The 72,089-nt window shown below is 28.5% G+C and overlaps 3 protein-coding genes across 3 annotated transcripts; 1 reads left to right on the plus strand and 2 right to left on the minus strand.

Moving 5' to 3' along the window:
• Window positions 1-1,505: 1,505 nt before the first annotated feature.
• LOC135931135 (transcription initiation factor TFIID subunit 7-like) lies at window positions 1,506-34,235 on the minus strand. Its single transcript, XM_065468034.1, has 7 exons — window positions 34,122-34,235; window positions 33,864-34,079; window positions 33,391-33,609; window positions 32,685-32,979; window positions 11,145-11,383; window positions 7,779-7,893; window positions 1,506-2,279 (listed from the first exon to the last, which is right to left on the minus strand). Exons 1-7 carry the CDS (start codon window positions 34,188-34,190, stop codon window positions 2,095-2,097), a joined length of 1,338 nt encoding a protein of 445 aa, XP_065324106.1. The 5' UTR covers window positions 34,191-34,235; the 3' UTR covers window positions 1,506-2,094.
• A 9,340-nt stretch (window positions 34,236-43,575) lies between these two features.
• LOC135925960 (CCHC-type zinc finger nucleic acid binding protein-like) lies at window positions 43,576-43,974 on the plus strand. The gene has a single exon (XM_065461565.1). The coding sequence runs from the start codon at window positions 43,576-43,578 to the stop codon at window positions 43,972-43,974; it is 399 nt and encodes a 132-aa protein (XP_065317637.1).
• Window positions 43,975-51,576: 7,602 nt separating this feature from the next.
• On the minus strand, window positions 51,577-52,737 carry LOC135925985 (probable serine/threonine-protein kinase clkA). Its single transcript, XM_065461609.1, has one exon. It carries the CDS (start codon window positions 52,735-52,737, stop codon window positions 51,577-51,579), a length of 1,161 nt encoding a protein of 386 aa, XP_065317681.1.
• Window positions 52,738-72,089: the final 19,352 nt, after the last annotated feature.

The following is a 72,089-nucleotide window of genomic DNA, read 5'->3' on the forward strand; positions in this document are numbered from 1 at the left end:
TTTTCTAATATATACCGTTACACATCATCTTCCTGCGTATTTTGACCTTGAGTATAATATAATATATTTTTTTGCAGCATACTGTAATCTCCATACTTATACATCTAATTATTTTTTTAATATATTTTTTAAGATCTTGAAATATATTTAAATATCTATGAGTACTTTAGCATAATTCTCTTAAAGTAAAAAAAAAGTATAAATAATTTTGAATTAATATAATCAAAAACAAATAATGTATATATGAGCGCATAATTATAATCTATGTTAAAATGGGACAAAAGAAATATGTGCAAAAAATTTAAAAAATAACAATAAAGACCGGGGATGGTATAAAGCGAGGAAAAAAAGAAGGGGTCTATTATAGCTCTTTATCTAATACACTAATTGATGATATAATTGGCTTTAAGGATAGTTATGACCTTTGCCAAAGAAAAATCCCTCTCGAACTTCACCTGAGTTTGCTTATTTGTGATCCTAAATTTTTGAAGAATGCTAAGGCAAGTTTACCGAAGGTGGCAAGTGTGGTTGAAATGATAGGAATGAAACAATGGTCATTTGAAATATCTGTGTATTTTAAGATTTAAAGTTGACCCGTTGGGGTTTGGGGCCAGGGGGGTCAATGCATGAATAGTCCCATACCAATAATTGGCCTATCCTTCACGGAATATGGGTGATCTTGTCAGGACGTTTACCGTCTGATCTATAAACACCCTGGGGTTCTAGTATGAATGGTATTTGAGCTGTTTTCAAGGCACGTTGGATGATTGAATTACATTGTGTATGTCTGATGAATCGACCATTGCAGGAGCGACAAAATAGGCTTAGCCGGGGGGGGGGCAAGGGGAAATCCCCCTCCCCCTTTAGAAATTTATAATTTTAAGCTAATAAAAAATATCCCCCTTAGTCCTCCCCCTACTCCCTGACCCCCCAAATTGTATGCATATATCTTTACGAAAGTAAGAATGTAAAAGTTGATATTTTTTTAAACTAAAACTATTCATCATAATTTATACATTTTTGGAAAAAAGCATTTATATATATAAAAAGGTGAACCAAAAATGTTTTTTAAGAAATGGAATATAAGTCAAAGATAAGTCTTAAGACGAAAGTGAAATGTATTATAATTATTAATAATAGATCCATAAAATTACTAAATAATATAATATATCAAATATAATTCTTTATAAAGTGAGTAATTTTAATTTATATATCTTAATAAACGTAAAATATAATCATAAAACTATTGATAAAATTAAATCATAAATTAGATAAAAAAAATTAAAGCACAATTCAAACAGTGGAATATTATATGTCTTAGATTTACAGTATATTTAATTCAATTATCATTTATGACAATCAAATAATTTATACCAATATAGCGAATTATATATTTTACAAAAAACTATAAAATATTGATAAGGACATCAGAAATTATCTTTTAAAGACATTATGAAATGAATAATATGAAGATTAATTTTAATATCAATTTTTATTTAAAATAAATAGATGGCGTTAACTAAATGAATGCAATGGTTGCTATATTTATTATCAAAAGCATTGATTAGTAGAATTTGTTAAAATATTAACTGTAATATATTGTCAAATATGTCTGTAAAAATGGAATTTCACCTAGTATTTTATAACCAATTCTTTATAATAGAGTAATATCAACTATATGTCTACTTTTTAAATATTATTTTAAGTAATTATGTATAAGAGATTATATTAACCTAATACATGTCCTGTATATATATATAATGAACATTAGAGCTTAACTCAGATTGTTAATTTAAAAAGAATTAGTTGGCTGATTGATTTGTATATAAAAATTGTTAATTTTGCTCAAATTCTTGCATAAATTATGCCAATATCGAAAATAACAAAAAGGTTAAAACATTAAATAAAAATGGCTATATTTAACAAATTAATTTAAAGATTAATATTTTCCCCCTTCTACTCTCAAACATGCATCTCTTTAAAATGAATGGGGAAAACACCAATTTATGATTAGGAAATCAAATCTTGATATTAGTTGCGCATGTACTTCTTCAATTCTTATTTTCTAAAATTTTTTATTATAATTTATCGAATTCATTTCATGGTTTGAAGTTCACGCTTAAGATTAGTCTCCTCTTCTTCCAACACGTCTAGCATATTTTGAAACCTTTGTCTCAATGCAGGATTTTCTATGCACTGCAGATCGGCCAAATGATTGAATCTTTTATCCTGGATTGATCTGAGTTTGTTTTGTATCTCAAGTGTGCGGGTGGATGTATCTGTGCATATTTTGAAAAATAAACAGAACAATAATAATTTATCATTTATTTTACCATAAAATTTGCTAATATTGTTATACTAAAAAATATTTCAAAATTAAAATCATTTGAGCTTCCAAATCTATCACATATTCCTAGAAATTATGAAATGAATGAATCTCGGTGTAAGAAAACGTAAAAATTTCACAAATTCGCCAAAAATAAAAAAAAATTTTAACAGTATTATATGTCGATAACTTCGTTGCATTTGAAATAAACAAATAATTACCTAACTTAATGTATGTAATTTTGCGATGCACTTTTATAATTCAAATTTAAGTAAATATTCTATTATAATCTTGCATTAAGGAGGTTAAATCAGCTGATATTATAATATTAATCTTTTGTACCGTGTATTTTAAACCGTTTTCTAATGAATTCCAAATGTTTGAATACTCGGTTATTTTAAAAGAAATTTTAACTTAGTTCCTGGGAACGTTTCCTTAATTTTTAACTATATTAGTAGGAAAGGTTTACTGGCATTATAATTAAATTCAAAAAATGCAAGATTTGATAGATTGAAAGCGCCAATAGTAATTTTATCAGCTGAAATATTAAGAGTTATTTTGTCGGATATCTGTGTATCAGAAATTTTTTTTAAACAATTCCTTTTTCAATTCTAAATTTTAGTATTTATTTGTGATTTTTGGTTTCAAAAAAAATGATTAATTAAGGAAATCCATTTAAAAAAATAAAAAAATTCCCCCAAAATCATGAGAAGAAATAATAAATTGTCAAAGATGAGAGCAATCTATAATTATCTTATTTTTAATTGTGATTAAAGATCAATGGAATTTACTTTATCAAAAAATTATTTATAGGACAGGTGAGGCAGATAATGGGGGCAAAAAATGATAAGAATTATAACTATGATAATTTGGACATAATGCCAATATTAAAATAATATCAACAATGCTATAATCTTTTCTTCTACTTATTTTTGTTAGGAACATTAAGTTATTCAGCCCCTATCCTAGCTAACGTTTTATATTGAGCATAGTATATACCATATTAACTTAGGTTCTACGTTTTTTGATTGGATCAATTTTTAGTGGCAAGTTCTGCAACAATTTTTTTAACTCAGCTGGGAAACTGCAAGTATGTGTCACATATACACTGGTTATAGTTTAGAAAGACCTGCCCACCGAATGAAATGATGAAGGCAATAAAGATAATAAAATCCAGCGAGAGTAGTTTGGACTGTAAATTAATCCAGGCAGGAGCGAATATTTTCTGCTTGGGATTATTTAACCTTAACCATAATTTTATGTTCAATCATATACCATTGAACTCTTTGACACATCTCGGATCTCCATCACGATACACTATCGCGCCTCCCAACCCATCAAGCTTTCTCTACTGAAGAACTACCTTCTAATTCAGAGAATTTTATATACACTCCGATCGTCGCGAATCTTCCAATATGATGTCATCCTTGCTGCGCATGAGCTTGGGATCAAACGCCTCACAGAAATATACACAATCTTAAATTTGGAGACCTATTGGTTACAGGCTACCTTACCAACTAAATCCGGTGGTATTGGCATAAGGTCGCCCTCGCTATTTTCCATTAGTGTGTTCATATCCTCTCGTCTGTCTTGCGAGCCCATCATACACGCATTCACAAAACATCTTGATCACTTGCTAAAGCAGGTAACTGATCAAATCTCTCTCATTAAACAATCCTCCCTCATCAGCACTACAAAAGGACTGGGATAAACCTCCAGTTGGCCACTCCGTTGCATGCCTTAAATCGAGGAGCTAACCCAAAAACTATTATCTAATAATTTCCATTTTCGCAGATAGCGGCTACGAATATCTCGAGGCTTTCTCATTGCGAAATCGTGACCAGCTTCTAAATAACTATGAGCTAAGTCACGCCATTGGTCTTAGACTCAATTGCGATATGGTGATACCCTATCGCTGTATTCCCTGTCAAACATCGATTATTCCAAAAACCGTCACTCTTAGCACTGCAAGCGTTGTAGAAGCAGATTCATTAGACATTCATATGAAACGATACTATTTCCAGAGCCTTAAAATCTGCTGGCATCCCGTCAACTCTCGAACCCATTGGCCTTTACAATTCCGATGCTAAATGGGTCTAATAATTCTATCATGATCCTTTGGAAGAGGGGGGAATTCCTTATCTAGGATTTCTCATGCATCGATCCTCTTACCCCTTCCAATATAAATAGGAATGCTCGACGCCGAGGCGAAACATTCCTACCATTAATCGCCACGACTTTAACATCGTTTGGCTCTCATGCCCTGGCTTTTTTTAAGAGCTGGAGCACCAAATCTCTGATAGGACCGAGGATCCCAACGAGGGACACTATCTACGTCAGAGGTTGGCCTTAAACATAATAAAATACAATCATCTCAGCTTTATTCCTTCAATGAATGAAACCCCCTGATTGAACATTCTGTGCATAGGATAGACTTAGGCCATTTTTCTCCCAATCGTAGCGATGGCGCTAAAAAGGAATTGGATCTCAAGCGATAAAAGACAGAAAAATTAATGACAAAAACAAAAACGCGAATAAAGATGCGCAGAAGTCGAGAAGATCAGTGGCCACCAAAGCAAAATGCTACTTTTTAGGTGAAGAATTCACAAATTTTCGCTTATTTAAATTATAATTTATACTAATTTATTTATAATCTTTATATAAATTATGATTTGTGTTTCGTATTTATTATTTCATATTATAACTATTTATTAACCTAAATGTACCAAACGCTTATATACGATGATTAGATTACCTGCAAGACCTCTTTTTTTAAATTTCTTAACTAAAAAATAAATGAAGTTTTTTTTAAAATAAAATATAAATTTTTTTTTGTTATAATATAAATGGCTAGACTTGCAAACCTTTTTTCGAAATTCATACTTGGATTTTTTACACAAAAAAGAATGTCTATTATGTAGTATATACAAAAAAAATTCTCAAGAGGATAAAAAAGTAAAATTATAAAATTTGACGGCTCCTAAAAATGTCTAATTTAGGCGGCCCGGAGCCTCTGCCCGCTCGCCCCCCCGTTTGAACGGCCCTGCTTCCAAGGATTTTGTGATTGAAATTGGGATCATCAAAATATATATTGTTGATTTAAAATTATGTCAATTATTTTGAGTGTCTTCACAAATTTAATATAAAAAAATGTTTCAAAAATGTCAGATGAGAGTATTAATGGAAATAATCAAGAAAATATCATTCAGGTATAGTATGGGGTGCCCTCAATTTTCAGTAAAAATAAATGTTTACCGAGACCGAATTAATTAAGTTTTTGTTATGCCTAAAAAACTTGTTTCTATTTACAGGCAGGAATTATCTTAAGATCTTCATCCTTATACATTATAATTAATAGGTATAAAAAAAATTTCACAAATCCTAATCCAAAAAAATCTGACTTAAATAAAAAAAAGTTATGATTTAAACCAGGATTGGCAAGTCGGTCAATTGACCGGTCATAACCGAAGGAGTATTTGACCTAGGATATTATTGGTGAATTAATAAATTGATTTAATTAATATATATTTAAAGCATCTAATTAGGTTACAATTTATTTTAAGATATATCAATTTAATTATAAATATAAAATTTTCATATTAAAATATAAGATTCTCATATTAAAATATTAGAATTTCATTTTAAAATATAAAACAAAAATAAAAGAATTTTTCACATTATTAATTTGATTGGATCTCAGTATATAAATTTAATAATTTTGCTAAAGGATGGTTTTAGAAAATTACTTGCCGATTTGTATTACCTTATGTACAATTATCCAAACAAGATGGACATCATCAATAAAATATGTAAGGAGCAAGAAGAAAACTCTGAAGCAGTTGTTGGAGAAGTTGGATATTTGTCCGAAAGAAATTCAATAATATATTAAATGAAGAAATATTTTGGACAAAAAATTAAAAATTTTAAACTATTCTTTAACCTTTAGCTCTTTTATTGTTGTAAGTGCAAAGGGATAAATACACTTTAGCCCACGTAAAAAAAGAGATCCTTAATTTGGAAGATATACAATTCGATCATACCATGATTTTATAATTTCTTCATTTGAAGAAAAAAAATTGAAGATAATTTGAAAAAGGAAAAGAATCCATATATCACTAGTAGTGAGTTTGACGAAGCATGTGATATAATACAAGAATTAGGCATTTAATAAGGTGACGATAATCAAGATATTTTAAGTGATATCATAAATTTAAGAAATAAAAGCGGTTATATTTAATAACCAAAATATGTGGAAGGCAATAATTTGATAAAAAACAATCAGATTTCCTCCTCAAGTTGTTGGAATTAGCTTTACCCAATTTGAACATTAAGAGAAGTATCTAATATAATATCTTACTAACAATTCCTAGTTATATTTCTTTAGAAAGAAATTGGTCAATATGGGGCAAAATATTCATACGAAGAAAAGAAATCGATTGAAGATCTCGACAACCAGAAAATTGGTAAAAGTATTTCATAATCTAAAATTGATTAAAAGAAAATGATAATATTGAATATAAATCAGAACAAGACTCTGCCATGGAGAGCGAAACATTAATTATAGGATTTTTTTTAAAATAATTTATTATTACATAGATTCATTTTTTACTATTTTGTATAAAATGAAGTTAATAATGTCTTAAAACAAATTTATTGTATTTGACCATATTTGACTGAATCCTATTTGGCCAGTCAAATGCACAACTATGATTTATATACACTCTGGAAGGATAAAGAGATGGTGTATCCAGTATTATAAAATTTTTTTATTCATTATATTGTTTTAAAATAATATCTTAAAACATTTGTTTTATAATTTGAAATAAAACTCAATTATAGTACACTCAAAAATAAAACTTGCTTTAGGTAGTGGGGCTAAATCTGGCCATAATCGCATCTATTGAGTTTTTTTAGATCGTGTATTTGAACCTGGAGAGGTCTACTCTAAATATTATATCTATATTAACCACTATTGAAAAGAGCTTTCAATCATAAATATTATTGTCAATGAAGAAAATATATCAACCACTAACAGTATCACAGCTGAGTTAAAAAAAATTGTGGCAGAATTTGTAGTGTGACCAAACCAAAAAAAAGATTTTTACCATTACGGAATACCGTGTGCAGTATAAATTAATAAATCTTATTGATGATCTTATTAAATTTAATTAAGATAACTGATTTTTAAATTCTAATTCAATATGACGAAAGTATCATTATCGAAAATAATTTAATCCTGAGCAATATTTTACCGTGTCACTCACTTTATATTGAAATCTCATAATGCGGAGCTAAGTACCAATCCAGTTCATTTTGGTGAACCCAAAAGTATAAGATTATTATACCAAATTAGTTATATTTTCAAAAAAATTAATTTGATTTTTTAATTAGCAAGGTTTTCTCATATTTCATAGTGAATTGTAAAAGAAAAAAGCATTATATAAAAATAAACCAAAATTGGAAATCGCCACAAGAGAACTTTCGCTTGTAACATCTTCTTCGGTACTCATGATGAAGTCGCCAGTTGGGATTAAGTTCATACCGTCATCTTTAGTGGAACATTTTATCTTTAGAAAATAATAAATAACTGATCTAAATATCTTTTTTACTACTATACATTTGATCCTTTAGAGGCTATTTTGTTCAAGAATTTAATTTCAAGCTGTTATATTAATACTAGCTGATAGCCCGTCAAGAATTACGGGGAATCAGAATTTGGATAAATAATAAATTTTACCTTTATTTAACGATGGATGAATCAAAATATGGAATAAAAAAAAATATGATTTGTAAGGTATGATATTTATTAATTCTTTTAACAAATTTTCCACATCCAGACGCAATGGTTTTTGCCCTCTCACTTCATATAAAATCTACATTCACTCAAAGAATCTTTAAAGGCCTTAAAACCTTCCTAAATAATCTTTTAAAGAAAGACCTGCCATCATAGATTCGAATCTGGGGGCAAAGCTGAATATCTCACAAACACTATGGTAATATCTACCCCATTGCAGGCTATTTAGAAGATTATTATCAAAAATAATTGCCACGGGTCAAAATCCGGGGTTTTAACTAAATAAATATGCGTATCAATTAGGATTTGGTATTAAGGGAGAAGGCAAAAAACTTCATATGCCATTTGTATTCCAAAATCTTCCTCCTAACATGGCTATTATCAAAGTAGACTAAAAATGCTTTCAATATTAAATTTAGTGAACATTTCATAAATTGTTTTTATCCCAAATGTTTATTCAAAATTCCTAGAGACATACTGTAACATTAAAACTCCTTTATTCAGCTCATATGTCATAGATTCTGACGAAAGGATCCAGCATGGGGCACACGTCTTCGTTTATTTTACCTTAGTATTCATTATCTCATCTATTAGTTTAAATCTAAATTTGATTTGGATATAAATATTTGGTATCTTGATGATGGAACAATCTGTGATGCTCTTCTTAAAATAATTGGTTTTCAATTTCTTGAAGCCAATTATAAAAGACTCATTCTTAATAAGTCCAAATCCAAAATCTGTTTCCATGATAACAATATACAAAACCCTCATCTAGCAAGATTAAATTTTTTATTGAGTACATAAATAATAAAAATTAAAAAAAATAAGGAAATTAATATAATTAAAAAAAAGTATATTCAAACATGTTTCAAATATTTGTTCATATTGAATGCAATAAGTATATATTTACGTCATTAACATATTATAAAAATAATGAAAATTGGAATTAACTCATCAAAATAAAGTAAATTTCTGATTCACACCTCATATAGGCTTATTTTTGAGTTATCCATCATCAAATTAAAGTGAATACTAATTCCTTGTCATTCTTGTGGGATATCAGCTAGTAATCATACAAAATGCAAATATTTATTAGATTGTGGGAATGGATCCTTCCTTAAGGGTTTTTTTAATAACAATGGAAGCCACAAAACACTCATTAGTAAATTGTTATCCCCAGAGTTTTGAATAAGTTTGCCTTCTCATGATGTGGATCCATTTTTCAAGATGATCCTAATTATAAAAAAATATATTTTGATATAGGTACAGGGGGGGAAGGGTAGGCCATATTTTAAAATTTTAAATATACCCAGGCTGGGCCTAAAAATTTTAAAGGTACCCAGGTCAGGCCGTATATTTTAAATAGCCATTATTATCTATAAAAATTGAAAATAAAAATATAATTTTTTAAATCCAGACCGGGCCATACCAAAAAATTTTTTAAAAAAAATCCCGGGCAGGCTGTGCAAAAGGTACCTACAAGTCTCTGATATATTTATTACCTTCAATATAAATATATAATTGGAACATATGTATTTTCATTATATTATTTTGATAAAATCTGTAAAAATTATATTTATGTGCTCAATAAAAAAATATTCCTAAATAAATTTTATTCATTTGCAATTTAAACCTTATTTATTTTTGCAAGATGAAGGTTTTGCCTAACTTAAACCCGCCTATTCAGTGGATAGACTGAAAGATATTGGGTTGGTGAGTGGGAAATATTTTTAAAACAATGGGTAGGTGAATTAGAAATATATTTCAGGCAAAATGAGCAACTGACTTCTATTTATTATTAGATATTATTTTTTTATTTCATAATTTAAAGTTTAAGTAAAAAACATTAAAATAATACATAAAGAACCAAATCAACCAATGTAATAATTTTTAAAAGTTGGACAGGCAAGTTAAACAAAATAATAAATGAGTAAGCAGGAACCTCTCTAATAAGGATGACATCGGAAACAGCAGATCATAATGTATTTTACCTCTGCCCAAAAAATCCATTTATAAATGATATGCTTCTGCCACTTTTATTTTCCCATCAATTTACCACCAGAGGTCTGAAAATGACAACATTTTCAGGCCAAATGGGAATTTAATTAATGTTCTTGCTAAGTTTTGCTTGGCCCAATTTCAAATTTTTAAAGAATGTAACAAAGATATATAATTGTATAAAATGCAAATATTTATTAGATTGTGGGAATATTTATAATGGAAGGCACTAAGCACTCCTTGTACAATGTTCTCCAGAGTTTTGATATTTTATTTAAAAAATAAAAACAAGACCCTTACTATTTAACATATATTATAACGGAATCACTTGGTCGAGTCCGGCCTCCAATATATCACCCCACCAAGAACGGAACCACCAAATTGGATTAAGAAAAAAAATTATGTTTGCTGGGATTCGAACCGAAAACCATCGAATTGGTAAGCGGCGATCTTGCCGATTAGGCCATAGACGCTTTTCAAATTTCACGACTTTTTAAATATACATATAAGGTATTGTCTTAAGGTAGTACCTATCAAATTTATATTTTGCTTATTATTCATTTAGGTACTACCTAATTTATTCATTAACCTAAAAATTCTAGTATATATGTTAAGGTAGCTTAAATGATTTATGTTTGATATATGATATTATCATTGGACCGAATAAACTATGGTGATTTTTATTGGACGAATATTTTAAAGAATACTATTAGCTATTACGTTATGACACTGTGACTGTGACATGGCTTTTATATATTATAGATAGATAGATATTATCATCTCCCCAAGGATGGAATCAGCAAGTTAGATTAAGAAAAAATGATTTTTAAGCCATCAGATTTGTAAACGACGCTCTTGCCGATTAGGCAACAGACGCTTCTCAAAATTCACGATTTTAAAATATATATTATAAGTTGTGACACTGTGACTGTGACACGGCTTTTATATATATTATAGATTTAAAAAATTAATATCTCAATCGATTAAAACAAAAAATTTACAAAGGTTCGAAGAAAAAAGACGTACCAAATCGGAACAGGACAAGTAGGCGTGATCTGGTCCAATTTGCCCAGATTCAGCCCGCCCCATTAGGTGTTTCTCGGTTTCGCCATCGCTAAAATCGTATTCCTCTTCCTCGTCTAGATCTTCGTCTCCATCTTCCTCCAATTCAAGTTCATCGGATTCGGATAGATCGATTTCTTTGACGCGTTCATCCTCGCTGCCGCTAAAGCTGCTGAAAGATTCGCCGAACAAATCAGTTACGCCTGGTTATATATATAATCATTTTTATTTAATTTTAGTTGTTGATAAACTGTAATAGTAGTTATGAATAGCTGGAAGAATTACCAAATGGTAACCTATGTAAATCAGATGAACAATTAAGAGTTGTCATAGGCCATCGAACTGGATGTAACATAGTTCAACCACATACATGCATAAAATGTAAAATATTAGTTGATTCCAAAGGAATACTTGGTCTTAATTGTATATATAGTTAAGGCAGACATGCAAGACACGCAGCAATTAATTCGGTTACTAGCCGTTCTCTTATGAAGGCTCGAATACCAAACATCCTGGAGCCTGCTAATTTATCATTAGATGATGGCCTAAGACCTGATGGCTTTACTTCTGTGCCTTGGTTTTTAGGTAAATCCTTAATTTGGGACTACATGAGTCTCTTCATTTCCAAAAAATTTTAATTCTGACCCCGTTGATATAGCAGAGAAAAATTAAATATTCGAAATTGTTGTATTATGCAAATTTAGTTTAAAAAATAGTTGTACTTATATTTGTTATATGCAAAGATAAATTTTACATTTTTATATTTTATGGAATAACATTAATTTAAATGATGGATTTTTATTTTATATGTTTATTTCTTCGAAAAATTATTATGTTTAATATTCAAATGATTATAAAAAATTAATATAAAGAGAAATTGTTTTGTGTTCATTATAGAATCCTAATTTATTGTTAGAAAGAAAAGATTCAGGGTCTTCTACCAAACAAAAAAGGTAATACAGTTATTTAATAAAAATAAATTAATTAAAGGAGTTTATATCATATTATTTTAGGTTCGTTGAATAGTAAGTGTTTATTAATTAAATTATTATTAAGATTAATCCTTTGTTTATTTTATATAGATTTTATTTATCTTTATTCCTGTTACGCTCTCCCAAATAACATTAAGCCCCTGAGCTAGTTCGGATTTGTAACAATTTGGGCCGAAGTAAATCAGGGCTTGTTAGATATACACATAGGAAATCAAAGGTAAAAACAAATTTATTTTTATGTTATATAAATTATTATTATTTTTATTTATTATAGTAGTAATTTTATATGTATGCAATTTTTTTAAATTATTTAAAATTTTGTTAATTAAGTGGTTATTGAGTACATTATAATGTACATTACACAGATTAATTTATTAAGTTTAGTTCTCGAATATATAGGTATAATTATAATTTTGGTATGAATTTTAAGTTTCGCATTAGGATTAATTATAGGTAGAAATACGTCAGTAATAAGATTGGAAAATAAAGAAGTAGAAAGAATTAAAAACGCGATAAGAAATGAAAGCAAGATAAGTCAAAAAATAGATAATGGTAGGACAATTAGGTGTTACAGTTGTGGAAAGTTCGGACACATTTCGAGGCAATGTGATTTAACTGGACATTTAAATTGCGCGAGATGTGGACGGAAAGGCCATATAGTAACAAATTGTAGAAGTTTTATAGATAATAATTTAATATGTTTAAAATGTGGACAAAAAGGACATGTTCAGGAAGCATGTAACAGATGACTATATAAAGGAGAGAATAAGCATATAAATTATATTAGTAATAGTATATCTGATTTTTATAATTTTAATTGTAAATTAGGAATAAATGATAATAGTATAAATGATGTGAATGATAAAAAAATTTGGAAACAGAAAATGTATGCAAAATTGAGTTGGAAAATATAATAAGGAAAAATAAATGTCCTAGGATTAAAATAAAAATAGGAGAAATTGAAATTAGCTTTTTATTGGATACTGGAGCTGAGATTAGTTTAATGAGTGTAAAAGAATTTAATAAATATTTTACAAAAGAGAGATTCATTACAAAGAAAATAAAAGTGAGACAGTTAGATGGAAACATGATTAAAATTCTAGGTTTTTATATAATAAAATTGGTAGATATAAATAAGGAAATAAAGTTATGGATTACGACACTAAATATGGAACCAATTTTAAGTTGGAATGACATTAAGCAGATAGGTCCTGATTATAAGTGGTGGTCTTTGATTGAAAATATACATGAGAACAACAAAATGACTAAAGAGATAATAAGAAGTGAAGAGAAGGAGAAGACTGAGTTACCTTGTTTAAGATTCAAAAATGAGCTAGTTCTCGTTGAACTAAAAAATCGAACACCAGAATTTTTGATTAAATATAGAAGCAATTTAGAAGAAAATAAGAAAATAGGAGATATAAAACAATAGAGGTAGATTCAGTCGAAATTAAACAAGAAATTAATAATATGGTAGACCAGAAGGTTGTTGAGGATATTTTTGACAAAGAAATAAAGATTATTTTGAATAGGTATAAGGAAGTCTTTAACCCTTTCGTGCCCAGCGAGATCATTTGTCATCAAAATTTTTAATCAATTAATTTTTATATTTAAAAAACGAAAGGTTGCTATTTAGACATATTAATTTACAAAACAATATTTATTCTTTCATATTTTATCATTAACCTGGCAAAATGATTATTTTATTATATCAGAATATAAGTTCAAAGTTAGGTATTTTAGGCGCCAAAATTTTTACACTTTTACATCGATTACCATTCTATATAAATATATATAAATCAAAGGTAAATAATATTTTTATGATAGATTATTACTAGTATTTCATGTTTAGTAAAAAAAAATTAACAATAACTATTTTTTATATGATTTTTTAAAGAGAATCCAAATTGGTAACATTGGGATTTTCTTATGTAATTTTTTCCATAAATTTTTTAAAATTAAATATTGAAAATATGATATAGTAAGAATTGAATATAGGTAGTGTTGTTAAACGGCTCGTTTTGAGCCGATTCTTAAAAACGGCTAACTCAATATTTTAGCCAGAAAAATATTCCCTAAGCCTCGAGATTTCGCTAATAGATGTCCAAACCTTTATTCCTTCTACAAACAAAATCTTCAGGCTTGCGTAATACTATTCTGGATGAAATATTGAGTTAGCCGTTTTTAAAAATCGACTCAAAACGAGCCGTTTAACAACACTAAATATAGGCTATTTCCCATTTAGCAAGCCACTATAATATTTGCAAAAAGTTAAGAAAGTGAAAATTTTATTTTATATTTTTTTAAAAATTTTATAAATAATTTTTAGATGACCTCAACATGTATTATATCAGAGGGAGATATATCTGATGTAGATATTGAGAAGGATGATGACTTTGAAAATGCCACAGTAGTTGATCTAAAGTGAAATTGAAAAATTTCTCGGAATTCACCTTTATACGGGCATTGTTAAATTGCCATCAATAAGGCAATATTGGGCTATAGAGACAGTGATTCCTCAAATTTCTCAATGCATGACAAGAAACAGATTCTTGGAATTGAGAAAATACTTTCATATTAATGATAATAATAATATAATCCTTAGGGGCCAGCCTAATTACGATAAACTTTTCAAACTAAGACCATTTATTAGTGCATTAAAAATGAACATGAGAAAGATTCAATTAGAGGAAAAATTATCAATTGATGAAATGATAGTGCCCTTCAAAGGGCGATGTGAATTTAAACAATATATTAGCTCAAAACCGCATAAATGGGGAATTAGAATTTTCGCTTTATGTGAATCATCTGGAATGCTATATGATTTCGAAATATATTTAGGAAAATGCACAAATATAAAAAACTTTGATGGGAATTAGCGGAGATATTGTTATACGACTATTAGAAACTGTTCCCCCACATAAAAATCATAAAATTTACATGGATAACTTTTTTTCTTCATAATTTAGCAGTTGCGCTCAAAGATAATGGCTTTATCATGTCGGGGACCATTATATTTAATCGATTATTAGGATGCCATCTGGTTGATGATAAAATCTTAAAGAAAAAAGGAAGAGGGTCCCTTGATTATAAAGTGGATTCTAATAATAATATTATAATTTGCAAATGGTTTGATAACAAATCGGTTATCACGATATCATCATTTATGGGTATAAATCCCACATCACGAACGAAAAGATGGTCGGTATCTGAAAAATCTTTTATTAATGTCGAAATTCCGGCTATAATTCAAGATTATAATGCTAGTATGGGCGGAGTGGATCTCCGTGATATGTTAATTGAACTATACAGAATTGACATAAAATGGAAGCGCTTTTACATGCGAATTTTCTTTCATTTATTAGATTCCTGTGTAGTGAATTCGTGATTACTCTATAGACGCTACATCAAACAGAAAGATGATAAATATATATTTCTTTTAGCGTTTAAAGCTCGGATAACTAAAGGATTAATGATGGTTGGAAAGGAAAATTATGGAAAAGAAGGTAAACATAATTTGAAGATTAAAAAAAAAGAAAGAAATTGAATAGTTTTCATCCAATCCCAGATATTAGATTCGATAAAATAGGGCATTGGCCCTCGGCGGCTAACAGACAAAGATGCAAGAATTGCAAAAATGGTTATACAAGATTTGAATGTTTAAAATGTAAAATATCTTTATGTTTAAATAAAAATCGCAATTGTTTTATTTCATATCATTCGAAATAAATTGTATATTTTTTTACATATGAATATCCCAATGATGACAATTGGTAACATTTTATAATTCTATATATATACACTTTTTAAAATAAAAAACGTTGAAAATGTGTTATTTGCGTCTTATTTAACTCAGTTTTAGAAGAAAAAAAATTTTTGTTCACGGGAAATATGTCGGACGCGAAAGTGTTAAAGAAGAATTAGGTACTCTGAAAAATTTTGAAGTAGATATACGATTAGAAGAAAATTATAGGCCTAAGTTTTGCGGCATAAGAAGATTACCGTTTTCGTGGATAGAAGAGATAGATAAAGAATTAGATAAATGGTTAAAAGATGGAATAATAAAACCAATAGTGCATAGTGAATGGGCAACACCTTTAGTGCCCATAAGAAAACCAGATAACAGTTTAAGATTGTGTATAGACTATAGAGTAACAGTTAATAAGTTCGTAATAAATGAAAAGTATCCACTACCTAGAATAGAACAACTGCTAGCGAATTTAAGAGGAGACACCCTGTTTTCAAAGATTGATTTTTCGAATGCTTATTTGCAAATTAAGGTGAGTGAAAAGACAAGTAAGATACTAACGATCAACGCATAGAGGTTTGTTTGCATTCTGCCGACTACCTTTTGGTTTGGAAATATCAGCGCCAATATTTCAAAGAACGATGGCAGCGTTATTTCAAGGAATAATGTATTATTTAGACGATGTTTTGATATCTGGTAGAACAGAAGAAGAACACAATTCGAGATTAGTTAAAGTGTTAGATATTATATTAGAAAATGGTTTAAAAGCTAATTTGAAGAAGAGCGTTTTTGGAGTAAAAGAAATAAAGTATTTAGGACATATTATAAAAGGAAATGAGATTACGCCAATTGTAAAGAATATTGATAAGATCATGAATATGAGAGCCCCGAATAATAAAGCGGAGGTACAAGCGTTTTTAGGAGCAACGAATTATTATCATCGGTTTGTTCAAAATTTTGCAGAAATTGCTACACCGTTGTATGATCTATTAAAGAAAAATAAAAATTTTGAATGGGGAGAAGCACAGGAGAAAAGTTTCGAAAAATTGAAAATAAAAATGGTAGAGAAGCCGATTTTAAGCTGTTTTAATGAGAATTTAAATATTATTTTAGCAGTCGATGCCTCTAATGAAGGTATAGAAGGAGTTTTATTGCAGATGATCGATAATGTTGAGAAACCTATTTTATTTTTATCGAGACGATTTAATAGCACTGAGAAAAATTACTCAACGATAGAAAGAGAGGCTCTAGCAGTGAAATTCGGGCTTACGAAATGTAAGGAATATCTGATAGGAAAAAGGTTTTTATTATATACGGACCATAAGCCGTTGGTAGATTTATTTAAGAAGGAAAATAAGGAACTTATGATTTCACCTAGGCTGCAAAGATGGCTAATTTTAGTTGGTAATTTCGATTTTGAGATAAAATTCAGAGAAGGTAAGCAAAATTGCTTACCGGACATTTTATCAAGATTGTTTAATAAAGATATTGAAGACAAAGAGCCAGTAATCAATAGTTTAGAATATATAGAAGAAGAAAATGTAAATGGTGATATTATAAGAGCCGTGAGAATAGATACAAGAGAAAAACCTATAACATTTGAAATAGTAATGGAAATATCCAAGGAAGATAAAGAATTATTAAGAATTATAAATTGTTTGAAAGGAGATGCAGAATGGGAAAAGGAAGACAAAACATTTAAGAATATTAGAAGTGAATTAAATATAGAAGACAATTGTTTATTGAGAGGATATAGATTAGTGATACCGAATAAATTAAGAAAAGAAACCTTAGATGTAATACATTCAGGTCATCAAGGCATAGAAAGAATGAAAAATAAAGCAAGAGAATACATTTGGTGGCCCAAGATGAATAAGGAAATAGAAGAGTTAGCGAGGAGCTGTGAAACCTGTAATATGTGGGCAAATTTACCATCAAAAAATAAGGAGGACAAATGGCCAGAGACAAATGAGCCATGTGAAAGAATACACGTAGATTTTTTAGAATATGAAAAGAAAAAGTATTTCATAAAGGTAGATGCAGGTTCAAAATGGATAGATTGTAAACAGGTATCAGTTCTGTCAACAAAAATAGCGTTGGATTAGGTAAAAGATTTTTTAAGTAAATATGGATTAATGAAGACATTAGTATCTGACGGTGGTCCAGCGTTCAGAGGCAAAGCATTTGATAAGTTTTGTGATAGGTGGAAGATTGAACATATATTATCTCCACCATATTATCCAAGAAGTAATGGGCAAGCAAAACGAATGGTGGCTTTAGTTAAAAATTGGTTAAAAAAAGAAAAATATGGAGAAGGAAAATGGTGGTTATTATTATTAGCATATAATAATACTAAGAATAGCAAAGGGAAGTCGCCAGCAGAAATGTTTTTAGGTAGAAAAATAAGAAATGAATTAGATTTTTTGAAAGAAAAAATAAAGCCAAAAGATAATACATATGAGGAGAAATTTAAAGTTGGAAGTTTGGTATGGATTCTACTGTTTGAGGGTCCATTTAAATGGGGGAAGGGTATAGTAAGCAAGAATATAGGAAGAAAAAAGGTAGAAGTAGAAATTGAAGGACAAGAAGGAACTTTTACAAGGCACCTGAAGCAAGTAAGGTGTAGAAGCTTAGGGCCTTAGAGAGAAATGAGAAATATACGAAGAATTAGAAGTAATAAATTGATGAAAGACATAATTATGAGAATCAGATTTGCTGATGAGACATAATTAAGAGATTCATAATTAGAAAGGAATAAATTGATGATAGACATAGTAGGAGAATCATAATTTGTAGGAAATAAAAGGGATGATAGACTTAATTATGAGATTTATATTTTATAAAGAGTTAGAGAAGAAATTAAAATGTAGTATAGAGAAAGAGTTCGAAGAATATATATATATATGTTTATAAAGTAGTTTATTTAGATGGCCTCGTATGTTAGAGTTGGTAACAAAATAATAAGGATAGAAATAAGAGACGTAGATGGGTCAAAGGAATTGAACAGATGGGTAGAAGCCGCAAGGAACGAGGCGAGACAAAGATACGGGGATTGGCTACAAGAAGCGCCAACGAGATGTGGTCACAGAACAGCACCGTATGGCACAAGAAGGAGATTGGATTGCTGGGCGTGCGGGGGTGAACACAAACTACGGTTTTGCCCAAGTATGGAGTTGACCACAAATAGTAATTCGAGTACACCAAGGAGGAACATGGTAGAATCGACGAACACGATGGGGTTAAGGGAGAATTAAAGGGGGGAGATGTTGTATTATGCAAATTTAGTTTAAAAAATAGTTGTACTTATATTTGTTATATGCAAAGATAAATTTTACATTTTTATATTTTATGGAATAACATTAATTTAAATGATGGATTTTTATTTTATATGTTTATTTCTTCGAAAAATTATTATGTTTAATATTCAAATGATTATAAAAAAATGAATATATATATTGTTCAATTATTTCAATAATAAGAGAGTTGGAATTTCATAGAAAAGAGAAATTGTTTTGTGTTCATTATAGAATCCTAATTTATTGATAGAAAGAAAAGATTCAAGGTCTTCTACCAAACAAAAAAGGTAATACAGTTATTTAATAAAAATAAATTAATGAGTTTATATCATATTATTTTAGGTTCGTTGAATAGTAAGTGTTTATTAATTAAATTATTATTAAGATTAATCCTTTTATTTTATATAGATTTTATTTATCTTAATTCCTGTTACGCTCTCCCAAATAACATTAAGCCCCTGAGCTAGTTCGGATTTGTAACAGAAATTAACAAATTTTATTTTTTACCAATAGTTATATCTTCCTTTGGACATATGTCATGTGTTCTTTAAAATATTTAGACGGCAAAATAAGAGCCCTTACATCAGAATCTAAAGAATTTTATTTTTTTAAACAAAATATACAAAAAACCATTTTAAAATATAATTATTTATGTTTTGTTGTATTCCCATCTCCGTTTTTATAGAAAGAATTTTTTATTTTTTATATTTTTAAAGAATTATTTGGGTATCATTTCATATATTAGGAATTTAATAAAGATAATTATAGGTTAAAATTAGTACTGCATGGTAATGTGTTACAAAAATAACTTGCGTTACCTTTTCATCAAAATCAGGCAACGGGCGTTACTATTTGAAGAAGTAGTCATAGTAATGCATTACTTTATACTTTATCATTATTATTATATTCATAATCATCTTTAATTGTTTAATGTTTAGGATAAAAATTAATTGTGAATTATTTTCATCATCAACAAGGATAAATGAAGGAAAAAAACAGTATTTGGTTTCTTCTTTGAGGAAAGATATTGATCAAAATAAGACATCGATGAAGGAAACAAGACTCATTCCCAAAAATGAAAAAAAATAAATAGTTATTTCCATGTTAAATCGACAAAATTTGGCGATACCAAAGAATGGGGTATTTAGGGCAAATGTAATCCCTATAATTTTAGATATTTTGGGATTTAATTGAGCTAGAAGAGTTATTTAATTATAAAGTCTAATGGTTGGCCTTTAAAGTTATATAATGTTAAAAAATCGAAAATAATTATAAGATGAAAATTTCTCTTAATTTTTTTATGTATAGCTATAGAATTCATTAATAATATGCAAAATTTCAAGTTGAGCCGAGCATAGGTTTGGGAGATATGACATTTTAATCATTAGTAAATTATTTGATAGATCATTAATTGTAATGTATTTAAGACTAAAGCTTTTAAATATTTTATAATGTTATGTATTTAAATATAGGATTAGAAAAGGTGGGCAATATAATTAATTAACTCTCGGCTTAGCTGGTAAAACCCTTTACTTTCTGTTACATTTAGAGGTTGAAGATTTTTTGAAATAAAATACAGATAAATTTTCTTTAAGATTTTTCAGTTGTTTCTTAATTTTTGTATTTTTAAAACATATTTATACCTTAAACTGTCGGTACCCCGTTATACATTTATATGACATATCGTTTTAGCAATATGCCTATTTTACAAAATTTTGTAGGTTTCTTTTATAGTATATTGTTAAAAATTTATCCTAAATTTTGATTTTTTCACGTTTTAAATTCGATATCAATATATCTTTTCTATTTAACACTTCTGATTTTCTAATCATTTCAACCCCAATTATTTCATTGCCATTAATTTTGCGGGTTTTAAAATTTCCGTGATTTTTGAGAAATTTATGTTCACACCCAATCACGTAATAATAATTTTGAATGAGCTCGTCGCGCCTAGCAATTCAAAATCTATTCACACTCATGCCGTGAATAGGTAATTTCATGGCCCGCGCCCACCTATAATGTAAAGTAGTGATCTGCATCGGGCCTACAAACCCGGCCTAGCCCGAACCCGATATTTTTTAAAAAAGTTTTACCGGCCCGACCCGAACCCAAAATTTTTAAAAAAATACCGGCCCGGCCAGAATTTATTTAAATATAGAAATTAATTTTGACAATTACTCGAAATAAAAGACATATGTTATATGGCATCTAGTTTCTATAAATAAAATCAAATATTTTTATTTTACATAAAAAATTCAATATAAAATTGATAAATTTAGATATATTTTAAAAAATTCTAAGGCCCGACCCGTCCCGAATTTTCCGGCGCGCATGTCTATGTATACATAAAGAACAAATTTTATATGTGGTCAATCCTGATCTGCAAAAGTAGGGCCCGGCATATTTTTTTTGGAAATGAATGTAGCAGGTAAAGGATTATATATTTATGTAGTTATTGAAGGCAATGTTATATATATAGAATAATTGATATTGGTATTATAAAGATTTTTTTTTTAAAAATGAATAGTTTAGAGATGTATTCCGATGTAAGATGGATGGGGTAAAATGGTTAGATGGAGGAAATTGTCAATTGTTAAATGGTGTGAATGGGGGTAGTGAAAATGGGGCAAGATTGTCAAATGGTTAGATGGAGAAAATTGTCAAATGGAAAATTAAATGGGAATGATACAATGATAATGATACAGATGAATAGTCAAATGAGATGTGATGAAGAAGGTAACAAATGGGGCAAGATGGGCAATGGTATAATTAGATGTTTAATAGAAAGTAACAAATGGGGCAAGATGGGCAATGATGTAATTCGATGTTTAATAGAAAGTAACAAATGGGGCAAGATGGACAATGATGTAATTAGATGTTTAGTGTGGATCAAGTGGGCAACTGAGATGTAAATGAAATGTGGAAAGGGGGTAAGATGGAATGGTCAATGGAAAGTGTCAATTGTCAAATGGATATGGATAGATGTAGATGATCAATGTATAAAATGGATGATCAAATGAGATGATGAAGCTAACAATTTTATGGTCAAATGTTAAGATAGGTGATCAAATGGGGTGATAGGATTATCAGTATCTGGGGGATATGCGATGATTGAATGATGGTTTTAAGCTGGAATGATGGTGAGTTATGATGTTGATGAATGGGTTCAAGGACAGCTGGATGATTGGAATGAGCATATGGATGGTTGGGTGAATCAGAGGGTTATTTGGTATGGTGTGGTATGAACAAAGGAAGGAACTGATTGGTATGTGCATATGGGTGTTGTATGAAGGAGTCAGGATGTTTGATTTGTGTTTCATGGTATATAGTGGGATTGGTAAAAGGGGGAGGTGTTGTAGTTGACGTGAAGCTTGTCAATCAATCAAAAATGTTAGTTATATATTATTATATCTATAGCGGAATTTTTTATATAAATGATATGAATAAACTATTTATCCAGATGATTTAAGTATTACTACTGTTAAGTTACAGGCTAATATTAGGAAATTAAACATTATGACGTTAACATTACGACATTTACGGTAACATCACAACATCGGGCCGGGCCTACTTTTGCAGATCAGGATTGACCACATATAAAATTTATGCTTTATGTATATATCGACATGCGGGCCGCCGGTGAATTTTGACCACGCCGACGCTGCCGCCGATGTAAAAATTCGGCGGCGTGATACATATTTTTTATCATTAAAAATAATATTAATTTTATATATTATTTATGAATTTTAATTAGAAGAAAAATAATATTAAATATTTTTTGAATTATTAAAATGTGATTTTATTTTTTAAAATTAATAAATATTATTTGCTATAAATTTGATTTGTAACAATCCATATAATACACGTTGGCCCATTTTGAGCAGGTCTGTAACCAATGTGCTAGATAAGATAAGGATAGTAAAACAGAGGTATTGATATTATTATATATTTTATTCTTTTAATCTTTAATTTTTTAACTGTTAAAATACTTAATTATTTTATAATAGAATTTTTAAATAAAACTGATCTCATCCCACATTTAGAATTTTTTATGGCATATTTTTATTATTAACTTTTTATTATGTAGAAATATGGCATTATTTCAGATACAAAAGATTTACTAGATAGAACAACACTTAGTCGGAGTGGATTAGATGATGTGTATTTATCAATGAAAGCATATATGTCAACAAATTAATATAGGTCCTGAATTTTGATATGTGGACCGATAAATATAGAGGGCGAACTTATATCACCTTTACATTTCACGAAATAGATAATAATTTTAATATTGTATTTAATACATTGGCGACACGTCAGGTCACTCAAAAACATACCGCTGAAACTATTCTTTCCAAGATGCAAAAAGTTGAAAATGGATTTGATTTAAGGTCCAAGAAAATTTAAATGGTTACGGATGCAGGACCCAATGTAAAGAATGACCAACATTTATGTGTGGGGCGTGGATTACATAATCTAATGACAGTCGATGGAATAAAAAAAGTTAATAAAATAGAAAATCTCATTAAAAAGTGAGAGAAATTATATTTGCCTTAAGATTCAAAACAACAGATTTTGAAAATATAAACGATATCGAAAATAGAAAATGTTTTGAAACAATATCATTTACATCGGATATTTTAGATTTGGATGATAAAGATTCTTTTTATGAAGATCATTTGGGGGTTGATGATGATGGTGCATATAAAAAATCATGTGAGAAAAAACCTTAAAATTAAATGTGCCTATATGTTTGCATAGTATTTTAATATGCTGGAAAGTGTGACTGGCAATAACAAAAATCCTATAAATATTCTATTAAATAGAATGGAGAAACCGGATCTCAAATTATTTAACTCCGTTTGGGACTTGGTGCATGAACTTTTAAATTTTCTCAGAACCTTCAAAAAAACTGTTGAATTTTTATACGTTTAAAAAGATACTATAAATTTATCCTATTATTTCGTAGTGAAATTAAATATCATTTAATTGTAAAAGAATATGATACTCCTCCCATGCATCCCTTAAACAAAATATGCTTACTAAATTTGATCATAGATTTCCAATAACCGATCTTCAGGTTTATATTATTTCTATGTTTTATTTTTTTACTTAGGTGTTGGGAGCACTTTTGGACCCTCATTTTCAATCTATATAGTAAATGAATATTTAAAGGAAAACAAATATTACTCCGGTGCAATTTTTATGTCAACACGTTACCACTCTATGGCCTTACACGGACGAATTAATCGAATGTGAAACGACGGAAGTTGCTTCAAAATTCGATTATCTTAAGTCATTGGCTACGAAACATTCATCTATTCATAATAATAATTTGAAACAACAAGACTATTTAACTAGTTTAGAAAAAGCTTGTTATTCATTATTTTCGTAATATAATTTAGATAAATTCTTAGATTTTTGGAAGATAAAAGCATTGGATCTTCCTAAACTTTCAATATTAGCTAGAAAGGTCCTGTGCGTTCCAGCTACGAGCACACCCAGCGAGCGTGTATTTTCCATATCTGGGCTCACTCTGAACGCTATAAGATCATTATTATGTCCTATAAATCTAAATAAATTTACACATGATAATTTTAACTTAATAAAATCATTAAATTATAGTTATAAACATAATAAAGCAAAATTTTATTTTATAAGTGTTTCCAATGAATTTATAATTTTAATTAAAAATATATTTGACGCAGCCGCCGATTTTTGTGCGGCGTCTAAATCGATTCGCAGCGGCCAGCCGATCATTCTAAAAAAAGAAATGCCCCCGGATAATGCTGTCGGCGCACATGTCTATGTATACATAATTTGTCAGTTGGGGAGGTGTATAAGTGAGGGTCCTAGAGGATGCAAAAAACTAAGTAACACCTCTTTTTAGAATTTTTTTCTAAAATATAGGACATCCACATTAATTGTCATGATACATGCTGTATATCCATTTATTTTTTCACATATGTTATTTTTGATATTTGTGATTCTGTTGAATTTGAATACAATTTAGCTTCAATTTTATTTTGAGAATTTGGGTAAATCAAGTAGTGGACTAAATATTTTTAGAATAAATGAACAGCAATTCTATTATGAATGTGAGATTACGATATGATTACGTAACTTAAATGATTTCAATTAATAAGTATCTGTAATAAATCACAAAAAATGAATGGTAACTTGTGCTTTATTCCAGTGAAACACTCGTACTTTATCTTGAACCACAAAGGTAATTTTCAGAAAAATTTGCCTAAACAAAATATTCTCCCTCATTTAACTTATTTTTATAAAATTCATGCGTTTTAGTTTTTTGAAATATAAGCAATTTAAAATTTCATAGGTGAGAAAATTGGCTCTGTTATAGTGGTTTGAAAATGGCAAAATTTTCAGGTTCGGCCCGACCTGATGACAATTTAGTTTTGGCCAAACTAGTCAAAAATAATTTTTTGTCAGGCCTGGTTTCAATTTTTAGGTTGCCCAGCCTGGCTTTTAATTTCTTTTGAATACAAGGCTACCAAAATATGTTATTAGGAACCTAAATAATCAACTATTTATAATCTTGGAGAGTGGTTAAATTGAAAACACTATATTTTCATGCATTATCGCTTCTATGAAATGTCAAATTTCATCAAATATATATAGATCTGCAAAAGTAAAAAAAAATTCGGGCCAGGTCGGGCCTTGGAATTTTTTTTAAAATATATCTAAATTTATCAATTTTATATTGAATTTTAATGTAAAATAAAAATATTTTATTTTATTTATAGAAACTAGTAATTTTAAAAATTAATTTCTATATTTAAATAAATTCGGGCCAGGCCGGTAAATTTTTTAAAAAAAATTACGAGTATGGATAAGGCGGGCAAAACTTTTTTAAAAAAATATCGGGTTCTGGCCGAGCCGGCAAAACTTTTTTAAAAAAATATCGGGTTCAGGCTGGGCCGGCAAAACTTTTTTAAAAAAATTTCGGGCCGGGCCAGGTTTGAAAAATTAGGCCCGATGCAGATCACTAAATTCCATGACAAATCAACAAAAAAACACGATTTTCAACCCGACCCCCTAGACTTTTCTAAAAAAAAATACAAGGGTTTGTATATATTATAACAAAGAAAAAAATAAAATTTTAGCCAACAACTCCAAACATGGTTGAGATAATAGTCTCTAAATGTTGAAAAATTGGGCATTTTGGGAAAAATGCACTCCCTTTAATTTATGATATACGTGAACTAGAAGCAAATTTTTTAGTAGGCCGAGCTCAAGTTTAGGAGATATGACAGTCTATTGCAAATATTCTTAATATGTGATATTAATCAATAACTGATAGGTCAAAAGCTATCAAATATTTTATGTTTAATATTTAAAGGAATAGTTATTTATGATCTGAAAAAGCATATTTTTAGGAATCGGGGGGGGGGGGGGAGAGGCGGACTTTGGTTAATTTATTTGATGAATTGAATTTCTCTCCTCATAAAAATAATTAAAAAATACAAATCAATTTTTGATTATAATTTAATGAAAACAAAATTTAATTTAATGAAAATAATTCAACTTTAATTTACCTAAGTGGCATAAATACATGAACCCATTTATTCCAGGAATGGATTTGGCCATTTGACCAAAATATTTTTTTCATATTCATCATATTTTACAGATGCGTAATAATTTAAGTGATATTTGCTTTATAAAAATTAAATTAATCTAATGTGTTTAATATTTGATTCCCATATGATTCTGACGTTAGCTCTTTCTGCTAATCTTTTGGTCATGTTTGCCACTGGCTGTTACAAAAAAATGTCATTCCGCTTTAATTCCAATCATGTTCATGCTGGCTTAGATAATTTTTATTCATATATTGAGTACTACACCATCAGAAAAAAAACATTTTTGATAAATTTTTAAATTTTGATTTTAAGAAAATCAATCATTTTGTTTTTAAAAAAGGTCTTAAATCTGCAAATTCACTTTTATATCAATATGAGTTACTAAAGTTAGAATCAGTGGCGTAGCTACGGGGGGTTTTCGGGTTTGGACCCCTCCCAGAGTAAAAATTTATTTTTAGATTATACGTTTTATATCAAATAAATACCAATAATATTTATATTTTTCTGGTTTTAATGTTTGTGGAAGGATATTATATTACTATTGAAATTATTCTGGATATTATTATTATAAAGTCATTGAGAATAATTTACTAAATTATAAAACAAATTATTGATCCATTTAAAAAATATATTTATTATATATTATCGAAGATATGGTTATGATTTGTAAGATAAACCCGGCCGAAGGCCCGTTAAAGGGGTCTGGAGGGGCGAAGCCCCCAGGCTTTTATATGTATGGACCCCCTATAAGGAAAATTCCTAGCTACGCCACTGGTTAGAATATAATATCTTTATTGAATAAAATAATTTTTTTTTAGAATTTGGTTCTCTCTTTTAACCTTTGATATAATATAAACCGGTTTTTATCAGGCATCACATGCCTCTTTTAATCGGAATGATAAAATTTTCCAATATTCATAATAGTTTCAAAAACACCTACAGCCTTTATAATATTTGGATTGGATAAAGCACCCTTTTACTTGACAAATTTTTTTTCTACATTCAGCCAGAAATTCTACTTGTTTTTAGGGTTCAAGATTAATTCATTAATATTAAATTTTTCATTCTTAATTTTTTACAAAAGATAAAGATAATTTTATCGTTAATGATTTATTTTGGTTAATCATCCAAGGAAATACATTTCTTAGGCCTTCACAATATATATATTTATCCAAATTGTGCGAATTTTAGGAACAAAGTAAATATATTATATAAATTAACAATAGCATCCCTCCCTTTACCATCTTATATAATCTTTTATTTAAATACATAAAATAGTAAAAGATTCTATATATTACAATAATGATTTATCAAATATTAATTACGAAATTTTACAATTATTAATGAATAAAATGGCATATCTCCTAAACCTGAGCTCAACCCAACTTAAAATTTTGCACGTGTATTAATTAGTCTTATATCATATAAGTGTCGAAGCTTCCATAGAAGCAAGGGAAGCATTACTTCCCTTGAAATTTTTCCTACAAAATTCTTAAATAATTAATATAATCTTTATAAATTGTTGAGAAAACTAATCTTCTTTCGTTAAAAAAAATTAATATAATTTTTATAACGTTAAAATATTACTATTATTTTTTACTACTTTAAAAAATTTACTATTATATTTACTACGTTAAAAAAATATATATGAAGGAAGCAAATTTAATATTGTTTTTTTAAAATAAATAAAGAGAAAATCATGCGAATTTATTAAGTAGTGCTGTAAAGTAACGTCATTACTAACGTCGTTACCTTTTTTGAAGAAAAGAAGCGCCATTCGTTACCTTCTTCTAGAGGTAATGAGTAACGGTAATGCATTTCTTTTTTTGAGTAACGGTAACGCAAAAAAGATGTCTTATTGTACTATTAAAATTACTTTTATTTATTTTTTAATATAAAATTTAAGCCCAGTTTTTTAAATTCACATCAACCACCATTCCTTCATTTTTATTTTAAATACTCGTTAAATTTTCAGTCGAATGTTAATCTAATTAATATTCAATCAAAATTTAAAGTAAATGTTAATAATAATATTATTATTCTATTTTATAATTTATATTAAGATATTTTATCCATAGTACTTATTTCTTCAGATGAAGATGATTTAACCCTCCCCTGGCCCCAATTTAAACATATTTCACACCAATAGAGAAGATTAAGAGTATAAAGTCTTCACTTTGTAAATGGAAATTATGACCCAAGGCAAATATTTCAACCTCAATGTCCAGCAGTTCAAACTTAAAGCAAATGAAGGTAAAAAGATGAATTAATATATTATTATTTTAAACATTACTTTAATAATAGAATATTAAACCATTGGTATTATAAAATAACCATTAAAAGAAGTATTCCTTCATAATATTTTGAAAAGCTTAATCAAGAAACTAAAATATAAACAATTAAATTATGGCTGGGAACCAACATTAAAAACCTAAGATTAACAAAATATTGGTATTGGTTTAAACAATATCTTCCATTTATTGTTTTAGTATTGCTATTGATTTAACTTCAAATTGTTAATAGATTTAAAGAATAAAATAGTTATTTTAAAAAAACTTTGTTTAAATAAATATATATGGAATAAAACTATAAAGCAATATTGTTTTAGAGAACTGAACATAAATATTTTTCCTGATTCCTTTTTAAATGATATTTCTTAATAAGAAATTGAAAAATTATCTTTGGCAATCATAATTTCAATTTTTAATGAATGCAATTAAATTTTTAAAAATATTAACTTTAATTATTGAAAAAGCTAAGTTATTTTTAATAAAAATTCAGGAATTAATAATATTTTAATTAAAAATTATAGACTGTACATCCCTCATAAATGAAAGAGATTAAATTTGAATAGAAATTTAAAAAAATTGAAGCCAATCAACTCACACTCATTGAGATGCAGAATGCATCTATATCAAAGATAAAGCACAATCAGCTGTTAATAAATTAATTTTTAATTTTATAATTGAAGAATATTTTTAATTGTAGAAAGCACTGCATTTATTAATACTATCAAAAAATTACAGTCAACTAAAAATGTGATGTCTAGGACTATCCTCATATTAAAAATTAACAAAGCATATGACACCATAGCAAAGAAATTAGTGGATTTATTGTGTATCCCACTGTACAACTATGGATTCTTGGTCAGCTTATCATCGGTATATAAAAAATATATTTATAGATTGATAATATTGCCTTTTAAAAAAGTTCATATTAGGGATGATGGTACACTAGCTACACCCAGACACTCTTGAGAGGGTTTCAGCCAAACAAAAAACACATACTTTATTATCTAGCAAAAATAATCTTAAAAATTTTTACCACATCACATATAAGATACAAAATAAAGTGACTAAATGCATTATCGACAATGTTGGAAATTATATAAAAGCTTTCAAGTAAAAAAATATAATATATTTATTAAAAATTCATTAGAGTAATGAACAAGGAGAGGAATCGGATGATAAAATAGTTACTCTACCATTATTTGATCTATTTGAAAATCAAAATATTAATGATAGTATTGTATACCTAATTCTGTTCAGCACACACTTTAAATCTCATTGCAAGTGTTGACATTGAAAAGGCAGGTATCGATTCCATTTTAAAACCATTTCTAAGCTATTATGGAATTAACATAGATATTATAATAAGATGGAACTTTTTTTATAACTCCGTGAAATTAATAGATGGTCTTATTAAGGAGAATTGAAAATTTGATGAATCTTGTGATAAATCTGAATTATAGAGATTTTCAGATAACGACAAGTCGTTTTTGGATGAATATTGTATGGTTATTGTTAATTAAGAAATATGATATGTATATATATATGATTGTATGGTTATGGAACCGATATCTATGGCTCTTTCAATTTTAGAGAGCGAAGAAAAAATGCATTTGGGATATCTTACTCCACCCATAACTATTATAATATTAAAACTTAAAAAAATGGCTTTAAATAATTTCAAGTTTTGTAAGCTGCTTATTAATTTAATCATGGAAGGCATAGATAAAAAATGTTTACAGTTCAAATATTGCTAACAATTTATATTTTGATTATCTCAATAGATTCAAACACATCTATAAAGATGAATATATACTATAAGCAATAATTCTCCCAATATTTAAATTGGATTAACTCTGGATAAAATTAGAGGTCAACAAAGGAAGAATGCTAGAACCTATTTCCAGTTTGAGAAAAGATCTCGATAAAGAAAGAGCAGACTTAATTCCTTTATTCAACACACATACCGGAATATTTTCTGATAAAGATAAATTTTTTTGATGAGCAAACGAATGAAGATACTTGTAAAGATAATCTATTAAGCTTTTTTTAAAATAAAGATAATTCTTTAAATATTTTTAATAAATGCCCCAAATTAAAATTTTTATTTATTAAATATATTACAATTCTCCCATTCTCTGTGCCAATTGAACATATGTCTAGCACGGCGAAATCTGTGTTGAGCACTAAGCGTTCTTGTTTGTCTATAATTTTGAAAAAAAATGTTGCTAAAAATAATTAAAAAATTGTTACAAAAAGATGTTATCTTATGTATAAAATATTATTTTTGTATAATTTTATTTATATTGTATATTGTAGGAAAAAAATAAATATTTTTTGTATATAATATTTAAATTTTTAAGTAACGAGAACCCGTTACTTTTTTGAATAGTCAATAACGTGCGTTCCCTTTTTAAAAAGGTAACGAGTAACGGTAATGCATTTCTTTTTTGTAGTAACGTTTACAGCGCTAGTATTGTGTAATTTTCCGTTTAAAAAATAAGCAATGGGGAAGCAAATAAAAAACTGATTATTTTTTTAATAAATAAATGAGAAATTTTTTTTTAATAAATAAATGAGAAATTTTTTTTTTTAAAATAAATATTTTTTTTAAAAAGCAATAATATTTAATAATTGTAATTATATTATTGAAAATTTATTAAGATTATCAGAGTTGTATAAAAGTATCTATAACTATATACTATTTCAGAGGTATTTGTAACGGTTTAGAGATACTTTTAAGATATGTTTTGATATACTTATATTTAACGTTTTATCAAAAAATAAAAATATTTAGACAAAACAGATGAGAAAATACATATAGAAATTGACACTGTAATTCTACCTACCGAGAAGGGTTTAACTCTGTTGGCGGCTTCTCTTAAGAAATTTATCCAAAATGTTAATAAGATTTAATTTTTAATAAATTATTATAGTTTGATTTTTTTTATGGTTTGACTAATAAATAAAATAAAAAAAATTTTCGATTGATTCCCCCTAGTAGTAAAATTGACGCTTCATCACTTATCTATATATATATAAATCTGATTTTATGATCATTTCCGGTTTTTGACATTAGATTTTTAAACAATATTTAACATTATATAACTATTGGCTATGTAAAGATATTTGACAGAACTAGCTCATTTATATCCAAAATTAAATATGTTGCCCAAAATGCTCCATTTTATAGACCTTTAGAGGCCAGTGTCTCAACCATTGTTTGGACTCGGAGGCATGGAGGGTCCAGTTGATGTTGATTTGTCATAAAAATACAAAAAAATAAAGTCATTACTCTAAATTTATTTAAAATAAAAATGATTATACTTTTTTAAAATAAAGCTGAAAATAGAGAGAATTTTTTATTGATATTTTTAACAAAGATTGACATTTTTGAACCCAACAAAACTTCTTTTTGTCCCCACCTTGAAACAGGTCAAGCTCAAGTCTTTTTTGAATTCCGAGCCCAAGCCAAGTGAGAAAATATTTTGCAGGTACAAGGTATAAATTAATATATTACAAAAAAAATTTAATTAGATATTGCAGTGTGTGAGAGGCAATATATTCTATGACATTTACCCAATGTATTAGCCATTAATCCACTTTCACTTCTGGAATGGGGTCCAGGTTCCTTATCACCTCCCTTGATCCATTTTCCTTCTTTTTCTGTAGCCATTGAAGTCACAGAATATTCCAGAGAAAATCTGGTTTCATCTTCAATATTAGAAAAGGTGGTGACATGAGGAAGTGAGGTTTCAGAGCTGAGAGGTATGGAAGAAGTTTGTAGACCAGTGGGTGCCCCTTCTTGGTGGTCAAATAAAAGTTCCCAAGTCACGTTTTCAGCCTCATTATCAACTTGGAGAAGGCGTCTCACCTTTATGTGGAAAGAAGAAAGGAAGTATTAAAAAAGATATGATTGAAATAAAGGGATTTATAATTTCAGGTGTTTTAAATTCTTTCTAAAAAATGGAGCATTAACTAATTTCCATATCCTTTTATTTCTTAGTATACAATTGAAATCTAACTAATATTTATGTAAAAAAAATGATTAATTAGAATTATAAAAGTTGTCATGTGGTCTATAAATCTAATGTAATCATCCTAGCCAACATAAGGTATAGTAGATTCAATAAAAATATGGAAACTGATATATGATAAAAGAAATTGGAAGATAATTTTGTATCAGTTGGCTTCATAAAATACAAGAGAATTATAAAAATTGTAAATTAACCACATAGTGGAAGGAACTAAAACAGAATTTTAATTTATTAGGCAATACTATAACCTCTTTTTCAATTTGTGGTAGATCTAGAGTCTTTTTCTTAATAATTTTGCGAAAGCGTCGTTTTCTTACATTCTTTAAAGGTGGGGTTATACCATGGTTCCAATTGTATTTTTTCTCTTTGTCTTTCCTATTTCTAAAACTATTCAAACTGTTTGTGGGATTATTTTGGTGCTCATCAACTTCATTGTCAGAATATGGTTCTTTTTGGCAAACTAATAACTTTAAAAAATTATGAAGAGTTAAATAGCTACACAAAATATTTTACAATAAATTTTTAACAAAATAAGAATAGGATTTTCATTAAACAAAAATACATTAAAAAATATTTTAATATAACATTTTATATTCATACTAAAATGCATGAGATTTATTGAGACTATTATAAGAAAGTAATTAAATTTGGAGAATCTTACTATAAAATTTGCCAAATACAATGTATATATATGGTAATTAAGAATTATTTATAAATTAACTTGACTAATGTCACCAGTTTTATAGTAAACTTTCCTATCCAATGTTTTAAGACATTCTATAATGCAAGGCAGGCTATGAAGTTTAACAAACAATATTTGATCTTTAAATTTAAACCTGCCCTTATCGTTATCAACATCTAGATCCAAAAAAAGAATATCTTTAATATTAATGGTTTCTTTATTCATAAATTTATTATTAATTTCTTCAGATACATCCTACAATTTTATATATTATTAATAAGATCTATTGTGCTCTACTTCAGGTAATTTAATAATAAATAAATTTTCAGAGTCAAATGGATGTGAATTTATCTTAGATCTCTCCATGGAAACTTTTTTATTAAAATTGGTATTTTACTTTTTTTGTCAGTGAAGCCCAAGTTTGGCAATTTTTGCTAAATTTGATTTTACCATGGATATTATGGAATTTTCTGATTGGTCTTTAAAAATTTTTAAATATAAAATAACTTCATTAATTTTTATTTCGCGAATTGATAACAATTGTTGAGAATATCGAAAACTAGTGTTCTAAGGTCGAAAAATCGACATAAAACTGAGTCGAGTTGTAAACTAAGTTCCTAAACTCAAGTTATTAAACTCGAGTCAACTCAAGTCTATAAACTCGAGTCAACTCAAGTCTATGAACTCGAGTCAACTCAAGTCTATAAACTTGAGTCGACTAGAGAACGAAGATTTGGAATTAGTTATTATTAGGGCTGTGCCGATATTAAATATCGGATCGACACCGATATTTAGCGTTTTTCTAAAATATCGGATCTGGCCGATACCTGTAAAAACCCGATTCGATCCTTTTACTTTTCTTTTGTATGTATATTTATTTTACATTATTAAAATATTTTCTAAATAGTTTTTTTTAAAGCAATGCAAATGCACAACACACCCTAAATTTTATTTATTTTTTTAAATAAATTTATAGTATATTAAAAGTTTATTTTATAAAAATAAAAAGAAACACCCAAAGATTTATTTATTTTAAATTTTTTTAAATAATAACGACAATTCGCTAGCCTTTACAATCTCAGGGGGCTCAACTAAAAATTTAATGGGGGGCGAAGCCCCCCCCCTATTTCCCATTTTCTGGCTTTCGGCCCGCTTTTGCTCGGCCTTTGGCTGGGTTTTATATTAACATATTATACTTTTTAAAAATTTCCTAACTCTGAATAATTATTTTGAATTTCCTATTTTGCTATTTATTATATTACTAGAAGATAGCCCGTCAAAAATGATGGGGAATGAGAATTTTCTTCTTACTTTTATGATCGTTGTTACCTCATATTTGAAAATAATATCCAATTATTATTCTTTTAATCCTCCCCCCCCCCTTCATGCCAGGTTTAATCTATTAAAACTAAGTGTAAATACTATGGTTTGGTAAAATTAAATTTAAAGCTTTTACTTGATAATACCAACATTATTTGATAAATATTACTGATCATTTATACCTAATATTTAATTTTAAAAAAGTTCCCAGGCAAAGTACAAAGCCATAATAATTTTGAAAATCTTCCAAGCCCAGTGAATATAATAATTTTGGTAGTTGAGAACTGAAATAAAATATTTAAATAATGATAATGTTAAAAATACAATCAAAATCAGATTTTCATGGGCCTAGGTTTTTTGATCAGGCCGAGCCCAGGGCTTCATAAAAAATTTTTTAAGCCAATGTCTGACTCATAGTTAATAATAACAAAATTCTCAAGCATTCTAGCTCATAATATTTTGAAAAATTTTCCCCAAGCCCAGCCTAATATAATTTATAAAAATATTTTTCAAACCCAGCCCAAACTATAAAAATTTTATAAAAAAAATTTTCCCAAGCTTGGCCAACCCATAGTAATTTTTAAAATTTTTTCCCAACCAGGGTTGCCAGATCAAAATTTTCAAATTGCGGAAGAAATTTGGAATTTTGCGGGAGAAATATAAATGTTTGCAGGAGAAATATGAAAATTGCGGTAGAAATAAAAAATTTACTAAACAAGGCCCGCAAGATCCCGCCGGGCCGGGATTTTGAATTGACTTAATTATCCGCCTATTATTTTTTATAATTTTTCAAAATTAAATAACATCTTGATTTATTAAAATATATTAATTTATAAAAAAGAATGTAAACAAGATAAAATTTTATAAAAAAAACAAACGATTTTAATTTTACAATATAAAAATATATTTTATGCGAATGTCCTGCAAAACTTCCGCAATTGGAAATCTACATTGTGTGTGTACAAAATAAAATAACATCTTGATTTATTAAAATATATTAATTTATAAAAAAGAATGTAAACAAGATAAAATTTTATAAAAAAAACAAACGATTTTAATTTTACAATATAAAAATATATTTTATGCGAATGTCCTGCAAAACTTCCGCAATTGGAAATCTACCTTGTGTGTGTATAACATTATAGGGATAGGCGCTTAATTATCACGTATCACGTTTAAATATATAATAAGGTAATATTGTACTCATATCAATGATAATTATTTATTATTATTCAATCACATTATTATAATCATTGCTGTATCTACATCCATTGCAAAATAAAAATATTCTCCAAAAATAAGAAATAATACAGATGCAACTACGATTGCAGCAATTGTAATCACCAGAGTTGTTAAAGTATCTAGATATAAAAATGTAGTATCTGTATCTAGATATTTTTTTAGAGGTATCTGTATCTGTTTTTAGATACTTTTTAAGATACATTTTATATACCCCTTTTTTTATTATAAATAAAAATATTTGACTGTAAAATTTATTTTATTTCATATGAGCTTATGAAATATATATATATGTATTATATATTAATATTTATTAATATTATAATAAAGAATTATATATACATAAAATATTAAAACTTATATATAAAAAATATATATAAATATTCATTAATTTAAATATTATGTCCGAGTTTATCAATAAACCATACAAATTTTAATATTACAATATGGAAATGGTAAATTTTATTTTATAACTAAATTTTTAAGTTTATATATTTATTTAGATCTATATCGATGAAGAAGAGGAAGCAACAACAAGTTCTACTTTACCATGGCCAATTTATAAAGCATATTTTAAAATAATATCTCAAAACAAAGAAAACAATTCTCTGATGGTAAAATGTTTGCAGTGTCTACCTAAAAATACAAAAATATCCGTCAGTATGACTTCAACGTGCAATATCGTGAAGCACATAAGGGTATAGATATTATATATTTAAAATTCTAATTTAAATTTTAAGAGAAAACATCCAACCTTGTTAACAAAAATAAAAAAGGGGAAGGAAAATAAAACTACCAAAGAAAATATTGGACAAGGCTCATCCTCCAATAATATTTTTGCTAAAAGACCTTTAACTTTAACTCAAGGCACTTTAGATGATTTAATTATTGCTTTTATTATAGATGGCATGCAGCCATTTTCAATTGTTGAAAATTCTTCTTTTAAAAAAATGATCAACACTTTGACTCCACACAAAAATATAATTTGCCGACAGACAGTTGTTGGTAGAATTTCCCAAAGATGGGAAAATGAAAAGAAAGAAATAATTGGAAGTCTTATAGAACCATCATTAATATGCACAACAGCAGATTGTTGGAGTGCCTATCGCCGGTATAGCTAACATTTAAATTTGTATAATAATTAATTAAGAATAAATTATTTCAGCAATTTTAAGAAATTTTAATTTTTAGTTCATACATAGGAGTAACCGCTCACTATATAAATCCAATAAGTTTGGAAAGAAAAAATATAGCGTTGACTTGTAAAAGAATGACTGGTAGTCATACATATGATAAAATAGCAAAAAATTTACAAGATATAGCTAAGGATTATTGCATTCAAAATAAAATTTCAAAGACCATTACAGATAATGCCAAAAATTTTATAAAATGTTTTAGGTTTATTTTATTATAAATAAATATAAACATAATATATGATTGATTACTTAATTTATTAAAGAGTTTTCAAGCCAATGAAAATAATACAAGTGAATCAATTGATGATCTGGAAGATGAAGCAGTTGTGCCAATTTCTATATCAAATCTTTATAATACTGCACAGGATTATGAATTATCAGAATCATTTAGTTTACCCCATCACCAATGTTGTGCCAGTCACACATTGAATCTTATAGCCACTGTGGATGCCAATAGAGCCATGCAGTGTAAACAATATCAGAGGGTAAAACTAATTTAAATGAGTAATATTTTCTTCATTAGATATATAGCACACTACTACATAAATGCCAAAATATATGGAATAGGTAAAATAAGTCTTTAATGCTTTACAATTAATGTCAAAAATTATAAAAGCTAAATCTGACAAAGTGGACAAGATATGTGATGGAATAAAACTACCTAGGTTTTTACCTAATGAATGTGATTTTATTCATGAATATTGTTTAGTAAGTTATAAATAATATTTTTATATATAGCATTATTTTAAATTAGCTAATGATGCCAATAGCTAATTCCCTTGATATTTTGCAGGGAGATAAATATATGTACACAGCTTATTACTGTGCAACTATTTCACATCTTATTATCAAATTAAAGAATTTTAAAGAAATGAACCTGAGATTCTGTTTACCACTCTTAGATGCCTTACTTAAAGGGATTGAGGATAGGTAAATTAATATAATAAATTAAAAATATTTAATAATTTTAGGTTTATTGTGACCTTATTTGAAGATGATAATATTATAGCAACCATGCTCCACCCTTTTTTTAAACTTGATTGGACATATGGAAGAAAATCTTAATAAAAGAAAACAATTGATACAAAGATTAGCTGGTGAATTATCAAAGTCATCAACTGACTGCAAGCAAATAACCTGCCAAAAAAAACAAATAATTTATCAGATTTTTTTCAGTACCCTACAGCAGATATAATTTCTAATAATGATTTTAATTTTGATAATCAACAAATTTTAAATAATTTTTTCAAAAATGAATGTAGAGATTTTAGCATTTTTAAAGAATACCCTGATATAAAATTGTTATTTATTAAATATAACACTACAATTCCTTCAAGCGCCCCTGAGGAAATACTATTTAGTGTTGCTAAAAATGTCTTTACAGATAAACGAGGATGCCCAAATGATCAAAATTTTGAAAATATTTTATTACTGAAATCTAATAATTATTTAATCATATATTTTCATATATTATATTAAAATCATTGTTTTAGTTATATTCTGATAAATGTTATATCGCGTCAATAAATCTTTTAGCTCATTTCATGAATTTTCACAATATAATATTAATTTAGGTTTATGCAAACCTATAAAAGCATAATAAAAAATGTATCTGTAAATGTATCTGTATCTTGATAACTTTTTAGACGCTGTATCTGTATCTAGATAACTTTTGAGACTATGTACCTGTATCTCTATCTAGATCCATTTAAAAAGTATCTTTTAAAAACTCTGGTAATCACTTATCTTGTAGACATTCACAGAGCTACTTATCATTACAATGTAGATAGAATCTTTCCCCATAATATTTAACGACTCCAAGATAAATGAAAACTTTATTTGTAGAACAAAAATGCGCAAGGATTATCATCAATGTTTTAGAACCTGAATTCAGGAGGTCAATTCTTGTTGATTTGAAAGATGGGCATACATATGCAATTCTAACAGATGCATCTAATAAGGGAAATATTAAAATATTTCTTTTGATCCTTCGCTATTTCAACAAAATTAAGGACTTTTCAAGAAAATTATTAATTTTTTTCCCCTCAAATAGTGAAAAATACAAAGACATAGCTAACCATATAATGGTAAATATAGCAGATTCGGGATTATCAATAAATTACATGTCAACTTTCTGATCTGATAATGCCTCAGTGAATTTGGGAAAAACCAGAGTGTATTTACAAAATCGAGTCAGCACAATGTTGGTTGCGATATGTTCCTCCCGCCATCTATAGAATTTTAAAATTTTATAAACCTTTAAATATTTCTTAAATAAAGATTATAAAAGCTGTCCTAACATTTTGAAAATTTTTTTCAGTAATGAATGGCAGAGGTATATTCAAGAATGATTTCACATGTAGGAAATCTACTACATACTGTTAATGTGCAGTTGCAATCAGAAGAATCTTAACAAAGATCACAAATTATGCAGCAGATGTGTTAATCTTTACAGTTAAAAATTGACAATAAATTTTATGGTGCCATTGCTAAAACTATTAAAATGTTCAAATATTTTAAAAATACCGATAGACATTGATGTCTTGTTTGAGGATATTGTAATGCTCTCTATTTTTGATTTACAATGTAAAAAATATATTTATTTTATGCGAATGTATAAATAAAAAAATATGGAAAATTAAATATAATGTTAATTATATATTATTTGAGATTTAAATAATGGAACTAAACGTTTACCGTCGTAATTGAGATATTTATAAAATTCCTGGCATGACATATTATAAATTTGTTTAACCATTAGCTCGGCCTCTAATGTTATTATAGCATTCCTTTTTCCAGGCAGTCTTCATCAGGCTAAAAATGCGCTCGGATGAGGCAATAAATGAGGTAAAGAAGACATACTCACAAATTTTTTCCAAGAAAAGAAACAAAGTTGTATTTTGTTTTAAATGAATTTTATTTCTACTTTAAAAAATAAAATAATAATAATTATAATATGTATCTCATCGACTGGTATATATACTGGTATATGTAACAAAACATTTAAATTAAAACTCAATAAATTATTTTACAAATTTGAATAAACAACACAATATGTAACAGAACATTTAAATTAATACTCAATTAATTATTTTACAAATTTGAATAAACAACACTATTAACATTCCCCTCCTCGACAAATCATCAAGTTGCTGCTAAGAAGGCGCATAAGTCTGTCTGATGGCGTGAGTCCATACATTTTTGTAGGTTAGAAAAGTTTCTGTACGTTATCATTATTGTAAGGATCAAGTTTGAATATATGGAATAAAATTTTGGAATAAAAGAATTTGGAATAGAAGAATTTGGAATAAAATTTTTGGAATAGAAGAATTTGGAATAAAATTTTTGTAATAGAAGAATTTGGAATAAAATTTTTGGAATAGGGAATGATGTAGAATAAAAATTTTGTAATATGGAATGATGGATATATAGAATTCCATAAGAATGATAAATCAACAAAGATTATTATATAATATTCGCGTATTATGAAATTTTGCGTTTTATATTTTATTAAAAATTTAAGTTACAAAATTTTTTAAATAAAAAGGTTTTTGTTTAATTCTCAACGGTCTGAAAGGTACCTTGTTATTTTCACTTACTTCTACACTTCCCTCCTTATAAGAATTCTTAGGGTAACTTTCAAAATATTTAAATCTATTAAAACATTCTCTTTTACGCAACTGGTCTAAATGTCTCCTCACAACACCTTTATCCGTATTCACCTGGAACATGGTGTCACTCTCTTTCTGCGTGATGTTGCCTTTGCACCACGTGTCATCGCTCTGTTTCTTGTACCAAACGAAATCTCCTATATTAAAGGTTCGATTTCTCGGTAGCGATATGTTAACTTTGTCAATTTTATCCTCCAATGGTTTCAATAAGTCCCATTTTATTCTAATATCTCGGTTAAACACTCTTTTGGATGGTGTGATACCTGTAGTATCATTCGGTGTATTTCTGTAGTTAAACAAGAATATGTCCAGTGCAGTTTCTAAGTCAATCTTTATGTTTCTTTTCATGTGAGCTTTAAATGTTCTCACCATACGTTCAACTTGTCCATTAGATTGCTGATGGTAGGCGGATGTTAGTACATGTTTTATTCCATAGTTACTACAAAATATCTCAAAGTCTTTGCTTGTAAAGTTGGTACCGTTATCTGTAACAATGGTTTCAGGTATGCCAAATAGTGAAATAGTTCTAAAAATTTCTTTCAACGTGAATTCAGTCGTGATGTTTTTCACAGGAACTATAATTGGGAATTTACTATAGGCATCGACGATTATTAACCAATTTTTTGTAAAAAATGGACCCGCATAGTCTACGTGAATCCTTTCAAAAGGTTTCGTCGCCAATACCCATGGATTTTGTATTTTCTTTGGATTATCGTGAAAAATATTACAATCGTCGCAACTTCTAACTTCCAAATCAATGTCGTTGACCATACCAGACCACCGCATGCGATCTTTGGCTAAGGATTTAATTTTACCTGCTCCCATGTGACCTTCATGTAGTGCCTGTTATATATTTCGTTTTTTTTAGTAACAGAAGTTATTAAAATAATAGTTGAGTCATTGTTAATAAATATTTTTTTTTATAGGATTACTAATGAATTATATTTTATTTTATCGATTCATTGTATAAGGCGTAATATTATATTTTTCTAATTATTAATAAATATATATTTATTTTAACAATTTTAAAAATTATATAAACCCAAAAAGGGAAAAATGAGATATATTTTTATTATTTTATTATTTTTTTTTTTTTTACAAATTAACGTCTTATATTTTATTTTATAAACTATACGAAATATTCTAATAAAGGAAGTATAAAACCGCCTATATATATATAATAAAGCAATACATTAATATATTTAAATAATAATGGTTACCGTGACCAGAGCGAACTGATCGCTAGAACCTGGTCGTTAGGGACACTAAAAAAAAAGGGGGAAACTGTAAAAAAAAAAGAAATAAAAAAAAAATCTGTGTGGATTAGTGATATATATATAAAAAAAACTTAGTGGTATATAAAATCTTTGTGGCTTAGTGATCTTTGTGGCTTAGTGGTCTTTGTGGCTTAGTGATCTTTGTGCCTTAGTGGTCTTTGTGGCTTAGTGATCTTTGTGGCTTAGTGGTCTTTGTGGCTTAGTGATCTTTGTGCCTTAGTGGTCTTTGTGGCTTAGTGGTCTTTGTGGCTTAGTGGTCTTTGTTGCTTAGTGGTCTTTGTGGATTAGTGGTATAAAAAAAAGGGGGCTCAGTGATATATAAAAGAATCTTTGTGGCATAGTGATACTAAAAAGGTAGAGTACACGGAAGTGCTGTCCAAATTTTTGCTTATATAAATCTATTAGAAGAAAATCCTAAAAAGTTTATTAAAAGGCAAGTTACACGGAAGTGCTGCCGATTTTTTTTCAAAAGACGTCAATACACGGAAGTGCTGCTGATTTAAAAAAAAACTTAGTATTTGTGGCGAATTAACGCTAGAAATTTATTTATTCAGTATATATATATGTATATGTGTTTTATAGGAATTTTTACAGTCCTAATTATTTCATACCTCCTAACCTTACAAATAATTAAAATATTTATTTTAAAGGTTATTGTTAATTTCTTATAGGAAACATGAAAAGTTTAAAATTCATGAAATATTGGGAAATTCAATATAACATTTTGGGAGCGTTAATAATTTTAGTGATTTGGGTAGGTAGTTTATTATTTGGAAGAAGGATTAAGAGAAGTAGAAATGTAAGGATTAAGGGTCAGACATTGACCATTGAGGGCCATTGGAGAAGAAGATGTGATGGGTAAGGTAACCTGGTTACCTGTACAAGAATTGATCAAAGGATGGACCGATAGTAATATGGGAGAGTTAAATAGAAATGAGAGAATTAATAACACGGAAAGAAGGGACAATTATAGTAGACCTGGTATAACAATCGGTTGGAAGAGTCATATAGATGGCCAAGAAAAAATTCACAGGGAAGGCGAATGGAAATGAGAACAAATTTTAATTTCCGAGGAAGAGAAAAATTGAGTTGTTATAATTGTGGAAAACCAGGTCATATGGTAAGAGATTGTCAAGAAACCAAATGTTTTGAGTGTGGGAAATATAGACATATAGCCCCGTATTGTCCGGGAAAGCGTGATAAATTACGGTGTGCAGGTTGCGGACGATTTGGTCACAATAGAGAAGAATTCAATGTTAGTAATATCAATACTCGAGGCGGTTTTCCGCAGAGAGACATGGGGCAGGTGCCAAATGTGAGGATTATTGAAAATAGGGAAGAAAAGGAGATAGGAATACAAGATTTTACGGAAAATAAAGGTCCGAATATTATTTGCTTTTGGTGCCGAAACGAGGGACATGTGGCAAGAGAGTGTGAGTACTTGTGACTATATGATAGTGAAAAAGGAACCTTAGAAGTCGGGAGGCGGCGGTTGGAAAAAATTGGCAACTTTAGTAGTAAAGGGAAGATGAAGAAATTGGAATGCATAAACATGATGCAAGAAGAGATAGTACATGATCCATGTCCTAGGGTGTGGATAAATTTAAATGGAAATATGGTATCCATGTTGTTTGATACAGGAGCGGCCATCTCTGTAATGAGTTATGAAAAATATAGAAGTATTTGGGCGGAGGAAATGATTAAAAGTGGAACATCAAGATCCGGCAGTTGGACGGATCGGAGGTGGCTGTAATGGAAAGGGTGGAATTAGAAGTAATGTTGGAGAATAGAAGGGAGATATTGGATCTGTGGATAATTAACCGAAGGGTAGAAGCGGTATTGGGATGGGATTGGATTACTCGAATGGGACCAGATTGTGGGTTTTGGGGTGTGTTCGCATGGGGGGGGGTACATTTTTACCAATTAGGAGAGAAGAGGAGAAAAGAGATTTGAATTATTGGTGTGGAAAGAAATTGCCAGGAATTGAAACCTTTTTGGGGGAAGTAAGGGGGAGAGGTGGAGGGTATGGTCGGGGAGAAATAGGGGAAAATTTTAGGGGAGAAATCAGGGGGAATTTTATGGGAGAAATTGGGGGGAGTTCTAAATCGGGGGAAATTTTAGGAGGGAAATTGGGGAAAATTCTATAAGAGAAATCGGGGGAAATTTTAGAGGAGAAATCGGGGGGAATTCTATGAGAGAAATCGGGGGAAATTTTAGGAGGGAAATTGGGGGAAATTCTATGAGAAAAATCGGGGGAAATTTTAGGGGAGAAATAGGGGGAAATTTGAGGAGAGAAATCGGGGGAAATTCTATGAGAGAAATAGGGGGAAATATGAAGGGGGACGTAAAGAGAAATTTTAGAAGAAAAAATATGGGAATTTTTAAGGATTGTCGTGACTTTAGGAGGAAGAAAGAAAGGGACAAAACTGAGAAGAGGGAAGAAATTCCTGATCAAAAAGAGTTGGAGTTGAAGTCAGATGAAAGTCTAAATAATGGAACAGGGCTGCCGAAAGAATGGGCCAGAAAAAGTGACGTAAAGCAAGAAAAAATAAAAGGAATATATAATTCGGAAGTAGATATGAAGAGGGAAGAGACCAACCGACAAGAAGAGAAGGGATTTCAAAGCAGGGAGATAGAAGTCGGTATAATCAAGGTACAAGAGGGAGTGCGAAGATTGGTGGATGAGTATAAGGAAATCTTTGAGGAAAGTTAGATGTCTCAGAGATTACGAAGTGGATATCAAGTTAAAGGAGGGACATGTTCCAAAATTTTGTGCTTTACGACGAATACCGTTCGAATGGCGAAACGAAGTGGATAAGGAATTGGATCGGTGGGTACAGAAAGGCATTGTATGTCCTGTAGAATATAGTGAATGCGCGACACCGTTAGTGCCAGTGAAGAAGGTCAATGGAAGGCTCCGTTTATGTGCAGATTTTAGGGTCACGCTCAATCCATGGGTAGTGGAGGTCAAATATCCGCTGCCGAGAATCGAAGAAATATTAGCAAATTTGAAGGGTAGTGTATATTTTTCAAAAGTAGATTTTTCCAATGCTGCAATTACGAGTGAAGCCGGAGATACGAAAGCTATTGACTATCACTACTCCGAATGGTTTATATGCATTCTGTAGATTACCATTTGGGCTTAGCGTGTCAGCTCCGATTTTTCAACGGACTATGGCTGCTGTTTTTCAAGGGTTGGAAGGTGTGTTTTATTATATGGATGACGTTTTAGTGATGGGAGAAACTCCTGAACAACATGAACAAAGATTAGAAGAGGTATTTAAAAGAAGAAATAAAGGATTACGGGCGAGCGCGGAAAAAAGTGTGTTAGAAGTGTCGGAAGTTGTATATTTGGGACATAGAATCACTGGAAAGGAGGTGAGGCCGGTAGACAAAACATGACGGGGATTGCGAGTATGCTAAGACCAAATAATAAAGTGGAGGTGCAGGCTTTTCTGGGAATGGTAAACTATTATCATCGATTTATAGAGAGTTTTGCACAAATAGCAGCACCTTTATATAAATTATTAAAGAAGGGAGAAAAATTTGTGTGGCAAGATGAGCAGGAGGATGCTTTTGAAGAGTTGAAAAGTAGAATCGGAAGAGAACCAGTTTTAGTATGTTTTAATAACGATTTAGAAGTGATATTAGCTGTAGATGCTTAGAATAGGGGTGTGGGCGGAGCATTGTTGCATTGTATAGACAAGCTGGAAAGACCTATTTTGTTTTTCTCGAGAATTTTTAGAGCCGCCGAAACAAGGTATTCCGTGATTGAACAAGAGGCTTTGGCAGTTATTTTTGGACTAACCAAGTGTCGAGAAAACTTAATTAGTCGTAGATTTGTAATCTATACGGATCACAAACCTTTATTCCATCTTTTCAAGAAAGATAATAAGAAGTTAATGTTGTCTCCTCGGTTACAAAGATGGTTATTAATGGTAGGTAGTTTTGATGTGCAAGTAAAATATAGGCGGGGAAGTGAAAACTATTTACCTGATATTTTATCTCGATGTGGAGCTGGAAAAGAAGGGGAAGAAGTAGGATATGAAGAAGTGGAGGAAAGAAAGGAAAAAGGACTGATTCAAGCGATAGCAGGGATATCTAGAGGTGGTCCCGTGACGTGGGAAGAACTAAAGAAGGTCACTTTGAAAGATCGCGAACTGATGAGAATTAAAAGGAGTGTTATGGGGAAGAGACCTTGGAGAGAGGGAGATAAATATTTCAGAAGCATAGAAAAAGAGCTGGCTATAGTGGATGAATGCCTGATGCGAGGAAACCGAGGAGTAATACCAATGAAATTGAGAGGCGCAGTGTTATCCATGATACATGCGGGACATCAAGGTACTGAACGAATGAAACAATGGGGGCGTGAATACGTGTGGTGGCCTGGCATGAATAAGGAAATTGAAAATATTTGCCGAGGTTGTTTGATGTGCAATACATGGGCCAAAATGCCCCATAAGGACAGGAAGAGTGTTTGGCCAAAGGCGACTCAGCCATGGGAGAGGATACACGTTGATTTTTTTGATTTTAAAAATAAGATTTATATAATCGTGGTAGATACTTACTCAAAGTGGGTGGAGTACGAGGAAGTAAGGGGGCTAACGACGCAGGTGGTAGTGAAAACATTGAAAAATCTATGGGCCAGGTTTGGAGTAGCTCAAACGATAGTATCGGACGGAGGTCCGGCTTTCATCAGTGAACAGTTCAAGAGGTTTTGTATAGAAACCGGGGTAAGACATATTTTGGCGCCGCCTTATCATCCCAGTTCAAATGGTCAGGCGGAGAGGATGGTGTCGATTGTTAAGAACTGGTTAAGAAAATCAAAGTATGGGGGTGGGGAAATTTGGATAGCGGTGGCATATTACAATAATAGTAGAAAGGGAGAGGAGCCGTCTCCAGCTGAGAAATTTTTAGGGCGGCGAACCCGGATATTATTATACTTATTAAATCCGAAACCACCTAAAAAGATGGAGAGGGAGATAGTGGAGAAACCGAAATTTGTCTTGGGACAAACCGTGTGGGCAAGTATATATGGAGGTACAAGAAGGTGGGAATCTGGGAAGATCGTAGAAAACATGGGACACAAATTAAGTCGAGTAAAATTTACTGATGGAAGAGAAGGAATACGGCATCGGGATCAACTAAAAAGGGGGCTGGAGCCAGGAAGGTTACGATCAGGAATATGAGGAGGAGTGATGTTATAGGAAATTAAAGGAGAGTATACCTGCCTATGTACTCATAAGGGTAAATATAGATATATATAATAGGAAATGTTTTTTTTTAATTATCAAAATTAATATATACAAAATTAATCGTAGGAAATTTATATATATTTAACATTGTCGAAATTCCCATTTATGTAATAATATGTATCTTAAAGTAGCAATGTAATAATGTCTCAGTCATATGATGCATAAAAATATTAGTGATAAAATTTTTCTATTTCTCTCGCTTATTTTTTTTTTGAAAAGAAATATTAGCGTTATTGGCTTATTAACCGTCATAAATCAAAAAAAAAACAAAGAAAAAAAAAAGAACTTATGATAAAAAATAAAATAATTAATACTATGTGGTGGTGCCCAAATATTAGTGCGTGTTAAATTATCAAATAAATTGGATATAAAGGGGGAAGAAGACAAAAAAAAATAAGAATAATAATAAATAAAGAAAGAAAGAAACAACAGGCAATTTGTTTGGAAAATAATATTGAAAATATTGTGAATAAAAAGTTGGAGTTGCGTGACTTTTATGGTTTTAGAAATGTGATGAATCTAGCTAGCTATAAATCAAGAATTTGGAGGGAATTATAACTTTTGGGAGAGAAAAAGATAAGGGGTGACAGTTTGGCAGGGGAAAAAAATAATAAATATTATGTAATAATTCTGTCAAGGAACTACGAGAGTAAAAGAAAGTTATAAAATTTTTTTGAAAAGAAATAATTTTTTTTTGTACCCTCTTTCTTACGATAAAAGAAGATCCTATATATTCAAAGGGAAATAAGTAAAATAATTGTTTTCATTTAAAATTAAGTATCCCGCCTTTACAGGATTTAAAATGAGCGGAGTTCATCGGTGTCTATACTGGGAAGAATTGACAATTCGTGTCAGTATCTATCAAGGAAGAGTGGATGAGGAAGGCCGAAGATTACCCCCCTCAAGGCAGGAATCGATAGAACCCAGATCTACCAGGAATGGAATAGTGGATAGGGGAAGGACCCTGAATCATCGAAATGTGAGCCCGGAATTGCCAGAGCCCAGGATGCCTAGGCTAAGACCCATTAGGCGGGCGAGAACGTGCTACTTATGTGGGAGCACGGGACATTTACGTGACCGATGCCCCCGAGGGCCCACGCATAATCAGACTGGATACAATGGAAGGGAAATGCCCGGGACTTCACGACGAAGTCGCAGTCGTGGTTCGATTCAAGGGGATATAATGCCGATACGGAGGGTGTTATCACCCGAGGGGAAAGAGACGCAGTCGGGCAATGGGAAGAAGGAGCAAGGGACCCGTACACCGGTTGCGGTAGTTCATCCCTTCCAGGAACCAGTAATGGGTCCGAATGCGGAAGAGGAGAGTGTCGACAGTTGGCCCCTGGTTGATTTATCGGATACAGAATGGGAAGATCTATTAGGATTGGATGCCTTATAAGATGAAGGGGGATACTTTTGATTTTAAATAATGGGGGCGTGTTATATATTTCGTTTTTTTTAGTAACAGAAGTTATTAAAATAATAGTTGAGTCATAGTTAATAAATATTTTTTTTTTATAGGATTACTAATGAATTAAATTTTTTTTTTATCGATTCATTGTATAAGGCGTAATATTATATTTTTCTAATTATTAATAAATATATATATTTTAACAATTTTAAAAATTATATAAACCCAAAAAGGGAAAAAAATTAGATACATTTTTATTATTTTATTATTTATTTTTTTTTACAAATTAACGTCTTATATTTTATTTTATAAACTATATGAAATATTCTAATAAAGGAAGTATAAAACCGCCTATATATATATAATAAAGCAATATATTAATATACTTAAATAATAGTGCCTTTAATATGTTCTTTCTCAGACTTGCTGGAATTATTATTTTGTTGCTTTTGTACAGACAATTTTTAATAATACTAAGTTCATATTCAATATTTTGATAAGTTTTGTTTTTAATAGGCACATTATTTCTTATATCGTTAATAACTTGAGATAATTCAAAATCTTTGGACGTTTCATCACGTATTCGGTCAAAACTAAGAGGTATATCGCCAAAGTCATTTATAATTGCGATATCATCAATAACGTCATCATCAATTACTTGTGGTAGTCTTGAGAGGCAATCGGGAACAACATTGTATTTACCAGCTTTATATCTGATGTTAAAGTCGTAACCCCCCAAAATTATACTCCACTTCTGTAACCTTAATGACATGGTGCTATTATCTTTGAGCCCTTTGGTAAAAATATTGATTAGCGGCTTATGGTCCGTTACAATAGTGAACTTAGTCCCTATCAAGTATTCTTGAAATCTCTTGATAGCAAACATAATGGCCAGAGCTTCACGCTCAATATTGGTATAATTTATCTCGGACTTTGCTAACGTTCTCGAGGCAAAAGCTATTGGCTTTTCTTTGCCATCTTTTTCGGTGTGAAACAAAACAGCTCCTAAACCTCTTTTAGATGCATCAGTCGCAATTCCGATGGGTAATTCAGGATTAAAGTACGTCAAAGCTGGAGGAAGGCTAATCAACGTCTTAAGATCATCAAAACTTTTGGAGTGTTCTAAATTCCACTCCCATTTTTCCTTGTTGACAATCTTGTATAAAGGATCAGCTATTTCAGCAAAGTTGTTCAAAAATTTTCTGTAGTATCCCGCCATACCCAGAAACGTTGACAATTCCGCAGCTGATTTAGGTTCCGGCATTCTAACGATCGCCTCGATCTTGTCGTGGTTGGCGTGGATCCCATTGGCGTCGATATCGTGTCCTAAGAACCTCAGACATTTTTTGAAGAATAAGCTTTTTACAAAATTAGGCACTAAGCCATAAGATAATATTCTTTCAAAAACTCTTTTTATGTTGTTGAAATGAGCTTCGTCACTACTTCCCGTTATTAATAGGTCATCAATATAAAAAATGACATCTTTCATGTCACCGAAAATTTGATCCATAATCTGTTGGAAAATTGCAGAAGAAGTCTTTAACCCAAAAGGAAATCTAGTAAACCGGTAGTATCCTCTGTGTGTGAATATGGTTAGTATATTTCTGCAGTTTATGTCGATAGGGATTTGTAAGAACGCGTCTTTGAAATCGATCTTGCTAAATTTCTTCCCCTCCTTGAGCTATGCTATAAGATCGTTTATTCTTGGAAGTGGGTATCTGAAGTCTTAGAGCAGGATTAACAGTGTCTTTGAAATCGGCGCAAACCCTAACGCTCCCATTTTTTTTGTAGACAGCGGTTATAGGACTTGCTTCTCGAACATCCGTCACCGGCTCAATGACTCCCTCGTCTATCCATCTTGTAAGTTCTTTAGTTACAGCATCTATTTTTGAATAAGGTATACGCCTTGGTGGTATTATCTTAGGTTTGGCATCATTTCGCAAATGTATCTTGACGTTAACTTTGTTGATTGGTTTGGTAGTTTATTAATTTATTTATTCCATCTTCATAATTGATATCGATGTTTGCTATAAAGTTGTTCAAAATATTTCTAAAGGCATTGATCCACATTCGTCTCAATAATGCATTTTTATTAGACTTTACGATCACTGCTAGCAAGTGTTTGGCGATACCATCGTAGCTTACTTTAACTTGAGTTACGCCGATAATTTCAATTAAGTTTCCATCATAAGCTGAGAGTTGTAGAGTGGACTTTTTAAGATCTTTAATACCTATTTGTTTAGCCATTTCATGAGGTATAATTGTGAATTTAGATCCAGTATCGACTTGCATTGTAACGGTAACATCGTTTATTTTTAAGGAAGTCATAAATGCATTGTCATTGAGTTTATGCTCGGTTAAATTGTTGATATTAAAATCACTATCATTTTTGTGTAACATCATTTTCATTTTCCACAATCTCTTCAATATTCATATTGCAATTGTTGCTATTACTTTGGCTCTGATCATGATATTGTATTTGTTTTCTTAGATTATAGTTTTTCCATGTATTGTTTCCATCATCTCTATTATTGTTATGCCAGGCATTATTTCTATCATAATTGTTTGAATTGCTATTATCGTGCCACCTGAAGTCTCTTCCGTTATAGTTTGAATTGTTGTTGTTTTGCCAGGCATTGTTTATATCATAATTGTTTGCATTATTTTTATTGTGCCACATGGAGTTTCTTCCGTAATAGTTTGAATTGTTATTCGAAGATTGGTTATTACGAAAATTTCTAGAGTTACCCTCACTGTCTCGAAAATTATTGTTTTGATAGTTTCGGCTAGCATTATCATTAGGCCTAAAATCATTATAATTCCTCTTCTTAAAATCAAAATTTTCCTTACGAGTGTTACATCCATTATAATTAAAATTATTTTCTCTAAAATTATTACGTTCATAATCATTAGAATTATTCTCATTATTACTAAAAGTACTTTTGCATGGTATTTTATCAATATTTGAATTTAAATTTTTTTTATTTTTATCCAATTTTTTATCATTGTCTACATAATTTGTATCGCTAACGTCTGGTTTAATATTACTACCATCTAACTCAACTCCTAATTTCATCATATCATCTACAGTCCAGTCCTTATGCTTATTCAGCTTCCTTCTGATATGATCGTTTAAAGTAGACGTTATCAATTTATCCTTAATTCTACTGTCATCTATGAAATTGCACTTCTTATGTAATTTATGTATTCTATAGAAAAATGTGTAAAAAGACTCGTCACCACGTTGTACCGCTAAGTTAAAATTTTTTATACATAAATTTATATCTTCCCTCGGAATTAATAACTTGAGTTTATTAAAAATAACTTTATAATCTTTTAACTGTGCCTTTGAACACACGGATGTGATTTTTTCATAAATGTCAATTGATAAGTTACCTAATAAGGTCCTAGCCTTAGATGCGTCAGACGCAATGTAATCCTCAAAGTATGTCTCAACCATATCAAGGTATGTGTCCGTCATTTCTCCAATAAGTTTTGGAAATCTAAGATAAGGATCGCATATAGCAGTAAGTTTATTGTCCATAATAAAAATTTCACTTTAAGAAAATACTATATGTTTTAAGTTATGAATTTCATATCGAACAAAAAAATTGAGTTCATCGTCAAACAATTAAATAATTCAATATCTTTAAATTTTATATCGTTAAAGCAAATCAAAAAAAAAATCCTATGTTTTAATTTTGAGTCGTCAAAGGAAATTAAACAATTCAATCTTGTTGAATTTTAAGTCGTCAAAGGAAATTGGATAAATCTTTAAATTTAAGTTTTAAAAGAAAACTAGATTATTCTAAATCTCTAATTTTAAGTTATAAAAGAAAATCAGATAATATTTTGTCTTTATATTTAAATTATCAAAATAGAACAGAAAATACTATTACATGAAAAATGTGTAATTCGTAATAAATTTATATCCTATAATTTGTAGCATAATAAGCGTATCAAAATATAAATTGGCGTAAAATTGTAAGTTTTAACATTTTGAGATCACGCAATTTACCTTTTGTTTATGTATAAGTATATGTCCTTCGAATTTTATTTTCTTTTTACATTTTTTTTTAAATTTAAGGCAAATTTTATATATATCATTTATTTTCTTTTTTTTTACAAAAAAGTGCCGGGGCACCATAAAAGAAACAATAAATAATTAAGTTGTATTTTGTTTTAAATAAATTTTATTTTTACTTTAAAAAATAAAATAATAATAATTATAATATGTATCTCATCGACTGGTATATATACTGGTATATGTAACAAAACATTTAAATTAATACTCAATAAATTATTTTACAAATTTGAATAAACAACACAATATGTAACAAAACATTTAAATTAATACTCAATTAATTATTTTACAAATTTGAATAAACAACACTATTAACACATGGGGATTTATTGTTATTACGAAAAAATTCTACCAGTTTCTCCTCTGCTTTTAGACAATCTAACTTTAAGTATTCTGGCGAATCATAAAAAATAGAGAGAATTACAATCCCCTCAAACAAGACATCAATGTTCGGTATTTTCAATATATTTATTAAATTACAAAAACCTCAATTGATGGTTTCTGTTCCAAGGTCATAATATTTATACATTTGTAAATAGAGTTATTAAAATCAAATTTTGATTGTAAATATTCTAAAATTGTCTTAATAATAATATTTGCTTCATTTAAATGTGTATTAATTAGAGTATTATTTGAACATTTTAATATAATATTTTTAGCATTAGCGCCATAAAATTTATTATCAATTTTTAACTATAGAGATGAACAGAGCTGTTGGATAATTTTGTGAACCTTTATTAATAAATAATATTTTGATTGCAACAGAATATTAACTGCATGAAATAGATTTCCTATATGTGAAACTAATCCTCGAAAAAATTTTTGGACAGCTTTTAAAATTTTTATTTAAGAAGTTTTTTTAAGGGTTTGTAAAATTTTAAAATTCTATCGATGGCAGGTATTATGATAACCACCTGATCCTGATAGTACATATCGCAACAACTCACACCATTCCAAGTCAGATTACTCCACCAACTTTTTTAATTCATTAACTCTTTTAGTTGATGAATTTCGTTAAAACATCTCATCATAATTATTTCGACATCCACATGCTGCCTCAATTCGCTAAATACACTTTGTTTTTGCCAAAATTTACAGAGGCATTATCGGCGCATAAAGCTGACATGCAATTCATTGATGACCCTGAATCAGCTATATTTACATTATGTGGTTAGCTACATCTTTGGATTTTTCACTATCCGCGGAAAAAAAATTAACAGTTTTATTGAAATGTTCTTATTCTTGTTGAAATAGCTAAAGATCAGGGGAAATATTAAAATATTTCCCTTATTAGATGCATTTGTCAGAATTGCATATGGTTGACCATCTTTCAAATCATCTAGAATTGACCTCTATGATTCAGGTACTAAAACACTTGTGATAGCCTTACTCATTTTTGTTCTACCACAAGTAAGTTTGCACTTATATTGGAGTCGTTAAATATCATGGGAAAAGGATTCGACCCACATTGTGATGATATAGCTCTGTGAATGTTGAACTACATGATAGATGTATACGATTTCTGCAACTGTAGTTGCATCTGTAGTTGCATCTGTATTATTTATTATTTTAGAGAATATTTTTGTATTGCAATCGATGTTGATATACTCCTCTGTAGATGAATGGAATGATGTTGATTTATTATTGGATAAAAATAAAACAAGATAGAAAGAAATTTACAAACTAGGCATGTTTTTCGAATAAATATTTAAAATCTATTTTGAAAATATAAAAATAATCAATTACTGTCTCTCAAAATTATTATTTACTAGTAGAAAGCCCGTCAAAAATGATGGGGAATGAGATTTTTATTCATTTTTTTACGATAGATGTCGTGCCAGGTCCAAGCTCGCAATATTAGGAAGCATCCAAAATCATATAATTATAAAAAAGTTTATCAAGCCCAGCTCAACCCTTAATAATTTGTAAAAGATATTCCCAAGTCAGGTGCAAGCTAATATTAATTTTGAGGTTCCAAGCCCAGTCCTACCCATTATAATTTTGAAAATTTTTTCCCGCCTCGGAGATAGTTAAATTTTTAATATCATCACATGAACGGGAAATATCTGATTTACCAATTAGTCTAAGATGTAAAAAAAAACATGTGAATTCCGTATTAAGGGAAACTGGGAAGGTCTGAGACTAATTAGAGAATCACGATAAATAAAATAAAAATAACCGACTCTTATACTTTTTGGTAATATGACTAATTAAAATTATATCTAAAAAATAAATTGTTGTTTATTATATAGGGTTATTGTTGCTTTTCAGATAAATTTAATGTATGTCTTGCATTTCCGAAATTATTTGTCTATATTTTTATGTTAAGTAAAAAAATATATGCTATCTATTTAAATTACAAAAATGCCATTAAACACTAATGAAACTTATATGCAAATTATATATATATATTTTTTATTGACATATAAATTTAGGCTAATTTTTTTTAAAAATAATGATGAATAATTATTATGTTGTGTATTTGATAAAATTAAGAGCAAATCCTTGTTGACATTTTTATTTTTGATGGAAAAAGCGACAAAATAAATCTGGAAGGTCGTCTGGAGAGGAAATAATTAATATACAATTTCATATCATTTAGGGTTGTAGATGAAAGTAATGAAGGATTATCAAAGCAGTGTACAAAACACATTACGTCCTGATAAAGATGAAGCATATGCCTATGCCTTGGGATACTGGTAAAAGAAGAACGCAAAATGATATTTCTGTCAATGTCAGCATTGGTAGCCCCCTCTAAAATAGAATCATGAACGATAATGTTTACATAACCATAAAAAGATAGTAAGAATTGTTATAAAGGCCACGACAGAACTACTACATATTTTTCCATTAATAAAGTTGATGAAAAGGGCCGTACTGCACATTCAAGTTTGAACATTCCTCTAAACAATCATGAAAGTTTCTCCGAGAATCGGATAAAGTATTATTTATAATAACTCCTAGTGAATTGAATGCTTATATTTGTTAAAAAATAGGCAGAGGTGGCATAGGGATTGTGGTAGTGGTGATAGAAATATCATTTAGAGAACTGAGTGAAAATAAAATAAACATAAATATAAAACATAAGATAAAAAAAACAAAATAAACCTCCAGAGGAGTTTATTTCAAGCGTAGTTCTTTATTATTTTGGCTAACAGTAACTCTAGAACGGACAAGGCGTTTGTTTATTCGTCATTATTTTCTTTGCTTATCTTTAATAGATTCATCATGTTTTGCAATGTGAGGGATTAAGGTTGGGTTAGCTTAGACAAATAAAGAAATCAGGCAAAATTATAAATTAACATTATTATTGAAATAAAACGAACATTAAAATACTGTAAACCAGTAGATGGGTCAATATTAGATGCATATATCTCGTAGTTGGAGAGATATCATCAAAAAAGTTTTTGGGGGGACTTGTCAAGCCTATTATGATATTCTAAAGGTTTATTTTGCGTTTGTTCATTATTAATGGCTGATATATCAATATTTGAACAATTATAAAGAGGAAATAAGATGGGGATAGTTTTCTAAAGTAAAAATAATTCCCAAGTTAATTTTATAAGGTAGGAATAAAATTAAATACCATTCGGAGAGATCAATTGACAAACTTAAAAAAAAAATAGGATCTTTGTGAATTAGTATAGAATAATTTAAATAAATGTATTTTTTTGGAATAAATAAATATAAAATCATAAAAATAGAAAAGTAGAAAACCACGTTTAGTATTTTTTATTGAAAGAAAAAAAAGGAGTATTGTTTAAAAAGGTAGAAACCATAATTTTAATTGAATAAAAATAAATATTGTAATATATAATGATTTTTTAGAATAGATATAAAATCATATATAAAAATAATAATAATAAAAATAATGTACTATGCAAATTTTTTTGAGCATTGTACAAAATAATCAGCAGGAATAATAGAGCAATGGTGGATCCGACAAAATGGTAAGCTTTTAAAAAAGTAGGATCCTTAAAAATTGTTATATTAATTTAGTTAAATTTTTAAAATGTACTTTGTATAATTTTCAGTTAGACAAAATATTCATCAGAGATAAAAGGGCATAATGTGCGGCCCAACAAAATGGATAGCCTTAAAAATATGTAGGATGCTTAAAATAATATAAATTTATTTAAATTATAAAAAAATATTCGATTTTTTAGAATAGATATAAAATCATATATAAAAATAATAATAATAAAAATAATGTACTATGTAAATTTTTTTGAGCATTGTACAAAATAATCAGCAGGGATAATAGAGCAATGGTGGATACAACAAAATGGTAAGCTTTTAAAAAAGTAGGATCCTTAAATTGTTATATTAATTTAGTTAAATATTTAAATTGTACTTTCTATATTACCCAGTTAGTTTGACAAAATATTCATCAGAAATAAAAGGGCATATTGAACGGCCCGAGAAAATGGATAGCCCTAAAAATACGTAGGATGCCTAAAATAATATAAATTTATTTAAATTATAAAAAAATATTCGATTTTTTGTAATAGATATAAAATCATATATAAAATTATTTATAATAAATATAATGTACTATGTATATTTTTTTGTGCGTTATACAAAATAATCAGCAGGGACAATAGAGCAATGGTGAATCCGACAAAATGGTAAGCTTTTATAAAAGTAGGATCCTTAAAAATTGTTATATTAATTTAGTTAAATTTTAAAAATGTACTTTGTATAATTTTCAGTTAGACAAAATATTCATCAGAGATAAAAGGGTATATTGTGCGGCCCGACAAAAGGATGCTTAAATAATATAAAATTGTTTAAATTATAAAATAATATCATACCAAGTAATGTCCACTCTTATGCGTATAAACCGGGATTAATCGGATATAACCTCACGATATACCACATTGGTTGCAGTTCTTGTTTTATCATTGGTTATAATCTTTAGGGGAAATCTCTGATTTACCAATTAGTCTACAGGTAAAAAATATTTCTTTATAAAAATATTAACATAAGACTAACATTTAACTAAAAAAATCCCAATATAGGTTCAAGCCTACAATATTTGGAAAATATTTCCAAGCATCCAAGATCTTAATAATTTTAAAAGATTTTCTCAAGCACATTTCAATCCCTAATAATTTTTGAAAACCAAATATTAACTTTGAGAAATATTTTTTAAGCCCAGTTTAACCCATAATAATTTTGAAAAAATTTTCCCAAGCCTAGAGATATTAAATTTATAATTAATGAATGAGAAATCTCTGATTTACCAATTAATCTATATTAATCTATAAGTTAACTCAGTTAAATTGAATTTCTATATAAAATATTAATAATTTGTAATATTTAGTAAATAATGTATTACTTTGACAATTGGTTTTAATATGGCTTCCTACAGTTGCATTTATTTTGAAAAAATTTCCCAATGATATTAAATTTATAATTAATGAATGAGAAATCTCTGGTTTACTAATTAATCTACGAGTTAACTCCTAGTTGAATTTCTATATAAAATATTAATAATTTGTAATATTTAGTAAATAATGTATTACTTTGACAATTGGTTTTAATATAGCCTCCTACAGTTGATAGAAAACTTAATCTATAGGATCATCTGTTTGTATAAAATAAATAAATAAAATCAACAAATAAAATAAATAAAAATACGTACCGATGACATGACGTATCGATGACATGACGTATTGGTGACATGACGTATTGGTGAAATGACGTATTGGTGAAATGACGTATTGGTGACATGACGTATTGGTGACATGACGTAGCGATGACCTGACGTCACGATGACGCAGTGAGGACATGGGAAAATTATAACATAGATATATTAAAAAAGTTAAAAACTTTTAAAAAAAATTGTGGGAGAAATTAAAAAATTGCGGTAGATTTTTGCGGGAGATTTCCAAATGCGGTAGTTTTGCGGGAGAGAGATGTCTGCATGTATACTAAAAAATTGCAAGAGTCTCCCGCTGATGGGGGGAGACATGGCAATCCTGGGCATGACATATTATATATTTGTTTAACCATTAGCTCGGCCTCTAATGTTGTTAAAGCAATCCGATTTCTCTCCTTTTTCCAGGCAGTCCTCATCAGGCTAAAAAACGCTCGGATGAGGCATTAGAATGAGGTAAGGAGAAGACATACTCGCATATTTTTTCCAAGCATGGGGATTTATCGCTATTATGAAAATATTCTACCCATTTCTCCTCTGCTTTTAGACCATCTAACTTTAAGTATTTTGGCGAATCATAAAAATAGAGAGAATTACAATCTCCTCAAACAAGAAATCAATGTCTTTCAGTATTTTTAATATATTTATTAAATTATAAAAACCATCAATTGATGGTTTCTGTTTCAAGGTCATAATATTTATACATTTGTAAATAGAGTTATTAAAATCAAATTTTGATTGTAAATATTCTAAAATTGTCTCAATAAAAATATCTGCTTCATTTAAAAATGTATTAATTAGAGTATTATATGAACATTTTATTATAATATTTTTAGCAATAGCGCCATAAAATTTATTAACAATTTTTAACTGTAGAGATGAACAGAGCTGTAGCATGATTTTATGAATCTTTTTTATAAAGAATATTCTGATTGCAACTGAATATTAACTGCATGAAGTAGATTTCCTACATGTGAAACGAATCCCAATTATGCTTCTGCCGTTTTATACTCGAAAAAAATTTTCAATATTTTAGGACAGCTTTTAAAATCTTGTATTGTTTTAAGGGTTTGTAAAATTTTAAAAACTCTTTATACATTAACTTTTTTATTTGATGACTAAATTCGTTAAAACATTTAGGCACAATTATTTCGACATCCACAGATAGTACATTATTGCCTTCTTGCAAGAATTATGTAGTATATGGCATATAATACAGCCAATTGGTATTAATTCATTATTGTGCTGTCTCAATCCGGTAACTTTGGTTTTTGAGAGGCATTATCAGCGCAGAAAGCTGACATGCTAATCCTTGATAAACCTGAAGCAGCTATATTTACCATTATGTGGCTTGCTACATTGTTGGATTTTTAACTATCCGAGGAATAAATTTAAACAGTTTTATGGAAATGTTCTTATTCTTGTTGAAATAACGAAGGATCAAGGGAAATATTTATATTTCCCTTATTAGATACATCTGTTAGAATTGAATATGAATGCCCATATTTCAAATCGTCTAGAATTGACCTCTAGGATTCAGGTACTAACAAGTAAGGTTTGCATTTATATTGGAGTCGTTAAATAGCATGAGAAAAAGATTCGACCCACATTGTGAGGATATAGTTCTGTGAATGTTTACATGATAGTTGTATACGATTTCCGCAAATGTAGTTGCATCTGTATTATTTATTATTTGAGAATATTTTTGTATTGCAATCGATGTTGATATACTCTCGTGTACTGACTTATATGAACGAAATGATGTTGATTTATTATTGGATAAAAATAAAACAGGATAGAAAGAAATTTACAAACTAGACATGTTTTTCGAATAAATATTTAAAATTATTTTGAAAATATAAATATAATCAATTAATGTCTCTCAAAAATTTTATTTATATATTAAAAATTTTAAAATACTAAAAAAAAATTGCGGGAGAAATTAAAAAATTGCGGTAGATTTTTGCGGGAGATTTGCAATTGCGGTAGTTTTGCGGGAGAGAAATGTCTGCGTGTAAACTAAAAATGGCAACTCTGTTCCCAACCCGGGAGATAGGTAAATCTCTAAAAACCATATCTATTTTTTATTCTATTTTAACCCAGCTCACCCCTACTTCAGACAAAGGCCAACCCATTAAGACTGAGAATGAATATTTTTTTATAAAAATATATTTAAATTAGCTTTTACCTGAGGGCCATATAAATATTCTGTGTTAAATATTACACCTATGCCTAATATTAAAAAAATTCACAAGCCAGGTCCACGCACTTGGGAAAATTTTTTCAAAAAGACCATAATAATTTTGATAGTTGAGAACTGAAATAAAATATATAAAAAGTCACAATGCATTTAAAAATACAATTAGTATGAAAGTTGCATGGGCCTTGGTATTTGATCAGGCCTGGCCATGTCTCCAAAAGAAATTTTTAGGCCAATTTCTAACCCATATTTAAAATTAAAACTTTTTCAGGAATCTAAGACTATATTAATTTTGAAAAATGTTTCTTAAGCTACGTCCAAGTCCATATTAATTGTGAAAAATATTTCTCAAGCCCAGAAAAACTCAGAATAATTTATTTTTTCTTGGATCCAGAAAAATAGGCCTGAGCCTGATGTAAAGGGTTTATATAAATTAAATCTTTCTAATATGTACATATTTTTTTGCTATTTTATATTATTGGGAAAATCTTTCAAAATTATAATCAAATGAAATGGGAAATATCTGATTCCTGCTCCTGGTATTTATAGGAAATTCATGAATACATATTAAAGTACACCATGCTAATATGTTTATCCTAATTTAAATTTTAAACAAACCACCACCCTTCCAACTGATTTATAATTAGTTACAAAATATAAAATTAAATTTAAAACATAAGATATTCTAAGTTAACAAATAATGGAGGTTAACTTCAATCATAATCAAATTATATATAAGTTAAACAAAAAGCTTATACATTTAATCAAAAATGTTATAAGTTATAAAAAATATACATTCTACAATTAAATTATGAAGTTATGAGAAAATAAACAAAACTATGGAATGCATGTAGAAAGGCCAATTTCAGAAAAGATAAGAGAGATGCAAATATTTACTTTTGCATAAAAATTACCTAATTATATAAAGTTGTATAAAATTTAATGTGGAATGAATCCTTCCTTCTTAAGGGTTTTAACATAAAACTCTCATCTGCAAGAATAAATAGGATTATAAAATACAAATGGATAAAAATTTATTTTAAAAGACTTTTTAATTGTACACATAAATTAAAATTACTAAATATATACTTTATTAACATATTTTAAAAAATAATGGAAAATTTTAGAATAACCCTAAATAAATATAAATTTTTAAATAACACCTCATAAGATAGGAAAATTTCTGATTCATCCCTCATCAAATAAAAGAGAAAATTCTGATTCCCCATATAATGGTTTAAATTTTAAATTATACATAAATTCAAGAATTAAAGAAGTATTTAAATAAATCTCGTACTGAATCGTATCAATTAATTTTATCAGATTAAGAAAAAAATATATCTTACGAGATTAAGAAAAAAACATTTGCCGAGATTCGAACCCAAGTCCAATAATCCATCTAGATTGGTAAGCGAAGTTCTTGCCCGATTGGGCCACAGGCACTTTTCAAAATTAGCGATTTTTTGAATATATATTATAAAGTGGGACATGAAAAGTGTGACATGAGAGCGTAACGCTATTTTTGTGACAAGGCTTTTATATATATTATAGATGCATACAAAATATAATTAAAACAATATAAGACATTTCTAAAAATATTATTTTTTAATACAAAATCTATTTATTACAGCATAAAATATTTTCATTGCTGATATAAATTTTGCATCTAAAGAATTACAAGTGATAAAAAAAGTTAATTAATTCATACATCTCAATTGATAATAAAAAAATACATATTATAAAATTAGCAACTTACATTGACAAAAGGTCAAGAAACTAATATAACACTCTATTACCATTTTTAGACAATGTTTTATAGAATGGACTAATAAGGAAAAATTTATAGGCCTAACCAAATCAACAATTCTTGGAGAAGAGAATATAAACGACCAATCAAAATCATAAAACTATATGGTGGTTAGAGTTTCCTCCTAAATGACATGATGGAAGCTAGATAAGTAATTGAGAAAAAAAATGTGAGATATTAAATTTCTAAAAGATCATCCTCCATTTTTAATGATATATAAACAACTACACAGTTGACCATTATTGCTTATAAAATATGCAATCATATGCTCTCAGCAGCTGTAATAATAATCTTAAATTATATAGCCACAAAAATTATAGATGCTGGTTAATTTGCAGTCATAGCCATAACACTCACTATATTAACTTATATCAGAATTTATTATGCAAGATAAATTGATAAAACAAAATACTAAAAATCTTTAGAAGAAATTATGCAAATGTATTGAAGCCTTAAGTTATTTACAGGGCAGGGATGCCATATTAGAAATGAAACATTTTGTAACTATAAAATAAGAACCAGAGTGATATGATATGATAAAAGAAATTAATTAAGATTTTATATATTATTGTCGCACCACCTCTAGTTGGTATATTATATCTTACTAGTAGAAAGCTCGTCAAAAATGACGGGGAATGAAATTTTTATTCATTTTACGATATATGTCATGCCAGGTTTAAGCTCACAATATTAGGAAGCAACCTAGATCTTATAATTTTGAAAAATGTTTATCAGGCCCAGCTCAACCTTTAATAATTTGTAAAAGATATTCTCAAGTCAGGTGCAAGCTAATATTAATTTTGAGGTTCGAAGCCCAGTCCTACCCATTATAATTTTAAAAATTTTTTCCCACCTCGGATATAGTTAAATTTTTAATTGATTTATCATCACATGAAGGAGAAATATCTGATTTACCAATTAGTCTAATATGCAAAAAAAACATGTAAATTCCGTATTAAGGGAAACTGGGAAGGCCTGGGCAAACCACTTATTAAAGAATCATGACAAATAAAATTAAAATAACCGACTCTTATACTTTTTTGTATATGATAAATTAAAATATATCTAAAAAATAAATTGTTGTTTATTATATAGCGTTATTGTTGTTTTTCAGATAAATTTAATATATGTCTTGCATTTCCGAAATTATTTGTCAAAGAATGATAAGGGATATATATTTTTATGTTAAATAAATAAAAAAAAATGCTATCTATTTAAATTACAAAAATGCCTGTAAACACTATTGAAACTTATATGCAAATTATTTAAATATTTTTTAAGATATTTTTTTTATTGACATATAAATTTAGGATAATTTTTTAAAAAATAATGAGGATTAGTTATTATGTATTTGATAAAATTAAGAGCAAATCCTTGTTAACATTTTAATTTTTGATGGAAAAAGCGACAAAATAAATCTGGGCGGTCGTATGGAGAGGAAATAATTAATGTATAATTTCATATCATTTAGGGTTGTAGATGAAAGTAATGACGGATTATCAAAGCAGTGTACAAAACACATTACGTCATGATAAAGATGATATGCCTATGCCTTGGGATACTGGTAAAAGAAGAACGCAAAATGATATTTCTGTCAATGTCAGCATTGGTATCCCCCTCTAAAATAGAATCATGAACGACAATGTTAACTCAACCGTAAAACGGTCGTAAGTATTGTTATAAAGGCCACGACAGAACTACTGCATATTTTTCCATTAATAAAGTTGATGAAATTGGCTGTACTCTAAATTCAAGTTTGAACATTCCTCTAAATATTCATTAAAGTTTCTCAGAGAATCGGATAAAGTAATATTTATATTAACTCCTAGTGAAGTGAATGATAGTACGAATTAAATGCTTATATTTGTTAAAAAATAGGCAGAGGTGGCATAGGGATTGTGGTAGTGGTGATAGAAATATCATTTAGAGAACTGAGTGAAAATAAAATAAACATAGATATAAAACATAAGATAAAAAAAAAATAAACCTCCAGAGGAGTTCATTTCAAGCGTAGTTCTTTATTATTTTGGCTACAGTAACTCTAGAACGGGTAAGCGTTTGTTTTATCCTCATTATTTTTTTTGCCTATCTTTAATAATAGATTCATCATGTTTTATAGCAATGTGAGGGATTAAGGTTAGGTTAGCCTAGACAAATAAAGAAATCAGGCAAAAATATAAATAAACTATTGTTGTAATGAAACAAACATTAAAATAATGTAAACCAGTAGATGGGTCAATATTAGATGCATATTTCTAGTAGTTAAAGGGCTATCATCAAAAAAATTATTTGGAGGACTTATCAAGCCTATTATGATATTCTAAAGGTTTATTTTGCATTTGTTCATTATTAATGGCTGATATATCAATATTTGAACAATTATAAAGAGGAAATAAGATGGAGATAGTTTTCTAAAGTAAAAAAAATAAATTCTTAAGTTAATTTTATAAGGTAGGATTAAAATAAAATACCATTCGGAGAGACCAATTGACAAACTTAAAAAAAATAGGATCCTTGTGAATAGGTATAGAATAATTTAAATAATACATTAATACCGTATTATGTATTTTTTTTGGAATAAATATAAAATCCTAAATTAGAAAACTCCGTTTAGTATGTTTTATTGAAAGAATAAAAGGGAGTATTGTTAAAAAAGGTAGGATCCTTGTGAATAGGTATAGAATAATTTAAATAATATATTAATACCGTATTATGTATTTTTTTTGGAATAAATATGAAATCCTAAAAATAGAAAACTCCGTTTAGTATGTTTTATTGAAAGAATAAAAAGGAGTATTGTTAAAAAAGGTAGGATCCATGTGTGAATAGGTATAGAATAATTTAAATAATATATTAATACCGTATTATGTATTTTTTTTGGAATAAATATAAAATCTTAAAAATAGAAAACTCCGTTTAGTATGTTTTATTGAAAGAATAAAATGGAGTATTGTTAAAAAAGGTAGGATCCTTAAGAAATAAATATATAATTTAATTGAATAAAAATAAAAATTGTAATATATATTGATTTTTTGGAATAGATATAAAATCCTATATAAAATTATTTATAATAAAAATAATGTACTATGTATATTTTTTTGAGCAATATACAAAATGTTCAGAAGAGATAATAGAGCAATGGTGGATCCGACAAAATGGTAAGCTTTTAAAAAAGTAGGATCCTAAAAAATTTTTATATTAATTTAGTTAAATATTAAAAATGTACTTTGTATATTTTTCAGTTAGTTAGACAAAATATTCATCAGAGATAAAAATACTATTTAAAAATAAATTAAGACTGTTGGTATTTTATTGAGTAAATGTATAAAATATTAATGATGATATAAATAATTTGTAATATTTTGTAAAAACGATATATTTAATGTATTACTTTGATATCCAATACTCATGAATATTGTAATATAATGTTATAATGAAAATATTATGTACATTTACAATTATTTTCACTAATAGCAGCTTCTTGAGTAATAATGCTTAATGATTTTTATACATTTTTTGTACTATTGCGAAAAATTTCCAAGCATCCAAGATATTAATAAATTAAAAAAATTTTCTCACGCCCACCTCAATCCCTAATAATTTTGAAAACCAAGCCAATATTAATTTTGAGAAATATTTTTTAAGCCTAGTCCAACCCATAATAATTTTGAAAAAATTTTCCCAAGCCTGGAGATATTAAATTTATAATGAATTATTACTGTTCTGCGGCAATATTACAAACGTTCATGAAAATATAATATTATAAAAAATGACTGTTAAAATATAAAAAGGAAAATACACAAAGAATCATGACAAAATCAGGTCTGCCCTAATATTAATATAAGAAATAACAAATATTACCTCGTATTATTGGAGATAACTCCAAAAATTAGGTTATGGAGAAAAAATCTCTGATGTACAAGTTAAATTGAATTTCTATATAAAATATTAATAATTTATAATATTTTGTAAATAGATATATTTAATGTATTACTTTGACATCCAATGTAATATTTTTTAATGATAAATTATAAGAATATTTAAAGTTTTAATATGGCATCCTACAGTTGCATAGAAAACTTAAGATAGGATCATCTGTTTGTTTAGAAAAAAAAATAATAAACAATAAGTTGTAATATTTTGTAAATAGATATATTTAATGTAATACTTTGACCAATACTTGCATAGGTTGTAAAATTTTGTGATGATAAATTATACGAATATTTAAGCTTTTAATATGGCATCCTACAGTTGCATAGAAAACTTAAGTTATAGGATCATCTGTTTGTATATGAAAAAAATAAATAAATAAAATCAACAAATAAAAAATATAAATAAATACGTACCGATGACATGACGTCACGATGACGTAGTGAGGACATCGGAAAATTATAATATAGATAATAGTAGTAGTTTTGCCCAGGTCATTATCGGTTTTATATTAATTGCATTAAATGAATCTGATATAATAAGTTGAATAATTTTTTATGGTATTAGAATTTGCAGGTTTTTTTATGTGTTGTTTTAAATATAGCTTATATTTGGAGTATATGGCTAAATGGCATCTCTAAAAAAAATATACTAGTTTTATTTTATTACATAATAAAATTATAATTTTCCTGCCATGGAATAAATACATATGCAAAGGATTAAATACATTATTTATTATATAATATATGTTATATTTTTTATTAATTAAAATATCATTTTTTTTTTTTATAAATACATAGTATATTCTGAAAATATTATTTACACAAATTTTTTATAGTATTAATTTGTAATATACTAAATATCTGTTTAGAATAAAAAATAAAATTAGTGTTGTTAAACGGCTCGTTTTGAGCCGATTTTTAAAAATAGCTAACTCAGTGTTTTATCCAGAAAAATATTATGCAAGCCTGAAAATTTTGCTCATAGAAGGAGCAAAGGTCTAGACATATAGTATCGAAATTTCGAGGCTTAGTCAATATTTTTCTGGTGAAAATATTGAGTTAGCCGTTTTTAAAAATCGGCTCAAAACGAGCCGTTTAACAACATTAGCTAATATGCTTACTTATAAAATGATAATACTCGCCGAATATGATAAAATACGAAATAATGAATTTTTTGTATATACCAGGTGGAATATAATTTTAAAAAATATTTTTTTTTTAAATCCATGCCGGGCCGGACCGCCCCCCCCCCAATTTTTTTTAAATCCATGCCGGGCCGGCCCCCCCTCAATTTTTTTTAAAATATTCGGGCCGGGCCGTAAAAATTTTTTAAAGGGCCGTACAAATGGTACCTCTGCAGGTCTCTGATTATTATAAAAGCTTATTAATAACTTATGTATATAAACTTGTTTATTTCGCCAAGAATAATTATGTGTGTTTTTAAGATTTGCCTAATCTCTAATAAAATAAGTATTTAAAGAAAAAAACAATAAACTTGGTATTAATTGATATATAATGTTGATAATATAAAAATATTTAATTTGAAAAGAAATCACCAATTTAAAAAATGCCCCCAAGGAAAATTAAAATTTCAAATTATGAGGAAGGGGGTACAAAATTAAGGTTTTTGGGCTATAAAGACAGGATATGCGACAATCTAATTAGATTAACACGAAAGGATAATTTAGGCCCAAGTTCCAAAATTTAAGTTTTTTCTTAATATTTATATATTATATAAATGAAAGAAGATGAATGTGATTTAACTAAATGCATTTAAACATTGTTACTGCTGTAGTTTTCATTTTACATATATTTTATTTGATAAGTGATTTATTTTAGCAGATATATTAATTTAGAAATTACCAATTGATTATATTTATTAAATAAAAAGAAATTGTAAAGATTAGTTTGTTATTCGTGGATTATTTTAATGTATGAATTTATTTTAAAAGAATAAAAAGAAGAGGAAAACAGAAATTTGCAAATTAATTATAGGATATTGCCATTAACGACGATACACTTATTATTTTTTAATTAAGATTAAAACACTTTTACAAAATTGGTACCGCGAACGACATCACCATTTTATTATCACTGCTGCGAAATGATCACTATTTACGGTGCAGTATACTCTACTTTGTGATCAAAATGGTGGAATATATTATCCAAAGATATTATTGAGAAGATTATTTAGTAATTTAAAATATTTCATTCTTTTCTTTTATTCGTAACACACATACACATCCCAGAATAACATATAAAAACATGGATGATGATAATATAAAAAAATGTGTTAGGTAGTTAAATATTACCAAATATAATATTATATACACAGATATAATAAAAACATATATAATTATCGAATTTATTCAGCCGAATTTTTAGCCGGCTAAAAATATATTAGTAATTCATAATAATACATTATAAACCTAGATATATATTTTTATTATATCAATATTAAAATAATATGTACAGTCGTTCAATTACAAATATAATTTCTAATTTACTACACCTATCAAAATCATTTTTCCGAAACTACTTTATCTATGCCGAATTATTTGATATTCGATTCGATTCGTATTTTACGAATAACAATTGGAATTGAATACGAATAAGAGAAATATATTATTAGTCGAATAGTTTTTTATCTATTAGATCGAATTATTCGAAATTATTCGTATAATTTGATTTTATCATATTCAAAATTCCTATATATTCGACATTATTCATAAATTTAAAACTTTTTTATAAATATTTAAAATTATTTGTAAATATTTACAGTCAAAACCGAATAATTGCGAAGTGTTGGAACTGAAAAAATTTATTTTTTCGCACTTATCCGATTTTTAGCAAATATAAGATTAAATGAAATATTTTGTTAATATAAGCCAATTTTTGCGCCGACAGCAAAATGATTGGCTGGCGGCGGCAAATCTATTTAAACGCCGCCACAAAAATCGGCGGCGGCGTCAAATATTTTTCTAGCTTTTTTTAAATTAAAATTATAAGTTCATTTTAAAATAAAATTTATGTTTATTATGTTTATAACTATAATTTAATGATTTTATTAAGTTATAATTATCATGTATTAGATTTATAGGACATAATAATGATTTTTTAGAGTTTAGAGTGAGCCCAGCTATGGAAAATACACGCTCGCTGGGTGTGCTAGTAGCTTGAACGCACAAGACCTTTCTAGCTAATATTGAATGTTTAGGAAGATCCAATGCTCTTATCTTCCAAAAATCTAAGACATCTTTTACTATAATTATAAGGCGAAAATACACTCTTTTTCTAAACTATAGTCTTCTTGTTCCAGGTTATTGTTATGAATAGATGATGTTTCGTAGCCAATGACTTAAGATAATCGAGTTTTGAAGCAACTTCCGTCGTTTCACATTCCTTTAATTCGTCAGTGTAAGGCCGTAGAGAGTGAATAAAATATTCCTTGCTAATTTAATGTATTTGACTTCTTGCCAGTTAATAATTTCTGATTATTTTTTGTTTCTAAATTATACAATAAATTTGATTTGGTAGTTTATTAACTTGACATAAAAATTGCACCGGAGTAATATTTTTTTTCCTTTAAATTTTTATTTACTATGTTTATAAGTTGAAAACGAGGATCAAATGTGCTCCTAACACCTAAGTAAAAAAATAGAACAAAGAGAAATAATATAAAAAATAATTTATATTTTAAAATACTACCTAAAGATCGGTTATTGGAAATCTATGATCAAATTTAGTAAGCATATTTTGTTTAAGGGATGCTATGGGAGGAATATTACATTCTTTTACAATTAAATAATTTTTAATTTCACTACGAAATAATAAGGATAAATTTAAAGTAACTCCTTTTTGGATGGATAAAAATTCAACAGTTTTTTTTACCAGAATCCATTTTTTATCTTTTATAGGGTCAGTTGTATCTTTTACAATGGGTTTGAAAAATAACTTAAATTTTTTTTAGATATTTCTTCTTTACATGATAAATCATGTTGATATTTTTTGAAAAAGATTTGATTGGATAACTAATTAAAAAATTCACAAATATTTTTAAAATGTTCAAAAAATTTACTCTGAAAGTGAATAATTATTTTCATCCTCACCATCTTTGTTCTATTTGCAAGCATATATTACAAAAGACTTTATCTGTAGCAACACTGGTTCTCTTATCATTTGTGTCAGTATTTAATATTAAGGATCCAAAATGTTTCCATGCAAAAAAAGGCTTTGCTTGCAAGGATATACTATATTTTGTTACAGAGTATTGCAATGCTGCATCCATTATAAATGTTTTAGTCCTGCTATTTTATATATGTTATAATGGCAACAAAATAAAAATCATTGATTAAAATTTCCTTTTATGATAAAAAATAAATTTTATATTAACGAGTTATGGTATTATTAAAGATATTTAAAGCATCAAAAATTAAGAGAATAAAATCTAGAATAATATCAATACCTTTTCTATTTTAATGTCCTAATCTTATTTTATCTAGCACGTTGGTCACAGACCTGCCCAAATTGTGCGAACATGTATTATATGATTGTTACGAATCAAATTTAGCAAATAATATTTATTGATTATAAAAAATAAAATGGAATTTTTTAATAATACAAAAAAATATTTAATATTTTTCCTTTAATTACAATTCATTAATATTATTTATAATAATAAAAAATATATATCACGCCGCCACGCCGCCGAATTTTTATATCGGCGGTGTTGAGCGCCGACATTTTTTGGCGGCTATGTCGGCGTGGTCAAAAATCATTGGCGGCGCATTTGACCTGCGGCGCACATGTCTAGTTATTATTAATAATATATATATATTCTAAGCATTAAAGTTATCAAATTTGGCATTTTTAATGTAGGGGAGACCGGGGAGAGTGTGTTCCCGGGGTAGGTATTTCCTTCTCAAATAATTAAAAATTAATAAAGTTTAAGTTTTGAAATTTAAGCCAAATATGTATTTTAATAAGGTGCTTAAGTGGGTACAAAAATGTTTCGGACAAAATTGCTCATGAAAAATTTTAAATGCAAATTTAAATTTAAACATACCCAAAGACTTTTTAAAATTTTACATTTTCACTAATAACTTTTTTTATAAACGTTGTTTAGACTTAATATTAATTCTAAATGATAAAGAAATATATATTTTATCATATATAAAAATATTGACACAATTTATACTAATTTAATATCTT

The sequence above is a fragment of the Gordionus sp. m RMFG-2023 genome, chromosome 1, assembly GCF_954871325.1.
Source record: "Gordionus sp. m RMFG-2023 chromosome 1, tfGorSpeb1-WG-v2, whole genome shotgun sequence".
Taxonomy (NCBI): Eukaryota; Metazoa; Nematomorpha; class Gordioida; order Chordodea; family Parachordodidae; genus Gordionus; species Gordionus sp. m RMFG-2023.

Bases quoted from the DNA above. Each gene is read 5' to 3' on its own strand.
- LOC135931135 (XM_065468034.1), bottom strand. From the start codon at position 34,190: ATGGAGAGATCTAAGATAAATTCACATCCATTTGACTCTGAAAATTTA. The intron at 34,080-34,121 runs GTAGAGCACAAT...ATAAAATTGTAG, and splicing joins TTATTATTAAATTACCTGAA to GATGTATCTGAAGAAATTAA. The intron at 7,894-11,144 runs GTACGTCTTTTT...TATTTTCTAAAG, and splicing joins ACTTGTCCTGTTCCGATTTG to ATAAAATGTTCCACTAAAGA.
- LOC135925960 (XM_065461565.1), top strand. From the start codon at position 43,576: ATGAGAACAAATTTTAATTTCCGAGGAAGAGAAAAATTGAGTTGTTAT.
- LOC135925985 (XM_065461609.1), bottom strand. From the start codon at position 52,737: ATGGACAATAAACTTACTGCTATATGCGATCCTTATCTTAGATTTCCA.